Here is a 72089-nt window from a genome sequence, read left to right as displayed (position 1 = left end):
AGCCATCAGCCATGTGGGATCTAAGCCCCCTCTTGATGTAGAGGTGGAGTGGACATCACCATCCAGGGTCCTCAGGATGGAGGAATAGAGTATGGATTAGAGTGGACTTACTGGTATTCTACTATGGAACTATACTGACTAGTAATGGAAGAAACTGTAGCACTGATGTGGAGAAAGTGGTCATGGTAGCTGCTGAGGGTAGGGAGTGAGAAGTAGAGTTGAGATATGGGGCATTTTCAGGACTTGGAGTTGTCCTGGGTGGTGCTGCAGGGACAGATGCTGGACAATTTAGGTCCTGCCATGGCCCACTGGGTGGACTGGGGGAGAGTGTCAACTACAATGAAAACCACTATCCATGTGGTGCAGCAGTGCTCCAAAATGTACTCACCAGGTGCAATGAATGTGCCACGATGATGAAAGAGGTTGATGTGGGAGGAGTGGGGCGAGGGGAGTGGGGAGTATATGGGGACCTCATATTTTTTTGAATGTGGCATTTAAAAGAAAATAAAGAAAAGGAAAAAAAAAGGCACCCCACCCCATGGGATAGCTCACGTGATGTCCTACGCCAAAGTTTGTGTGCCGGACACATACATCCCTTCTCAGCAGGCTCAGCCCCCAGGCGAGATGTGGAGAGGGGAGCAGAAGAGTTAGCAGCCAGGAGTGCCCGAGTCGCCGGAGCGGCTGCTTTGAAAACCTATCTGCTTTATCTGTTGTATCTACCAGACATTGTATGTCCTCCCGTGGCCCACTGGATGGAACGTGGAAGAGTGTGGGCTATGATGTGGACCATTGACCATGAGGTACAGCGGAGCTCAGAGACATACTTACCAAATGCAATGGATGTGTCATGATGATGGGAGAGAGTGTTGCTGTGGGGGGAGTGGTGGGGTGGGGGCAGTGGGGTTGAATGGGACTTCATATTTTTTGAATGTAATATTTTTTAAAAAATGAATAAAAAAATTAAAAAAAAAAAAAAGAAAACCTATCTGTACGACCTTGGGCACAACCCCCGGTCGACTCTGGGCATCCATCAGTAAGGGATTTCCTGCTCAGTTCTTCGCCATCTGGAAGACAATACACGACATTTCACTTCTCTGTTGGGAAGCAGGATGTCGCTGGGTGAACAGCAGATGGTGGAGGCCTGGCTGAAAATGGGTTAACAATGAAATGGAGGGAAGCAGATGTGGCTCAACGGATAGAGCATCTGCCTACCACACGGGAGGTCCAGGGTTCAAACCCCGGGCCTCCTTGACCCATGTGGAGCTGGCCCATGCGCAGTGCTGATGCGCGCAAGGAGTGCCCTGCCACGCAGCGGTGTCCTCCGCATAGGGGAGCCCCACGTGCAAGGAGTGCACCCCGCAAGGAGAGCCACCCCACGCAAAAAAAAGTGCAACCTGCCCAGGAGTGGAGCCGCACACACAGCCGGCTGATGCAGCAAGATGATGCAACAAAAAGACACAGATTCCCTGTGCCACTGAGAATGCAAGCGGACACAGAAGAACACACAGCAAATGGATGGAGAGCAGACAACTGGGGAGGAGGGGGAAAGGGAGAGAAATAAACTTAAAAATAAATAAATTAAGTTAAATTAAAATAAACTAAAATGGAGTGGGGTGGGGTAGGGAGTGGGATATATGGGAACCTCTTATACTTTTTAGTGTAACATTTTGTGTGATTTATGTGCCACGATGATGAAACAGGTTGTGGATGTGGGAGGAGTGGGGCAAGGGGGGTGAGGGGTATACGGGGACCTCCTATTTTTTTAATGTAACATTTTAAAAATTAAAACAAAGAAAAAAATCAAAAAAAAATAAAAATACATTTTTAAAAAAGAACAATAAAATTTTTTGCTAAGCTCCTACCCTCTAATTTCTTGGACTTACCCTGGCCAGCTGACAGGGAGGTGAGGATGGTCAATCACCACACCAGAGAGTCAAGAGTGCCCACCGCTGCAAGCAGGAGAATCCCATCCATCATCCATGTGGAATCTAAGCCCCCTCTCAATACAGAGGTGGAGTGGACACAACCATCCCAGGGCCCACAGGATGGAGCAATAAAATATGGATTAGAGTGGACTTACTGGTATTCTGCTGGGGAACTATTGTGATTAGTAAGGGAAGAAATTTGTAGCATTGATGTGGAGAAAGTGGCCACGGTGGCTGCTGAGGGCAGGGAGAGGGAAGAAGAGATGTGCTGTGGGGGCATTTTCAGGACTTGGAGTTGTCCTGGGTGGTGCTGCAGGGACGGATGCTGGATGTTGTGTGTCCTGTGGCCCACTGGGTGGACTGGGGGAGAGAGTGGACTACAATGTGGACAGTGTGGAGCGGTGCTCCAGAATGTATTCGCCAGGTGCAGTGGATGTGCCACGATGATGGAAGAGGTTGTTGATGTCGGAGGGGTGGGGGGTATACGGGGACCTCATATTTTTTGAATGTAACATTTAAAAGAAAATAAAGAAGGAAAAAAAAGACTTACGAAAATTTTTTTCACTAAAATAAAATAAAATAAATGGCCCTGACAAGTACACCACACTCTAGTTAGTTATCCCCAGCTGCTCCCTTGGTTTCCAAATCTGAGTTGTGGCTTACGCAACCCTACGAGGGGCTGGGAGTGCACACAAACGGATCCAGCTGTGCGTACGGCGTGCACCAGCCCTGCCCTGGGCACCTCCAAGAGGCTTGGCTGCCGCCAGAGGCTCCGGTTATGGAACCACGGGTGCCGAGGGAGCTCCCTGGCAGGCAAGCCCAGGTGGGCTCTTGTCCTTGTCCCTCCATTTCCCAACAGGCACCTGCTTGTGCCCCGGACCACCCTGGCAGGTGCCCGTCTCCCCCTTCCCGCTGCCCACCAGTCACCCTCGTTGGGCCCCCATGGCGCCAGGGCTATCGTCCAGCACAGCTTCCTCGCCTCAGCCTTCCACTGTTCAGGGGACACCAGCTGCGGAACTGAAAGCACCCGGGGGAAAGTGGTCATGGCTCAATGGATAGCGCATCTGCCTAAAATATGGAGAGTCCAGGGTTCAAACCCAGGGCCTCCTGACCCGTGTGGAGCTGGCCCATGCGCAGTGCTGATGCGCGCAAGGAGTGCCATGCCACACAGGGGTGTCCCCCACGTAGGGGAGCCCCATGCACAAGGAGTGCGCCCTGTAAGGAGAGCTGCCCCACATGTAAAAAGTGCAGCCTGCCCAGGAGTGGCGCCGCCCACACGGAGAGCAGACGCAGCAAGACGATGCAACAAAAAAGAGACGCAGTTTCCCAGTGCCACCAGATATTGCAAGCAGATACAGAAGAACACACAGCAAATGGACACAGAGAGCAGACAACTGGGGACGGGAGTGGGGAGAGAAATAAAAATAAATAGGTCATAAAAAAAAAAGAAGAAAAGAAAGCGGCCAGGATGAAAACTCCCGATGCGCCGTAAGTGATGCTCCATGCTCGACGGGGAGGTCCGAGGCAGCGGCCGGGGGAAGCCGCACCTGCCGCTCCAGGTACCTAACCCCCGAGGTGACACCCTCTAGCTGCTCCCCTGGAGCAGTCCTGGCACTAAAAGGCAGCCCCCTTCCCGGAAAGCTAGCAGGTCCCCGCCGGAGAATCCAGAACACAGAGACGCCCACCGTGGCCAAGCTTCGAGGCACCCTGAGTCCCGTCCGGGGTAGGTACGGGACTCTGCAGAGCTCACGGGGCTTCCCCTGAGGGTGATGCAAGCAGATCCCAGCAGGCTGAGCTCTGCCTGCAGGGAAAAGCCTCCCGGCGGTGGGTAAAGCTGAGCACGCAGGGCCACGGAGGAAGACGGAGACGCCAGCCTGTCCTTTATTTGGGTTCTTTTGCCCCAGCCCCTTCTCCTCACTCCCCGCAAAGGAAACGAGCGCAAGGGAGCAGTGGGGCACACTCCTTCTCACCGCGGACGGCATCTCCAGGGACCGTTGTGCAAACCTGGCACTACTGCGGTGGCCGAGGACAAGTGTGGGAGTGCCGAGTGCCAAACCGGGTGATTCCGGCAGTCACCGCTTGTATCAGTCAGCCGAAGGGGCGCTGATGCAAAATACCAGAAACGGGTTGTTTTTTTATAAAGGGTATTTATTTGGAGCAGGAGCTTACAGAAACCAGGCCACAAAGGATAAGTTGCTTCCCTCAACAAAGTCTATTTTCACGTGTTGGAGCGAGATGGCTGCCGACGCCTGCGAGGGTTCAGGCTTCCTGGGTTCCTCCCTTCCAGGGTCTTGCTTCTCTCTGGGTTCAGGGTTCCTCTCTTCCCAGGGCTTGCTTCTTCCTGGGCTCAGCATTCCTCTCTTCCTGGGGCTGGCTTCTCTTTCCTCTGTGAGCTTATTTCCCAGGGCTCCAGCTTAAGTCTTCAGCATCAAACTCCAGCATCAAAACTCCAACATCGAAAATCCTCCACTCTGTCCTTTGCCTTTTATCTGTGAGTCCCCACCCACCAAGGGGCAGGGACTCAGTGCCCTAATGACATGGCCCAATCAAAGCCCTAATCCTAACTCAATCATGCCCAAGTACAGACCAGATTACAATATAATCCAATATCTATTTTTAGAATTCATAACCATTTCAAACTGCTACACGCCTTGTCCCCCAACTCAGCTCAACACGCATCAATGCGTAGAAAGAGCTGGTCTTCGGGGATCCCCGCTGGCTGTTTGCTCAAGTGCGTGTGTCCCTACCTGACGCCCACACGCTCAGCAGAATGCAGTGGCCACACCCGGCGGAGACTCACGGAGATGCCCGGGCGCGACTGGCTGCAGCGGGACCCAACTCCCAGCGTCCCTCTGTGGCATGCCCCCCGGTGAGACACACACCACGTGTTCTCTGCAGGGCAGACCTGCTGGCATGGACCGTCCCGAGGGTCTGTGTCCCTAGGCGAGCGGGACCGCGTGTAACCACCCACCGCCCACTTCCCAGCCCACATGCAGCTGCGGGGCCCGTGGGCTGGCGGAAGGACGGAATGCGGCTGGCACGTTGCACTCCTGATGCAGGCTGCCCTCTGACACCTGCCGAGGGCACTTGCCCTGTGCAGAGAAGCGTCCCTGTAAATCACTGCACCGGTCCCTGCGCGGTTCCCAGGAGGAGCCTGGTTTGCCTGTCCAGGAGAAGGTTGGCGCTCCTTCCACACCCCCAGCCCACAGCTCCCGGGCTCCTTGTGCCCCGGCCAAGGCAGACCCTTCGGTCGTGCCGAGCAGCCAAGAGGTGGCCTCGCTGTACGCCGGAGCTGCCAATGCGGGGTGGGTCCTTCTCCTCTTTTATTTTTTAATTATCTTTTTTTAAAGTGAATAGACCACACAAAATGCTACAGTAAAACTCATAAGAGGTTCCCATATACTCCACTCCCCACCCCCCACCCCCTCAATTTTTTAATTGTGTGTTTTTGAAGATACATTGATCACAAAAAAATGTTAAATTCAAAAAACATAAGAGGTCCCCACATACCCCCCACTCCCCCATACATCTCTCACATCAACAACCTCTTTCATCATTGTGGGACATTCACTGCGTTTGGTGAATACATCTTGGAGCACTGCTGCACCACATGGATAATAGTTTACATTGCAGTTGACACTCTCCCCCAGTTCATTCATTCGGTTATGGCAGGATATTCAATGTCCAGCATCTGTCCCTGCAGCACCACCCAGGACAACTCCAAGTCCTGAAAATGCCCCCACATCACATCTCTTCTTCCCTCTCCCTGCCCTCAGCACCTCCCGTGGCCACTTTCTCCACATCCATGCTACAATTTCTTCCATTACTAATCTCAATAGTTCCATAGTAGAATACCAGTAAGTCCACTCTAATCCATGCTCTATTCCTCCATCCTGTGGACCCTGGGATGGTGATGTCCACTCCACATCTACATCAAGAGGGGGCTTAGATTCCATGTGGATGGTGGATGCAATCTTCCTGCTTTCAGTTGCAGGCACTCTTGGCTCCCTGGTGTGGTGGTTGACCTTCTTCAACTCCATGTTAGCTGACCTGGGTATGTCCAATAAACTGGAGAGTAGGAGGTGTCCTCTTTATAGAACTTGACCTTGACCCTTTCCATCAGACACAGCCCTTAGTGGCCTGGCAGAGAAGAGCGAGGCAGCGGCGGGGTCCAGCCAGGGGCTGTAGAGGGAATAGCCAAAGGCCACGAGACCAGCGAGCGGCTGTGGAGAGCCTTGGACAGGGTGTCGGCAGGTAGAGGGTCGTATTGGAAGAGCGGTCGCGCCATCACGTGCAGAGAGGAGAAAGGCTGCACGAATGAGGATGAGGGGGCTTCACTGTCGGTGCCTCAGGGAGGTGATAAATCAGCAGGCGACGGGAGGGGAGAGGGCAGTGGCAAGAGGGACGGGTCAGGGCTGGAGCCAAGGGATCCCTGAGCACCTGGGGTGACTGTGCTGCCCTGTACCGGGAAATCAGAGAGGACCAAGGCTGGGTGGGCGTCGTGACAACGTCGTGGTGGTGGGCTCCGCGTTTCCCACCCCACAGCCTGTTCCCGGCCGGGGGAAGAGCTGTCACCATGTCACTTCCCACATCTCCATCTCACATGTTATGGGGTGCCCTGAGTCCCCCAAAAGATACGTTCAGGGAAGTGGATTTGGCTCAACGGATAGTGCTTCCGTCTACCACACGGGAGGTCCAGGGTTCAAACCCCGGGGGCCTCCTGACCCGTGTGGAGCTGGCCCACGTGCAGTGCTGATGTGTGCAAGGAGTGCCCTGCCACGCAGGGGTGTCCCCCGTGTAGGGGAGCCCCACACGCAAGGAGTGCGCCCCACCCCATGTGAAAAAAAGCACAGCCTGCCCAGGAGTGGCGCCGCACACACGGAGAGCTGACGCAGCATGATGTAACAAAAAGAGACACAGGTTCCCAGCGCCACCTGACAATGCAATCGGTTGCAGGAGAACACAAAGCGAAGGGACACAGAGAGCAGACAACTGCGGGCGATGCGGGGGTGGAGAAGGGGAGAGAAATAAAAAATAAATAAATCTTAAAAAAAAAAAGACACGGTCAAGTCCCAACTCCCATCCCCTTGGACACACAAAAACCTCAGGGAATGTCACAACATGGAGCCGAGGGTGGGGGACCACGTGCAGTGGACACACAAAAACCTTAGGGAATGTCACAACATGGAGCCGAGGGTGGGGGACCACGTGCAGTGGACACACAAAAACCTCAGGGAATGTCACAACATGGAGCCGAGGGTGGGGGACCACGTGCAGTGGACACACAAAAACCTTAGGGAATGTCACAACATGGAGCCGAGGGTGGGGGACCACGTGCAGTGGACACACAAAAACCTCAGGGAATGTCACAGCATGGAGCCGAGGGTGGGGGACCACGTGCAGTGGACACACAAAAACCTCAGGGAATGTCACGAAGTGGAGCAGAGGGTGGGCAACTACGTCCAGCAGACACTGAATAACCTCAAGAAATGTCACCAGAGGGTGTGGGAACCACATCCCGTGGACACTCGGTAACCTCAAGGAATGTCACCACGTGGAGCAGAGGGCGGAGACCACGTGCAGTGGACACACAAAAACCTCAGGGAATGTCACAACATGGAGCCGAGGGTGGGGGACCACGTGCAGTGGACACTGAATAACCTCAGGGAATGTCACCAGGTGGAGCAGAGGGTGGGGGACCATGTAGAGTGGACACTCAGGAGTCCCAGGAAATGTCGCCACGTGGAGCAGAGGCTGTGGGAACACGTCCAGTGAATACACAAAAACTTTAGGAAATAGCACAACCTGGACCTGGGGGTGGGGAATCACGTGCAGGGGACACTCAGGAGCCACAGGAAATGCCACAAAGTGGAGCAGAGGGCATGGAACCACGTCCAGTGGAGACTCAAGAGTCCCAGGAAATGTCACCAAGTCGAGCAGAGGGTGAGGGACCACGTGCGGTGGACACTCAGGAGCCCCAGGAAATGCCACAAAGTGGAGCAGAGGGCATGGAACCACGTCCAGTGGAGACTCAAGAGTCCCAGGAAATGTCACCAAGTCGAGCAGAGGGTGAGGGACCACGTGCGGTGGACACTCAGGAGCCCCAGGAAATGCCACAAAGTGGAGCAGAGGGCATGGAACCACGTCCAGTGGAGACTCAAGAGTCCCAGGAAATGTCACCAAGTCGAGCAGAGGGTGAGGGACCACGTGCGGTGGACACTCAGGAGCCCCAGGAAATGCCACAAAGTGGAGCAGAGGGCATGGAACCACGTCCAGTGGAGACTCAAGAGTCCCAGGAAATGTCACCAAGTCGAGCAGAGGGTGAGGGACCACGTGCGGTGGACACTCAGGAGCCCCAGGAAATGCCACAAAGTGGAGCAGAGGGCATGGAACCACGTCCAGTGGAGACTCAAGAGTCCCAGGAAATGTCACCAAGTCGAGCAGAGGGTGAGGGACCACGTGCGGTGGACACTCAGGAGCCCCAGGAAATGCCACAAAGTGGAGCAGAGGGCATGGAACCACGTCCAGTGGAGACTCAAGAGTCCCAGGAAATGTCACCAAGTCGAGCAGAGGGTGAGGGACCACGTGCGGTGGACACTCAGGAGCCCCAGGAAATGCCACAAAGTGGAGCAGAGGGCATGGAACCACGTCCAGTGGAGACTCAAGAGTCCCAGGAAATGTCACCAAGTCGAGCAGAGGGTGAGGGACCATGTGCGGTGGACACTCAGGAGCCCCAGGAAATGCCACAAAGTGGAGCAGAGGGCATGGAACCACGTCCAGTGGAGACTCAAGAGTCCCAGGAAATGTCACCAAGTGGAGCAGAGGGTGAGGGACCACGTGCAGTGGACACTCAGGAGCCACAGGAAATGCCACCAAGCAGAGCTGAAGGCATGGGGGCCATGTCCAGTGGCCGGCCAACATCCCCCCGCCACGTCACCGAGCCGATGCCCAGCTGGCCTCCAAGGGACACTCGTGAGCCCCCGCGGAGGAGCCCGTCCCCGTGGTCTCAGGAGTGCCGCGTCTGTGCCTCTGACCCTCGCCCGTTGGAGGCAGTCTGGACTGAGCTCCCTGCACGGGGCAACCCACCCCGCCCCTTCTGGACCCCGGAGGTCCCTCCCCTCTGCCGCCCTCTGTCCCCCGCTGCCCATTTCCCGGTATTCCTCTTCCCCATACTTTCAGGGTCAGCCACGCGGAGAGCTGCCTGCCCATCCCAGCACAGCCGTTAACAGGCCACGATCAGGCGGCCCCTCATTGCCCACCCTCTCCCAGGGCCGAGCCAGGACAAGGCAGCCTCCCCTTTTTTTTGGGGGGGGTCTTATTTATTTTTTTAATGTTACATTCAAAAAATATGAGGTCCCCATATACCCCCCATTCCTCTCCCCCGACTCCTCCCCCCATCACAACAACCTCCTCCATCATCATGAGACATTCATTGCACTTGGTGAATACATCTCTGAGCACCGCTGCACCTCATGGTCAATGGTCCACACCACAGCCCACACTCTCCCACAGTCCACCCAGTGGGCCATGGGAGGACATACAATGTCCGGTAACTGTCCCTGCAGCACCACCCAGGACAACTCCAAGTCCCAAAAACGCCTCCATATCTCATCTCTTCCTCCCACTCCCTACCCCCAGCAGCCACCATGGCTACTTTCTCCACACCAATGCCACATTTTCTTCAATTATTAATCACAATAGTTCGTGGATAGAATCTCAGTAAGTCCACTCTAATCCATACTGTATTCCTCCTTCCTGTGGACCTTGGAATGGTTGTGTCCACTCCACCTCTGTATCAAGAGGAGGCTTAGATTCCACATGGATGCTGGATGCAATCCTCCTGCTTTCAGTTGTAGGCACTCTTGGCTCCCTGGTGTGGTGGTTGACCTTCTTCACCTCCATGTTAGCTGAGTGGGGTAAGTCCAATAAACTAGAGCGTAGGAGTTGAAGTCTGTTGAGGCTCAGGGCCTGGGGCAGCCTCCCTTTTCAGCCCTCAGCTGCGCCAGCAAAGTGCATCCTCCTGGCTCCGACAGCTGCAGACAAACGGGGAGGTGACCCCTCAAAACACAGTTCTGCCTTGTCCATCAGTGGAATGTTGCGTTGTCCTGCACGGCATTGCCCTCCACGTGCTGTGGGGACAATGGATCATTGACAGTGATCCATGGCACCAGGGCACGGACGAGGGAAAGGAGAAGGGTTGGCATTAAAACCATCTATCAGGTGAGAGAGGGAGGGAATGTTTGTCACACAGCCATAGCTGACGCGTGCGTCCCATGATGGGTTCAGCTTCTGTGAAGGGAGTCGCTCTCCGTGGTGCGTCCATTGTGATGATTTTAACATGCGATTTTGAAGGATGTCCAGAATGTTTAAGTGTGAAGGCTTCCCTCCGAGTACATCAGCGTCTGTGACAGAACAGTCTAAGTTAGCACATCCACACAAGTGACGCCCGCCTGTCCCTGCACTTCCACGTTTCCTCCCATTTCCCCCACATCAGCATCAAACCCTGAAATCAAGTGCTAAATAGAAGGATGAAGTGGATGCTTCCGCCCAAAGCTCAGCAATTATTTATTATTATTTTATTTATTTCTCTCTCCTTCCTTCACGTCCCCCCCCCCATTGCCTGCTTGCGACGGTTTGCTCGGTCGGTAGAGGTGGGGTCTGGCTGCGGACGAGGGGTTGGTCCCACTTGGGACGAGGGATCGGTCTCACAGGGGTTGCGCGGTTCGGCGAAGCCGGCGACGAGGGGGTCACCCAGAGAAGCAGGCGACGAACTGGGGACAAGGGAGGCCAGGCCCTTGTCGGGGGCTCTCAGGACTGGAGGGCGCATGGCAGAAGAACTACCGCGGAGACAAGGTAAACACGCAAGTCCGCTTTATTGAGGGAGAGGCAACAGTTTTATAGGGGCTGGGGAAGGCTGATTGGTCGAAGCCACACCCTGTTCTGATTGGTTGCCGGCAAAAGGTCAGTGGGCGGTACTGGACGGGGGAGGGGTGGTGGTTAGGGATTGGCTGTCGCTGTTGCTGGGGGAAGGGGCAGGGTTTAGGGATTGGTGGCTGCTGTTGCTGGGGTGGAGGGCAGACTGGATTTTTCCGCCAACGCCTGGCTGTTGCTGCTGTCGGGGGAGGGGAAAAGGGCAGACTGGATTTTTCCGCCCTGCGCCTGCGCAGGGAGAAAGAAGAAGAAGGGTGCCGCCCCACAGGCATCGTGTGGCGCCATCCGGGAGGAGGGGCGGCCGCGGAAGCATGGCTGCCGAGAAGGGGAGACCCGAGGGCACTCTGCGCCCATGCCGAGCTCCCTTCAGGGGTGGCGGTCGGCCCGACCAGCCACCCTATTATGGGGGCAGCGGCTTGGCCTGCCGCGGCTGCTCCCCCGCCAGGCCAGCAAACCACACTTCAGCCCGAGGGGTGACCGCACCTGCTCTCTGTGTCCCTTCACTATGTGTTCTTCTGTGTCTGCTTGTATTCTTGTCAGCAGCACCAGGAATCCGTGTCTCTTTTTTGTTGCGTCATCTTGCTGCATCAGCTCTCCGTGTGTGTGGCGCCACTCCTGGGCAGGCTGCACTCTCTTTCGCACTGTGTGGCTCTCCTTCTGGGGCACACTCCTTGTGCGTGGGGCTCCCCTACACGGGGGGCACCCCTGCGTGGCACAGCACTCCTTGAGCGCATCAGCACTGTGCATGGGCCAGCTCCACACAGGTCAAGGAGGCCCTGGGTTTGAACCCTGGACCTCCTATGTGGTAGGTGGATGCTCTATCCATTGAGCCAAATCCACTTCCCTCAGCAACGGTTTCATTTATTTATTTATTTTTTAATGATCAGGGGATTTATTTTTTTTTCCAAATTCTACTCAGTTTATTCATTTTTTAAAAAATATTACATTAAAAAAATATGAGGTCCCCATTCACCCCCACCGCCCCCACCCCACCACTCCCCCCACAGGAACACTCTCCCCCATCATCATGACACATCCATTGCATCTGGTGAGTACATCTCTGGGCATCGCTGCACCCCGTGGCCTGTGGTCCACACCATAGCCCACACTCTCCCACATTCCATCCAGTGGACCATGGGAGGACATACAATGTCTGACAATTGTCTCTGAGGCACCACCCAGGACAACTCCAAGTCCCGAGAATGCCTCCACATCTCATCTCTTCCTCCCATTCCCCGCACCCAGCAGCCACCATGGCCACTTTCTCCACACCAATGCCACATTTTCTCGATTATTAACCACAATAGTTCATGAATAGAATATCGTTAAGTCCACTCTGATCCTTACTGTATTCCTCCTTCCTGTGGACCGTGGCTTGGTTCAGCAACGGTTTTAAAGTCCACCGTGGGGCTGGCTTTGTGGGGTCCCGGTTAAGTGGAGAGTGCCCGTGCTTTGCTTCGTTTTATTTTTACACTTTTTAAATTAAAGCTAATAGATCACAAAGAACGTTACATTAAAAAAACATAAAATGGCAAAGACAAACGAGTTGATATGGCTAAAAGTCTTCCAAAAAGAGTGGGGAGGTCATCAGAAGGATCACACTCAATGCACACCCCAACAGGACTCCAGAGAGAGCCAAAGGAGGTACAACCCCACGTGCATTGTGTTAAGATCGCTCTGGAGACGGCCTCCTGGAAGGGTTGGTGCTCCGTTATCAAATTAGATCCGCTGCTTTCCTTTGTGTCTGTGTTCTGGGGACACCGCTCCCCTTCACGGCGTTTGAATGAGCTGGGCGGATAAGGCACACACAGGAGGACATCAACAGTCGAGAGTCCCAGCCCGGCAGGATTTCCCCCGCCTGGAGAACACACCCAGGAAGGCAGCTTGCAGGGGCGCACCAGCGTGCAGGCCGGGCGTCCAGCCTTGCGGGGGGGTGAAACGGAGGCAAGCCGGCCAGGGTCCCCTCAGGCGTCCACACCGGCCAGCGGCGAGCTCCCAGGACGGCGGCCGGATTTGCAGCCCATTCCCATTTCCGTCCTGCTCCGGCTGGGTCAGATGGCTCTGGAAACGGAGCAGGGGAGCCTTCTGCAGCCGTGCCTGTCAAAAGCCGCCGTCCCGAGCCGGGCTCTGAGTCCGCGGCGCTTCTGGGACGGGATTTCCACCACAGACCACGGTTCTCGCTCAGATTAAGGGGATTTAGAGCCATTCAGCGACCGTCGCCCAACTCCCCAGAGCTGGCCGGCTCCTCTGCGGGCCCTGGGAGGGACTCCGTCAACAAAGGCTGCCCTTAGCATGACAAAGAGCCCCTGGGCCCCGGAACGCCGGCCTTCCGACTCGGCCGAGCCAGCGCTCTCAACTCTGGTGCTGGGCTGCCCCCCCTTTTTTTTTTAATTTTCCCATTTGAAGCTCAAGGTGTCATATTAATTATTGAAATCTTTGGAAGATTTCAGCCGTATCCTCGGGGGCCCTGCTCCGTGCCAGAAGGCTTCCAATCTGCATTAGCTCTCCTTGATTAGAGCTGAGTGGGGGACTTTGATCTCCGGGAAGACGCGTGCCAGGCGGGGGGCAGGGGGCAGAAACACGAGGACGCCTCCTGGGCGATGGATGGACGCGCTACCTGTTTTCAGCCTTCCCTCTTTTTCCAGGCTATTAGACTTTGATTTACCTTGTTCCCAGCCACATGCATCGGCTCCACGACGAGGAGACTTAAACAGCTCCAAAGGCCCTGCCGGAACGGCGGCTCGACATGGCAAGCGGCCGCCGGCGTGGGCCCCGGGCGCCAGTCCACGCCGTTTATTTATTTTTTTAACTTATTGAAATATATCACACATCCATAAGCAATAAATAGTTGTGAGCTTGCAAAGCAAACATATATAACATCAAACAAACATGTATAACATCTCACCCTACCACCAATAACATGCCTTGTTTTTTCAACCTTTTTAACTAATGATTAAAGAACATTGTCCAAATATTACTACTAAGCAAAGTAGTTTCCCCCTGACCAATCCGATTGTTATTATCTTTATATCATTTATATATGAACATACATAAACAAATAAGTGTAGGGAAGCAGACTTGGTCCAGTGGTTAGGGCGTCCGCCTACCATATGGGAGGTCTGCGGTTCAAACCCCGGGCCTCCTTGACCCGTGTGGAGCTGGCCCATGCGCAGTGCTGATGCGTGCAAGGAGTGCCCTGCCACGTGGGGGTGTCCCCATGTAGGGGAGCCCCATGCACAAGGAGTGCGCCCCATAAGGAGAGGCACCCAGCACGAAAGAAAGTGCAGCCTGCCCGGGAATGGCGCCGCACACATGGAGAGCTGACGTGGCAAGATGATGCAACAAAAAGAAACACAGATTCCTGGTGTCGCTGATAAGACTAGAAGCGGTCACAGAAGAACACACAGTGAATGGACACAGAGAGCAGACAACTGGGGGGGAGGGGGAAGGGGAGAGAAATAAATAAAAAATAAATCTTTAAAAAAAAAACAAAACAAGTGTAGAGCAAAAGTTGTGAACTTACAAAGCAAACATGCATAACATCCTACAGGGTGTCCCATACATCAACCTTCCACCGACACCTTATATTGTCATGAGACGTTCATTACAAACTATGTTTATTTTCAAAGGCCGGGTAGGGGCAGGAGGGGGTGGCCAGGTTGGGACACACTCGCTTGCGCACGCCAATGTCACAGGCCTCCCCACTGGCATTGACTGACCCCCGTAAGGGCCCGATTTCCCCCCGGCGGCCACGGCACGGATGAATCGGGAGGCCCGGTGCTCTCCTTCTCACGTTCTAGCCTGGCCTCGCCTGAGCGAGGCTCGTATCTGCCGGGTCACCGCCGAGGGCGCGCCTGGTTAAAACCATCACCCATTTACATCTTCCTTCCTGAAAGAGCGTACGTACGATGAGGAGAAATAAAATACCGTCAGCCAAGCTGCAGGCTGCGGTCTGGTGAGGTCCCCGCTCGTGCACGGGGGCCTGTCCATCTCCAGATGCCGAAATCAAAGGGGTCTGCAGAGCCAGCGTCGCGTGCCCGGCCCACGCGCTCACCGGGTGCAGGTGGGCGCCCACAGATTTCAGGATCTCCAGCGCTGCCATATCCGCGCAGCTTCCTTAGGCCTGTGCCCCTAGGAAGCACCCGGCCCTGCACAGAAAGCTCCCCTCGAACGGCTCATCATGTCCATGGGTCAGGGGAGCTTTCCCACGAGGCAGAAATGACCGTCAGAGCGAAGGAGAGCGGCCCTCAATGCGCAGGTGACAAGAGCAGCCCGAGCTCGGAGGCGAGGGAGATAAAGAAGAGCAAAACTGTGCGACGCTTCTGCGGAAAACTGTGCAGATCTGAAGGTGGGTTTGGCCCACAGGCTGGAGGAACAGAGTATGGATGAGAGTGGACTTACTGGTATTCTACTATAGAACTGTGGTGACTAGTAAAGGAAGAAATTGTAGCATTGGTATGGAGACAGTGGCCATGGTAGCTGCTGAGGGCAGGGAGAGGGAAGAAGAGATGTGATGTGGGGACATTTTCAGGGCTTGGAGTTGTCCTGGGTGGTGCTGCAGGGACAGATGCTGGACATTGTGTGTCCTGCCATGGCCCACTGGGTGGACTGGGGGAGAGTGTAAACTACAATGTAAACCATTGTCCATGAAGTGCAGCAGTGCTCCAAAATGTATTCACCAAATGCAATGAATGTCCCATGATGATGAAAAATAAAAATAAAAACAAAATAAAATAAAATAAAATAAAATAAAAAAGAAAGTGGGTTTGCTGCTTGGGAAGTAATTGGGGTTCACAGCTGCTGAGATAATGAGCTGCTCCATCTGTCCATTGTTCAGAGTCAAAGGGAGGAGTGGGTCCCGGGAGGCTCGCGCAGGGTTTACCTGTCCTGCAGCTCCAGAATCCAGGGCAGCTTCTGGGGGGCAGAGACCCTCAATATTTCAGAGCTTCCTGTCCCTTCCTTGGTGGGATTGTGACAGCCACGAGGGGCTCAGGGGTGTCCGTTCTTCCAGCCGGATGCTCTCACGTTACCCAGGCAGGGCACGGAGGAAAGGGACACCCAGGAGAGAGTCCACACTGGGTGAAGGCTAGCCCTGCCCTTGCCGGACCAGGGAACCGTGTGGGTTTCACAGCGATACCAGTCCAAGGACTGCAGCTTTCTCCCACTCAAGACAGGCTCTGAGCCCGTTTGTGAACAGGTGGTGTTAGGGTGAGACCAAGAAGAATCAGCTGCGACTTCTTCCAACGGGAACACAGCCTAACAGCAGAGTGGACACAGGCACAAAGCAGAGCAGGGGACAGACAGCCATATGGCAGAGCAGACAGAGGGACAGATGGAGAGAGCATGGTCTTCCAACGCAGGACACCGGATGTGAGCCTCCAAAGTGGCGAGACGATGAGCTGAGAGGTGTGCTTCGTCGCAGCAGCGCTGGGAGGCTGAGGGAGAGAGGGAAGGCTGCTCCTGGCTGGAGGAGGCCAGGAGGTCGGCCAGGTGCCCGGAAGGTGGACGCGCAGCCAGTGGGGGTGGAGGGGTCATTCCTTTAGAGCCATGTTCATGGGATCAGACCACGGAGGGGTGTCAAGTACATGCAGGGTCAGACACGGAGGAGCGTACAAAACATACGGGGTCATCATGAGGGCATAAGACACAGAAGGGTCAGCCCTGGGGAGCGTCTATACAGATGGGGTCAGCCCTGGAGGGCATCTATACAGACGGGGTCAGCCCTGGGGGGCATCTATACAGACAGGATCAGCCCTGGGGGGCGTCTATACAGACGGGATGAGCCCTGGGGGGCATCTATACAGATGGGGTCAGCTCTGGGGTACGTCTATACAGACGGGGTCAGCCGTGGGGGCGTCTACACAGACGGGTCAGCCCTGGAGGGCGTCTATACAGACGGGGTCAGCCCTGGGGGGCATCTATACAGACGGGGTCAGCCGTGGGGGCATCTGTACAGACAGGATCAGCCCTGGGGGGCGTCCATACAGACGGGGTCAGCCCTGGGGGGCTTCCATACAGACAGGATGAGCCCTGGGGAGGCGTCCATACAGATGGGGTCAGCCCTGAGGAGGCGTCCATACACGGGGTCGGCCCTGGGAGGCGTCCATACAGACGGGGTCAGCCCTGGGTGGCGTCCATACAGACGGGGTCGGCCCTGGGGAGCGTCTATACAGACGGGGTCAGCCCTGGGGGCGTCTACACAGACGGGGTCAGCTGTGGGCAGCGTCGGTATAAACGGGGTCAGCCCTGGGGGGGCGTCTATACAGACGGGGTCAGCCGTGGAGGCGTCTACACAGACGGGGTCAGCCGTGGGGGCGTCTATACAGACGGGTCAGCCCTGGGGGGCGTCTATGCAGATGCGGTCAGCCGTGGGCGGCGTCAGTATAAACGGGGTCAGCCCTGGGGGGCGTCCATACAGACGGGATGAGCCCTGGGGAGGCATCTATACAGACGGGGTCAGCCCTGGGGAGGCGTCCATACAGCCGGGGTCGGCCCTGGGGGGCGTCTATACAGACAGGGTTAGCCCTGGGGGGCGTCTATACAGACGGGGTGGAGCCGTGTCGGATGTGCAGGGCCCGCGCCGCCCTCTCCCTGTGCCGGTCACAGCACCCCTGGCCTTGCAGGGCCCCTCCCGCGTGGCCCCTCCCTGCCCTGGCTCGCTCCCCGTCCCCCCTCGGCCCCCTCTCTGACCTCCCCAGTTTGCTCGCCTTCCTCCCCTCCCCCACCTCCACAGCCCCTCCCCAGGCCTTGGCCCCCCCTTTCCCCTCCCCCATTCTTCACTCTCCCCCCAGGCTCGTGCTCCCCCAGGCTCGCACCCTCCCCAGTCAGCTCCTGTGCGTCCCAGCTCACGCAGCACGCTTTGTCCAGGTGAGGGCGGGGGGTGCCTCCTCTGGAGGACTGGGGCTTCCCTGTGCACACGTGCACAACCGTCCCTCACACACACGTGTACATCCTTCCTCACACACACACATACATTCTGCCCCTTCACGTGTATACATCCTTCCAAAACACACACGTGTACATGCTTACCCCAAACACACGTGTACATCTTCTCCTCACACACACATACATCCTTCCTTCACACACATGTACATCCTTCCCTCACACACACATGTACACTTTCCCTCACACACATGTGTACATCCTTCCCTCACTTACACATGTATATCCTTCCTTCACACACATGTGTACACCCTTCCCTGACACACATGTGTACATCCTTCCCTCACACACACATGTACATCCTTCCCTCACACACATGTACATCCTTCCTTCCACCACATATGTATACCCTTCCCTCACATATGTGTATATCCTTTCCTCACACACATGTACATTTTTCCCTCACACACGTGCATCCTTCCCTCACACACACATATGCATCCTTTCTCCATGCACACATATACTATCCTCCTCCCACACAGACATGTACATCCTGCCCCTGCAGGCATCTGTACAACCTTCCCTTGTACACATATGTACATCCATTCCTCACACACAGCTGTACCATCCTTCCCTCACACACACTGTACATCCTTTCCCTGTTCACATGTGTACCATCCTTCCCTTGTGTGCACATGTACATACTTCCCTTGCACACATGTATACATGTTTCCCTCACAAACACACTTGTAAAAACCTCCCCACACATGGATGTACATCCTTCCCTCATGCACAAGTGTACACCCTTCCTTTGCACACACACATGCACTCTTCCATTGCACACATGTGTACATGCTTCTGTCACATATGCTTTACATCCTTTTGTCACACACATGTGTACATCCTTCCCTCACACACATGTGTACATCCTTCCCTCACACACATGTGTATATCCTTCCCTCACACACACGTAAATCTTTCTCACACACATGTACATCCTCTCCTCACACACATGTACATCCTTCCTTCACACACGTGTATATCCTTCCCTCACACACATGTGTATATCCTTCCCTCACACACACATAAATCCTTCTCACACACATGTACATCCTCTCCTCACACACATGTACATCCTTCCCTCACACACGTGTATATCCTTCCCTCACACACATGTGTATATCCTTCCCTCACACACACATAAATCCTTCTCACACACATGTACATCCTCTCCTCACACACATGTACATCCTTCCCTCACACACATGTACCTCCTTCCCCTACACACATGTACCTATCTCCCTCACACCCATGTCCCATCCTTCCCTCTCACACAGTGTACATCCTCCTCCTGTGCACTCGTGTTTTTCCTTGTCCTTGCACACACGTGTGTACACCCATCCTCACAATCGCAGCCCTGAACTTGGCGCTGTGGCACGTGGGCTGGAGCCAACTGTCTCCTGGGACCCTGGGACGAGGTTCTTGTCCCCAGTTTTTGGCTCCCCCCATAGCTGGAAAGCAGACGCATTGGGACGCTGACACCTTGAAATCCCAGCTGCGCAGGTCAGGGCGTGGGCCCCAGGGCTGGTCCTTAGGCTCTCCAGCACCTACTGCCCGTGGATCCCAAAGGACGAGTGTGGCGGGCAGTGGGTCATCTACAGGGCGCTTCTCCAAGGCCACCCCTTGACCCTCCAGCCATGGACGGGGCCAGAATGCAGACCCTGCATCGGTGGAGCCAAGGCTGGGAGCTGGAATCCGCATTTCCGGGCAGCTCCAGAGGGTTCCTGCCGCAGATCCCACTTATCCCTGCAGGGACCCGGGTCAGCATTGGCAAACACGGCCCCCTCCCTGCTGTGTATCAATAAAACTTTATTGGCACTCTCCATGCCCGTTCACTCACACACAGCCTCTGGGGGCTTCTGTGCCACAGCAGCAGAGTTGACCAGTTGCGACAGGGCTGCAAACGCAAATATTTATCATCTGACCCTTTACGGAAAAGCCGTGCCACTTTGACCTTGACCAACCAGCCTGACAGAGAAGTCCTGGATTAGATGCACATCATGGAGGGAAAAGCCCCAAACCCCACACTCCCCTCCACCTTAGGGACAACCTGGAGCCGGGAGGTGTAGCAGCAAGACTGTGGCTTTTATTAGAGAAAAGAACAGTCTCCCCACGGCACACACAAGAAAATCGTGTGCCTTTGTAACATCACGCAAATGCACGCTACGTGGCTGTACCATGGAACCAGCGCTCGCAAAATAAGCGAGGCATGAAAGGACAAGTGTTACCCAATTCCACTTTGATGAATCCCCATAGGATGCAAATTCTTAGAGACGGGAACCAGTCTGGAGTTTCCGGGCAGGGGAAGGTGTGGCGTCAGTGGCTCTTAGCAGAGTGTGTTTGAGATGGTGAAAGAGTGTTGGTGGTGGACGGTGCTGCTGATTGCACAACACCGTGAGTGTAATTCGTGCCGCTGAAGTGTGCAAATGAGAGTGGTTGACGTGGGAAATTTATTGACGTTGTACATTTATTAGCACAATATGATTTTTTAAAAAGATGTCTTTATTTGTATCCTGCCCCCCATTGTCTACTCTCTGTGTCCATTCACTGTGTGTTCTTCTGTGCCTGCTTGTCTTCTCATTAGGCAGCTCCAGGAATCGATGCTGGGAACTTCCAGAGTGGGAAAGAGACAATTACTCTCTTGTGCCACCTCAATTCCCTGTTCTGCTATGTCTTCTTTTTTTTTCTTAATTTATTTCTCTCCCCTTTCCCCTCACCCCCAGTTGTCTGCTCTCTGTGTCCATTTGCTGTGTGTTCTTCCGTGTCCACTTGCATTCTTGTGTGGCACCAGGAATCTGTGTGTCTTTTTGTTGTGTCATCTTGCTGTATCAGCTCTCCATATGTGCGGCGCCACTCCTGGGCAGGCTGTGCTCTTTTCGTGCTGGGCAGCTCTCGTTACGGGGCGCACTCCTTGCGCGAGGGGCTCCCCTACATGGGGGACACCCCCGCATGGCACGGCACTCCTTGTGCGCATCAGCACTGCGCATGGGCCAGCTCACCACATGGGCCAGGAGACCTGGGTTTGAACCCTGGACCTCCCATGTGGTAGGCGGACGCTCTATCCATTGAGCCATCCCCTTCCCATGCTACGTCTTCTTATTTTCTCTCCCTGTGTCTCTCGTTGCATCATCTCGGTGCACCAGCTCTCCGTGTTGGCCTGCACTCCTGCGTGGGGTGGCGTTCCCGTGTGGGCCAGCACTCTGCGTGGGCCAGCTTGCCCTCACCTGGGTGTCCGACCCTGGACCTCCTATACGATAGACGGAAGCCCAATGGGTCAAGCCACATCCAATTCCCAGCACAACAGAAATTTAAAAACAAGTGGGGGTGAATGGGGACCTCATATTTTTTGAATGTAATATTTTTTAAAAAATGAATATGAGGTCCCATTCAACCCTGCCACCCCCACCCCCCACTCCCCCCACAGCAACACTCTCCCCCATCATCATGACACATCCATTGCACCTGGTAAGTACATCTCTGGGCATCGCTGCACCTCATGGTCAATGGTCCACATCATAGCCCACACTCTCCCACGTTCCATCCACTGGGCCATATTTTTTTAATGTAATATTTTTTAAAAATGAATTAAAAAATTAAAAAAAAACCACAATAACACAGGCTCTAGCAGTAAAAAAAAAAAACAAAAACACTATACTATTTTATTTTTAATAAAAACAGTATTGGGATGAATAACCTTATTTGTAATCACATCACACTTGTATGAGAATATCCGTATAATAAATTCCTAGAAATGAAAAAAAAAAGAATAAATTGAGTAGAATATGGGGAAAAAATAAAATTTTAAAATTTAAAAATTTTAAAAATTTTAAAAAAGGTAAGAATTTAGAAAAATAAATAAAAATAAAAACAAATAGAAAGAACCTCCTCGACCTGTATCTGGGTCGCCACCGCCCAACAACCGCCCCATGGGGATGGAGAAGGACAAGGCGAGGGCCGCGGGGAGAAGCGCCTTTGGGATCTGCGGGGGACCCTCATGGTCGAAGCAGCCACAATGGCCTTTGGGAGCCCAGGGCACGTGACACGGCCAGCTGCGTAAGTTGTGCAAACACAAAAACACAGGCTCTCTGAAACGTGGCAGGAAAGCTTTTTCCTTCTGCAGTAGCCTCTCTCCCTCTGCCACCATGGTGTTTTCTACTTGTCCTCTCATGCCCCTAGGGTACGAGGGCCCCTCAGTGCGTGGGGCTGGGGCCCTCAAAGCCCCCCCACGGGGGTGGTAGCAGTCAGGGTGGGAGTGGGGAGCATGGGGGAGCGGGCAGCCCAGAGCCCGTCCCTGGAGGCAGTGGAGAGCACAGCGGGCAGTGGGAGACTGTGAGCCAGGTTTCAAGCTCTGGGCGCATCTCTCCACCATCCTAATGTACTTCTCTTATGGAAACATATTCAAAAATAAAAGCTTGGTAGGGAAGCAGACTTGGCCCAGTGGTTGGGGCGTCCGTCTACCACATGGGAGGTCCGCGGTTCAAACCCCGGACCTCCTTGACCCGTGTGGAGCTGGCCCACGTGCAGTGCTGATGCGTGCAAGGAGTGCCGTGCCACGCAGGGGTGTCTCCCGCGTAGGGGAACCCCACGCGCAAGGAGTGCGCCCCTTAAGGAGAGCCGCCCAGCATGGAAGAAAGTGCAGCCTGCCCAGGAATGGCGCCGCCCACACGGAGAGCTGACACAGCAAGATGATGCAGCAGAAAGAAACACAGATTCCCGTGCCGCTGACAACAACAGAAGTGGACAAAGAAGAGCACGCAACAAATGGACACAGAGAATAGACAACTGGGGTGGGGGCGGGGCGGGGAAGAGGACAGAAATAAATAAAAATAAAATAAAATCGTCGGGGATGTCAAGATGGCATCCTCAGACCATCCGATCTCAAGAGGGGTGATGGTCAGGCTATTGTGTTAACTCAGCCAGGTAATTGCACCCAGTTATTTGGTCAAGCGAGCACTGGGCTCACTGTAATACAAGGGCATTTCTGGACTTCAGTCACCATTGACTTTACTGCAGTGCTGAATCAGAGATAGCTGGTTATAATGACATCAATCAGGGAGATTGCCATCAGCAGTGAGTGATGCTTAATCCAATCATCAGTTGATTGCCTTAAAAGGGAAAGTGATTCTAACCTTGTGTGAGAATTTCCCAGCTCGTCTTTGGATAGCCAACATCTGCCAGAATTCGTCAAGAACCTTCGTTGGACTTTCATCGGAGCTGCTGGTTGCACCTGCCTGCAGATGGACTCGTGCATCCCCACAGCTGCATGAGAGACTCTGATAAATCTCTTACTGTCAACGGATATCCCTTGTTGATTCTGTTTCCCTGGAGAACCCTGACTATTACAAGGGGGTCCCCCTTCCAAGCCCAGAACCCCGTCAGACGGCCCTGCTCCGACGCCCGCAAAGCCGGGGTCAGCCCCCAGCCCGGCCCCCTTTCCACCACCATCACGACCATTCTTGTGGCATCAAAAGGAAGGAAGCTGATCTGTCTTTGACACTGACCCGCGGGTATCTGTGCTCGTGTGACATCTGGGCACGGGTGGCATTGCTGAAACGGGTCACATCTAATGAACTTAGGCGTACCCATCTGTGCCATTGCCCAGCTGTGTGATCTGAGGCCACTGGCTCAACCTCTCTGAGCCTCTGCAAAACTGGGGCATGCTTGGTCTCATCACCGAATTGGGCAGCTGGTTGGACTGGGACGAGTGAGTCTCCTGATATCTGCATACCTGGCTGGCTGCGATCTCCAAGTCCCACGAAACATTGGTGAGTTCCTCTGTAGACTCCCCGGAGTCCAGAATTTTGGGAGCCGTGGCTCCGTTAGTCCTTCCTCAGCCGATGCGAGCAGCTCCCAGATTTAGCTCTGAGCTTTCCCGCCTCTTCAGTCTGCATTTGGAAAAGATGCAGGCGACCCTGTGTTACTGTCTCCAGATTGTGTCTGATTTAGGGGACACAAGATTGCAGCAGCCACAGAGCAGTAAGCACTTATGGCAACATTGACTCAGAGCAGAATCAGAGTCGCTGAGGAGCACGGGGCGGGGGAAGAGTGGGGGGGGGGAGCCCCTTTCTATCTTCAGGGAATACAGAAGCTGGAGCTCGGGGGCCCTGAAAAGATAAGCAGCAGTTTTGGGGGTTTTGTGTGCACCTGCCAGGTGAGTTCAAACCCGATGGGTGATGCACCCCTTTGCTGAAAGGGCAGATGTTTCCAGGAGAAGCAGAAGGTGGGTTTGTGTGTGTGTGTGTGTTTCACAAGTATGATTATAATAGGGACATAATGAGATGGTGACTTTCTGTCCACAAACGGGCTATAATGAGGCACCTCTTCTCAGCTTCACGCGGGAAGAAGGGAAGGTTTTGCTCGCGGCAGCCTCTGCTCGCCGTGCAATCTCAGAAAGGACCAGCCCAAGCTTGACCTGCTGCTTGTGGGGCGCCTTGCGCTCGTTTCTCACTACGTGAATGAAATAAGATCTCCCCAAGTGACATGGATAATTCCTCAACCCCACGATTGTGCTTGGGTCTCAGAAAAGAGAAAAGATAGTGGGAATTGGGACTGGCTCCTCGTGCAACCCATGGCCAATGTATTTTTGTTTCTGGAATTTTAAAAAAAGGTTTAAAAAAAAAAAAGGCATGGCAGGATATATAATGTCCTGCATCTGTCCCTGCAATATTGTGCCCCTTTTTAAACCTTTTTATTTTTCAAGTTCCAGAAACAAAAATACATTGGCATGGTTTGCACAAGAAACCAGTCCCAAATCGTGGGGTGGAGGAATTATCAAATGAAATGAATGTACCACGCTAATGAAAGAGGTTGTTGATGTGGGAGGAGTGGGGGGTGTGGGGAGTGGGGTATATGGGAACCTCTTATATATTTTTTTCAAGGGATTCTTCATTTTCACTTTAAAGATTTATTTATTTATTTAATTCCCCCCCCCCCTCCCCTGGTTGTCTGTTCTTGGTGTCTATTTGCTGCGTCTTGTTTCTTTGTCCGCTTCTGTTGTCATCAGCGGCACGGGAAGTGTGGGCGGTGCCATTCCTGGGCAGGCTGCTCTTTCTTTTCACGCTGGGCGGCTCTCCTCACGGGCGCACTCCTTGCGCGTGGGGCTCCCCCACGCGGGGGACACCCTTGCGTGGCGCGGCACTCCTTGCGCGCATCAGCACTGCGCATGGCCAGCTCCACACGGGTCAAGGAGGCCCGGGGTTTGAACCGCGGATCTCCCATATGGTAGACGGACGCCCTGACCACTGGGCCAAAGTCCGTTTCCCCATTTTCACTTTATTTTCTTTTTGAAATGTTACATTCAAAAAATATGAGGTCCCCATATACTCCCCACTCCCCTTACCCCCCTCCTCCCACATTAACAACCTCTTAAATTTTTTAACGTAACATTTTGTGTGATGTATGTATCTTTTTAAAAAATGGTGTTTATGTGTGATGAATCTGGACTCAGATGGGATCTCTCTTCATAAGACTTTCATGCTAATGTGCTGGAGGTGCAGTTAGTGTTGGGGTTTAAGATATATTTAGGGGATTTGAATCTCTGGACTGACAATGTGATAGCCAGGTCCTGAGCCTCAACAGACTCCAGCACCTACAATCTGATTTATTGGACTCACCTCACTCAGCTAAGATGGAGTTGAAGAAGGACAACCACCACACCATGGAGCCTAGAGTGATTACAACTGAAAGTGGGAGGATTGCAGCCAGCATCCAGGTGGAATCTGAGCCTCCTCTTGACATAGAGGTGCAATGGACACAACCAATCCAAGGTCCACATAGAAGAGGTGGCATTGGATTGGGAAGGGTGGACATGGTGGCTGATGGGTATGGGGAAAGGCAGGAAGAGATGAGAGGTGGAGGCGTCTTTGGGACATGGAGCTGCCCTGGACGGTGCTTCAGGGGCAATCACTGGACATTGTAAATCCTCACAGAGCGCACTGGATGGAATGGGGGAGAGTATGGGCCGTGATGCGGACCACTGACCATGAGGTGCAGAGGTGCCCAGAGATGTACTTACCAAGTGCAATGGATGTGTCATGATGATGGGAATGAGTGTTGCTGGGGGGGGGAGAGGTGGGGTGGGGGGTGGGGTTGAATGGGACCTCATATATATATTTTTAATGTAATATTATTACAAAGTCAATAAAATAAAAAAAAATTTTAAAAAAAGGTAATAAAAATGCTTGAATGAAACATGATGAAAACAATAAATGGTTAAATTATTAAAAAATAAAACAAGAGAGTGCATGAACTCCAATTTGGATGATCGTAGCCACAGCTTGCCAACGACTTCCCTTGGTTTCCTTCCGCGTGGCGCTTTAGAGGAAAGAAAACTCGGACAGATTTGAAATTCTGGCTGCTGTAACCAACTGCCACAAGTATAGTGGTTTAAAGCAACACAAACGTTACCATCTTCGGGTCCAAGTAATACGTATCATCTTCGGGTCTGAGTAAAACGTGTCTCCAGGCTGACATGCCTCCGGTCGGTTCAGGGAGATCGTCTTCTCGCCTTGTCCACTGCCTGGAGCCGCCCCGCATTCCCTGGTCATGGCCCCTCCTCTGCCTTCAAGGCCAGCGGCGAGGCATCTTCCGGTCCCCCTTGTTGTCCTGCTGCTGATCCGCTGATCTGGGCGAAGCTCCTGGAGTCTCCTGAACGCGGGGCGATGCACGCTCATCGTGCCACACGAGTTGCACCTGCTTTCTGGGAAGGTGCTGCATCCCCTCTGGGCGACTCCCACCGCCCCCACCCCTTTAGGTCCACCCTGCCCTGGGGCCCCGGGCACCGAACCTGCGCCAACGACTTCAGCCTGCCAGGCTTGCCCTCTGGATTCTCACAGCATTCCTCCCGGGAGACCCAAAGGGCGAGAGATGAGCCGGGCTCCGTTTACTCCACAGCTCGCTCCGTGGCGAGCCACGGGTGTTCTCTGGGCTCCGTGGAGGCGGCACATTTGCGCCTGGAGGCCTATCGCTGGCGATGCTGCTATGTCCAGAACGCCGCCCCGTTGTCCCTACGTTCCCCTCACCCACCCACACCTTGTGTAAACGCCTCTCCAAACACCAGTTTTGAGTGTGCCATCTCTTTGCTTCCACCACGTGATACCCTGACTGCCGAAAGTGCTGCAGGGAGCGAGCTGTACGATGCCAGGAGACACGGCGTCCTACTCGGTAAATTAAATTTCCTTAAGTGGAGGTCCCCCGCCTGTGAGGGCGTGCGCCCACCCCTCTTCCTCTGCGTGGCAAGCGGGTCTTCTCACCCTCCCCGCCAACACACATGGCCAAATCAGAAGTCCCACCCCTGCCCTGCTTCCCATTTCCAATCTCACCCCACCCTCCAGGCCCAGCACAACTCCCCAGCGCCACACAGACCCCTCCTCCACTCCCCCAATTAGAAACCCTTTTCCTTCCCTTTTTATTTTAAATTTATTTTTTATTTGTTGCTCTCCCCCCGCCCTCCGTTGTCTGCTCTCTGTGTCCATTTGCTGTGTGTTCTCCTGTGTCCGCTTCTATTCTTGTCAGCAGCACTGGGAATCTGTGTCTCTCTTTCCCACCCCCGTTTTATTATTTATTTATTTATTATGTTTTACACTTATTTTATTAATGATAATAGACCACAAAGAATGTTTACATTAAAAAACATTTTTAAAAACATAAGAGGTTCCCATGTATCCCACTCCCCACCCCCCACCCCATCATTTTCGTAAAATTGTACTTTTTTGAAGATAGATACATCACAAAAAAAAGTTACACTAAAAATATATAAGAGGTTCCCATATTCCCCCCACCCCACTCCTCCCACACCAACAACATCCCCCATCATTGGGGCACACTCATCGCACTCGGCGAACACATTTTGGAGCACTGCTGCACTACACAGATAATAGTTTACCCTGTAGTTCTCACTCTCCCCTAGTCCATTCAGGAGGTTAAGGCAGGATATGTAAAATGTGTCTCTTTTTGTTGCGTCATCTTGCTACGTCGGCTCTCTGTGTGTGCGGCGCCATTCCTGGGCAGCCTGCACTTTTTTCACATGGGGCGGCTCTCCTTACGGGGCGTACTCCTTGCGCGTGGGGCTCCCCTACGCGGGAGACACTCCTGCATGGCAGGGCATGCTTCCTGCACATCAGCACTGCGCACAGACCAGCTCATTGCACGGGTCAGGAGGTCCTGGGTTTGAACCCTGGACCTCCCACATGGTAGGCGGATGCACTATCTGTTGAGTCAAATCCACTTCCCTCCCTTCCCTTTTTTCTGCTTTCTCAGGGTCTACAGTTTCTATGTCAGTGTCGAGCCTCCCTCCCTAGAAAGCTGCTTCATCCTCATCTTTGTATCGGCAACGATTTCCAGTGCAAATCATGGTACGTAATAGGTCATCAGCGTATATTTCTTACCTGACACTTACTGCCTGTTTAGCTTGGTTTACCATGATCCAGTTCACTTCAAAAGATTTTATACAACATTCCCAGCTGCCTTCTCCATATATTTGTCCTTGTAATTTCTCTGCGGGATGAGCAAGGGGAGGCTCAGAGAAACCAAGACTTGTACAGGGTCATAGAGATAAGAGTCCTGTAATCTCCTGTCACTGCAAATACAACCATGAGAACCCAAACCACTGGCCGTGGCCACTCACCGTGGCCTCCTAAATCATTCGTGGTGACGTGGTAACCAAGTCCGGTGATATCTGCTCCACCAAGACAGCTCAGGCTCATGTACTCCACTGTCAACCAAATCCACGTGCTGAGTGGACAGCGAGCCTCATTTCCCTAAAACCTATAAAATGCCACCTGCTGAGGGCATGCCTTCACAACGACTTCGAGCAGATCCGCACCCACTTGCAAAGGCAAGCTCCTCGTACCCTGAAGGCTGTGAATTCAGCAATCCCGAGAAGATGCATCCGAGGCTTAAAGGGCCACTTCTGCTAAAATTGAAGCCTCCTTCCATCATCACCAAAGGAAAGGGGCATATTTTAAAACAAAAACAAGGGGAAGAAAAGCTACTGAGGTGCCCAGCACTCTTGACCCAATGAATGAATGTCCTTCTCTGTCAGCTCAACTGCTCAAAATTGTTGGCATGCAAGATGTAACGCATGACAGTTCACGAGCGAGACAATCGGACCCCACACCCACTCTGGCTGGAGCAAGGAGATGCAAGATGCAACTGCATGACAATTCACATGCGAGACAAGCGGGCACCACATTCCCACTTTGGCTGGAGCAAGGAGATGCAAGATGTAACTGCATGACAATTCATGTGTGAGACAAGCAGGCCCCACACTCACTCTCGCTGGAGCAAGGAGATGCAAGATGTAACTGCATGACACTTCACGTGCAAGACAAGCAGGTCCCACACTCCCACTCTCGCTGGAGCAAGGAGATGCAAGATGTAACTGCATGACAATCCACGTGCGAGACAAGTGGGCCCCACACTCCCACTCTCGCTGGAGCAAGGAGATGCAAGATGTAACTGCATGACACTTCACGTGCGAGGCAAGCGGGTCCCACACTCCCACTCTCGCTGGCGCAAGGAGATGCAAGATGCAACTGCATGACAATTCACATGCGAGACAAACAGGCCCCACACTCCCACTCTTGCTGGAGCAAGGAGAGGTCACCTCAGCTAGATGGTTTCATTCCTCGAGAAAACAGTGAGATATAAACAGCCAGATGTTAAACTGCTTCCATTGAACTCTGCCTAGTGGGCCTTTGACCTCTGAGGTCAGTTCACAGGGCAGTTACACACACAAACACACACGTACAGACAAACACACTTTATAACTACAGACAAATGGCAGGAGGACCTTGAAGTAACAGCATTTCTTAGGGTGAAAGGCTGTGTCTCCCTCCAAAGTCTCCAGGCACCACCAACTCCGGTGTGGTCAGTCCCCTAAATCCAATAGCCTAATGTTCCACACAAGTCTTCTGAGATGTGCTATTGCATCCATTACAGCATTAAAGTGGGGTGGAATGATTCTTTGCCAACAGAATCCATCAGAACCAGCAGAGTTCCAAATCCTCACTCTCTCCAGCTCACATTTTCAACCCACCACGTCCTTTCCTTCCAGCACCTGGGAGAGAAGCTCACGTCAGAATTCTGCTCGGTATATTTCCAATTATTGAGATGTTGCTCATACATGACTAACCAGACAGAGAGACTTTGTACTCCCAAAATAACTGCTTTGCCCCAGACCTAGCTTGGACACATAAATGGTGGGATTCACTCAATCTGCTGCTGATATCTGAGAGAGAAACAAAAGCCTGCTCTTCTCTGACCTAAAAGAGGCAGATTGTTCAGGGAGGATGGCAGAGAATAGCAGGCACCTGTGTTTGGAGGAAAACCTGAGAAGGGCCCAGGAATCTCCCCCAAAAGGAGGAAGGGACACTGCATTTGCTCAAGAAGAGACTTTAAGTTCATGGGCTCCAAAACGAAACTATCTCAGCTCTTTGCAAACAAGCGTACAGTAGAAAATCTGATCCCTCCTTACATTGAGAAGTCCATTCAAGAATTTTTGGAACGAGGGCAGGGTGGGTGGATTTGGTGAACTGTGAGCATCTGAGCTGGCACAACCTGGCTTCTAAGGAACTGTTGGGGGGGGCTATTGTTAGAAAGAATGTTCTTCACCAAGACGCACTCGTCTGACACAACAAGAAGTGCCATCTTTTCTTTGTCATCTTCACCTGGAGGCTAGTCTCAGAAGAGAACCTCTTTTTTTTTTTTTTTTAATTGTCGTTTTTTTAAGATACAGAGATCACAAAAACTGTTACATTAGAAAGTACAAGAGGTTCCCATATACCCCACACCCCACCCCACTCCTCCCACATCAACAACCTCTTTCATCACTGTGGCACATTCATTGCTTTTGGTGAATGCATTTTGGAGCACTGCTGCACTGCATGGGTTACGGTTTACATTGTAGTTGACACTCTCCCCCAGTCCATTCAGTGGGTTTTGGCAGGATATAGAATGTCCAGCATCTGTCCGTGCAATATAATTCAAGACAACCCCAAGTCCCAAAAATGTCACCATATCACACTTCTTCCCTCTCCCTGCCCTCAGCAACTCCCATGGCCTCTGTCTCCACATCAATTATACAATTTCTTCCATTGCTAGATTCATAATAATTCTATAGTAGAATACCAGTAAGTCCACTCTAATCCATATTTTATTCCTCCATCCTGTGGACCCTGGGATGGTGATGTCCACTCCACCTCTAAATCGAGAGGGCACTTAGATCCTACATGGCTGATGGGTGCAATTCTCCTGCTTGCAGTTGTAGACTCTCTCAGTTCCCTGGTGTGGTGGTTGACCATCTTCACCTCCTTATTAGTTGGCCATGGAAAGTCCAATGAACTAGAGAGTGGGAGTTGCAACTCTGCTGAGGCTCAGGGCCCAGCTGGCACATGGCCAGTCCAGAGATTCAAGTCTCCTGAGTATACATCAACCCCAATGCAAACCACAGGTTCAGTAAAAGCAATGGAAGAGGCATGAGTAGAAAGGTCACATCTGAGTCCAACTCCATCTCACTCAGGAGCACAAACTCCAAAGTAGGGTCCACTGGCAAGGCACTGAACTCCAGAGCCATCCACCATGACCATTGGACCTGGGTGTCTCTGTAGCCCTCAGGAGCTCCAGTACCTGGAGTTGTATCTACTTGAGCTGTCTCTGGGATCCTGCTGAGATGTGTGTAAGCACGATCCCTCTGATGATCTCCCAACTCATTTTGAAGTCTCTTAGCCATATAAACTCATTTGTCTTTGCCATTTCTCCCTTTTATTCAAGGTGTTTTTCTAGTTGCATCACCAGCTGGTGATTGGTAGTAACCCCTCAGTTCCAGGGAGGTTCATCCATGGGAGTCATGTCCCAGGCTGGGGCAATGTAATTCATTTACATGCTGAGTTTGGCTTGGAGAGTGGCTGTGACGGCTTGCTCGGTCGGTAGAGGTGGGGTCTGGCTGCGGACGAGGGGTCGGTCCAGCTCTGGACGAGGGGTCAGTCCCACTTGGGACGAGGGGTCGGTCCGGCAGCAGACGAGGGATCGGTCTCACAAGGGGTTGCGCGGTTCGGCTGACGGGGTCGCCCGGCGAAGCCGGCGATGAAGGGGTCGCCCGGAGAAGCAGGCGACGAAGGGGTCGCCCGGAGAAGCAGGCGACAAACTGGGGACAAGGGAGGCCAGGCCCTTGTCGGGGGCTCTCAGGACTGGAGGGCGCACGGCAGAAGAACTACCGCGGAGACAAGGTAAACACGCAAGTCCACTTTACTGAGGGAGAGGCAACAGTTTTATAGGGGCTGGGGAAGGCTGATTGGTCGAAGCCACGCCCTGTTCTGATTGGTTGCCAGCGAAAGGTCAGTGGGCGGTACTGGACGGGGGAGGGGTGGTGGTTAGGGATTGGCTGTCGCTGTTGCTGGGGGAAGGGGCAGGGTTTAGGGATTGGTGGCTGCTGTTGCTGGGGTGGAGGGCAGACTTGAGTTTCCCGCCCACGCCTGGCTGTTGCTGCTGTCGGGGGAAGGGAAAAGGGCGGGCTGGATTTTTCCGCCCACACCTGGCTGTTGCTGCTGTCGGGGGAGGGGAAAAGGGCGGGCTGGATTTTTCCGCCCACACCTGGCTGTTGCTGCTGTCGGGGGAGGGGAAAAGGGCAGACTGGAATTTTCTGCCCTGCGCCTGCGCAGGGAGAAGGAAGAAGAAGGGTGCCGCCCCACAAGGCATCGGGTGGCGCCATCTGGGAGGAGGGGCGGCCGCGGAAGCATGGCTGCCGAGAAGGGGAGACCCGAGGGCACTCTGCGCCCATGCCGAGCTTCCTTCAGGGGTGGCGGTGGGCCCGACCAACCACCCTATTATGGGGGCAGCGGAATTAGGCCTACCGCGGCCGCTCCCCTGCCAGGCCAGCAAACCACACTTCAGCCCGAGGGGTGACCGCAAGTGGCCACATTTGAGCAACACAAAGGCTCTCAGGAGGTAACTCTTAGGCACCCTGCAGCTCTAGGCCTAGTTCATATTTCAGGCACACAGGCTCATAAGTATAGTCATCAGTATGAAGGGCTCATCTTTGGACCATCCTTCTTCACTGATCTTTGCCCTTGTACTGGGGGATTGTTTCTGTTCCATTGGGGAATGTGACAGAGCTCCCCTAGCTAGGAACTCAGCACTCCCTCAGTTGTCGTTTGTAACACTAAGTACTGACAATACCAACGAATATCCACACATTTTTATATACCCTCTATACATGCCCTGGAGAACTCTCTCCTAACTATGTGTTCCCTATCAATAACACACACACCTGTGCCCCTCTGTGGTCCAAAACTTCTTCAAAAATGAAGCCTAATATAGTGCCAAACTGAATTAGTAGGAAAATGAAATAGCAATGGTAAGTTTAAAGATTAGAATCATTTTTTAAAGAAAGGAATTGTGTGCACTTATACCCTGGAGTAGTCTCTGAATCAATACAAGTGGAAATGCATTGGTTTGAAAATCCAAGGGGAGTTGACCAGAGCAAGACGTTACTATTTCTGACAATGAGTCAAATATTTGGGGGACCCCAGACATGCCTGGGACAGCCCTCCTCTGACTATCACATTCGGTCACCCTCCCCACGTGAAAATCTTATCTCCCTCTACATTGGATATTTGAGACGTAAGCCTCGTGATGGGCTTTATTTTAACCAGAGTGGGCCGGGAATTTATTGGATTCAGATGGAATGCAGAGCGAGGATAATGGCCCCATAGAAAACCCAACGGGTCCTGGGGAGACTCCGAGGACAGGGATAATAAACATCTCTGGATTCACTTAGCTGGAATTGTTGACATGCCTGATTAACTATTATTCAAATACTTTACATACCACCCAAGTTCAAACACTCCACGTTGTTTCCAGAGGATACCCAGGGAGCAGGTTTTGTCTTCTTGCTTCTCACAAGCCACCGAGTCCCTGTGGCACCCTCCCCTGTCTGGTAGCCCCCATATTATGTGAGCGACTCACAATGGGAAAGTGTTTCGAGAATGCACACAGCAGTACACAACCCCGAAGTATTATTTATTATCTCAGTAAGAAAAATAAGCCGGCCCAGCCCCAAGGACTGGGTTCAGCCGAAATCAGAGCTTGCAAGTTTGGCTTTGTTCACGGGAGGCAGTGAAGGAGTTACAGAATCGTCCTTTCGGATTTTCTTTTTAGGGCAAACAGAGCCCTTTTTAATCATGGGCTGTCTTCCGGTATTAGAAGCAGTTCATCGTGCCCGACTTCCAACGCAATGAAGCCTTCGCCTCCCAACGGCCACGGAGAGGGCAGAGCAGGTAGCGGGCTTTTGTTTTGCTCTCGTTGGCTGCCTGACCACCACCCGGTGGCTCCAAGAGAAGCAAAGGGGGTGGAAGATTAGCTCACCAGCCTTTTGGCCAGACCTGCTCCCTTTTGGAAAATGAGTTTTGCGCGTTGTGAGTGGCCAGGCTCCTGCCCAGAGCCATCTTTGCGAGGAGATCTTTTAATTACCCCTTTCCCCCAGTGACCGTTTGCACCGCTGGAGCTGTGGTTCTGGACATTAGCAGTTGAATAGGAAACCTTCATACTGTATATCATTTCAATCTTTCATGTTTAAGTAAGCCAGATGGCTTATTATCACAAGCTCTGCCTCTAAAAAGCCCCAACTTTCCATCAGAGGATTTGTAAGATGATGGTTTAAAAAAAATAAAGGAAGGGAAATGCGCTGCATCACACACAAAAACCTGAATTTTAATTGCACATCATAGTTTGGCAGTAATTTCCCCTTAATTACCATTCCCCCTAAATGAATAGGTGGATTAGACGGATAACTAAAATGGCATTGAAAATTCCCAGAAACGAGATTTGTTTTTAAAATATGGAATAACTAAGTAAAGTTGTCAGTTGCTTGCGTGCCAAACTCGGCGCTTTCGTGATTTCTCTGAGCTCCAAGCCTCCCTGGCTGGCCCCGGGAGCTCGGACATTTTTTAACTTCTTGCCATTATTCCTTGGCAGTTCCTGACTTTATTTGTTAGACCTTGCAGCCATAAGCTTATTTCAAATGAGAATTATTCCTTTGGCAATCATTAGAATGATTACTATGGGACTTTAGAAGGGATTTTGTGAAAAAGTCACATTTATATTTGTGCAGCTTTGGAATGGGCATTTCCCAAATACCCAAAGTAACCCAGAAACGATGGCTCTTTCTCATCCTTTCTTTTCCACATCGTGCTTGGTCTTGTCTACATTCCTTACGAAATACACATCTGACCCTTGAAAATGTTATTAAAAGTTATTTATGGACACATGAGCGTTCAGTAGTGGGTAGTGGCACGGACCTCCCACCGTGAATTCTAGAGGGACTTGAACTTGTGCCAGCAAAATAATTTGGTTGCCCGGGTTGGTGAGGATGGGAAGAAATTGCAACCCGAGTAACTTGTGGGCGGTCAAGTAAAATGGGCCGGCTGCAGAATAGAAAACAGCTTGGCGGGTCCTCAAAAAGTTAAACATATGGGGTCCGCTGCTGGGGTCCATATCCCAAAGACCGGACAGCAGGGACCGGAGCAGAACCTTGAGTCTACACCACCTTGGGTCTACACCACCTGGCCAAGATGGCGGCCAACTCAACATTCCCACATTCCCAGCCAGACTGCTTCCCAGGGCTATGTCCCAAAGAGTCACCAAAGACACCTCCGGCACCAGGTGTGCTGAGCCAGACACCCTATTCCCCCTGCCCTGATCCTCCTGCACACCTGTCACCAATGGGCAGCCCCTCCCTCCCCAACCACAGCCCTCCCTGCTCCTTCTCCAACCAGCCACTGTGTCCTAATAAGCCCAGAGGTGTCCCCGACGTGCTCCCCTCCTCGCCACCCCATTCTGCCACGTGGGCCAGCATGTGCGTGAGTCGCTGTGTGTGTGCGACTGTGCATGTGTGCTGACATGTGATTGTGCAAGTGTGCATGAGTGTTTGTTGTGTGCAAGTATGTGCATGGCTGTGAGTGCATGCTTGTGCATGAACATAGGTGTGTGCACTCGTGTGTGCAGGTATGAGAGTGCACATGTGTGTGCACACTTGTGTGCCTTGTGTGAGTATGTGCGAGTGTGCATGCAAGTCTGCACATGTGCTGATGTGTATGGGAGTGTATGATTTTGCAGGTGCGTGTGTGTGCACACACGTGAGTGTGGGAATGTTTGCATGTGGCTTGTGATGCATGTGCACCCTGCATGTGTTTGCATATGTGTATGTGTACACATGTGTGCAAACATGTTTCTCTTCAAGTGTGCACGTGCATCTGTGTGTCTGCATGTGTGCAGGTGTGTGGTTGTATTGCTTGGCATGTGTGCACCCAGGTGTGAGTGTGCGTGCCTGCTAGTGCACTACTTCCTGTGCACAAGGAGCACTCTGTCCACACAGCCCAGCACCACTGCTGTGCCGCCCCCTCCCTCTGCGAGTGCTCACTTCCCTTCCCTGCCCTGGACGAGCCGTGGGGTCAAAGAGAAGGAAGACCAAAGCATCAGCCCATCCTCAACGGCCCATCAGTCCAGCTCCCCCGCCCCTTCTCACACCTGCCTGCCCCTTCTCTCACGTGCCCGCTCCCTCGTGCATCCTGCCCCACTCAGGACCGACTCCGGAGGCTTCCGCTGCTCTCAAGGCACCTGCCTCTGGCATCAAGCCAGGACACGTCCAGTGGAGCCCCCTGCCCAGCGATGGACTCCGGGTGAGTGATGAACGGGACGTGGCATCTGCACGGCCAGAGAGCTTACGGGGAGGAGTCCAGGACAGAGGCAGGTGCACCAGGCAGGTGCAGCCAGGGTTTCAGTTTCCCCACCACTCAAGCCAACACCAGGAAATGGGGACGTGTTGGCTCACCATTCTGAGCTGGGGACGTGTCACATCAAGGCAGTGTTTTCTCCCCAAGGACCGCGGCTGGCTGCAGCTGCCTTCTGTCCCAGCCCATCCTCTGGCAGTGCCTGTGGTGGCAGCTCTGGCCTGTCCCTTCTCCTCTGGGTGCCTCGAAGCTTACCCTCTGGCTGCTCCCTCATGCCTCTCTCCCTGTCTGAGCTTCATTCTGCTTCCAGAGGCTCCGGGAATAGGGTTAAGATGCACCCCATGGGGCTGGATGCACCTGCCTGGAGTGGCCTCATCAGGAGGTCCTCCTTGCAACGGGAACACCCAAGGGGATAGGTGAAGCTTAAGAGCGTGTTGTCCTGGGGTCCACTCCCTCCGGCCCTGCTCCCCCACTTCAGAACCCTCCAGTTTGGCCCCGAGGGCCCACATTACATCCACTGGGCCATGATGGCCCCTCCTGCTTCACCCAGGATTTGGCACATCGCTCTTTAATTTTAATTATTGTGGAAATCACATCTCCGGTCCCAGCTAACGGACCATCAACTCCCTGCACACAATTAGGGAGATTTTCCCTCTTTTTTGTTCTTTTTGCATTTTTTTTGCATTCTTTTGTTTTTGCTATAAAGATGCCGGAGTCTTACTGCGCCTTTCTCCTTTTCACACCAAAGATAACCTCAAGGTTTGTGCACTGCGGCGGCTTGCTCGGTCGGTAGAGGTGGGGTCTGGCTGCGGACGAGGGGTCGGTCCAGCTCTGGACGAGGGGTCGGTCCCGCTTGGGACGAGGGGTCGGTCCCACTTGGGACGAGGGGTCAGTCCGGCAGCAGACGAGGGATCGGTCTCACAAGGGGTTGCGCGGTTCGGCTGACGGGGTCGCCCGGCGAAGCCGGCGACGAAGGGGTCGCCCGGAGAAGCAGGCGACGAACTGGGGACAAGGGAGGCCAGGCCCTTGTCAGGGGCTCTCAGGACTGGAGGGCGCACGGCAGAAGAACTACCGCGGAGACAAGGTAAACACACAAGTCCACTTTACTGAGGGAGAGGCAACAGTTTTATAGGGGCTGGGGAAGGCTGATTGGTCGAAGCCACGCCCTGTTCTGATTGGTTGCCGGCGAAAGGTCAGTGGGTGGTACTGGACGGGGGAGGGGTGGTGGTTAGGGATTGGCTGTCGCTGTTGCTGGGGGAAGGGGCAGGGTTTAGGGATTGGTGGCTGCTGTTGCTGGGGTGGAGGGCAGACTTGAGTTTCCCGCCCACACCTGGCTGTTGCTGCTGTCGGGGGAGGGGAAAAGGGCAGACTGGAATTTTCTGCCCTGCGCCTGCGCAGGGAGAAGGAAGAAGAAGGGTGCCGCCCCACAAGGCATCGTGTGGCGCCATCCGGGAGGAGGGGCGGCCGCGGAAGCATGGCTGCTGAGAAGGGGAGACCAGAGGGCACTCTGCGCCCATGCCGAGCTCCCTTCAGGGGTGGCGGTGGGCCCGACCAACCACCCTATTATGGGGGCAGCGGAATTAGGCCTACCACGGCTGCTCCCCCGCCAGGCCAGCAAACCACACTTCAGCCCGAGGGGTGACCGCAGTGCACGAGCTTCCTGAATTGTTCCACACGCTGAGAAGAAAAACCCCAGGGCTGGATCCTCTTCATCCCCTTGACAGTTCTATTTGGGAGCCAGGCAGGGCCACACACACACATGTAAGTGTGTGCATCTTTGTGCATGTGTGTGACTGAGCAAATATGGGGGCGTGCCCATGTGGCTGTATGTGCATGCACTCACATGTGTATCCACATCCGTGTGCTTGTATGTGCATGTGGGCACATGTTTCTGCCTCTATGCATGCATATTCATGTGTATATGTGCATATCTATACACACATGTGCATACACGAGTGTTGTGTATTAGCGCACTTGTGATGTATGTATGGATGCACATTGTGTGTATTTATGATTTGACTCTGTAACTTTGAGTATGAGTGTGTGCTTGTGTTTGCATGTTTGTGCATGTGTGTATGTTAGAGTGTGAACAATGAGTGACTGTGTGTACATGTGTGGGCATAAATTATGGTTTCACATGTACATTTATGTGTGGCCATGCCCCTGTGTCTGTGTATGAGTGCGTATCTACACACATATGACTGTGTGTGTACATGTATGCATGTGTGCAGATTGTGTGGGTCTGTGTGTGAAGGTGCATGTTTGAATGTGTGCATTTACTTGCATGCATACACAGGTATGCCTGTATGTTTGCATGCCCTGCAGGTGCATGTGTTTCCCTTTGCACATGCACATGGGTATGTGCACAAGTGTGTGTATGTGCTTGTATGTGCACTTGTGCCTCTATGTGTGCATGTGTGTGCTTGCATGCATATACAAGTGTCTGACTGTGTGGGTGGGTGCTTATGTGTACTTTTACTTCTATGTGTGCATGTGTGTGCTTGCATGCATATACAAATGTGTGTGACTGTGAGTTTGTGTGTATTTCTGCCTGTATGTGCACTTTTGTGTCTATGTGTGCATAAATGTGCTTGCATGCATATACAAGTGTGTGTGTGACTGTGTGCTTGTGCCTGTATGTGCACTTTAGTGTCTATGTGTGCATAAGTGCTTGCATGCATATGCAAGTGTGTGTGTTTGCATGCCCTGCAGGTGCATGTGTGTTGCTCTGTGCACAAGCATATGGATATGTGCACAAATGTTTGGTGTGGCTGAGTATTTGTGTGTTTGTGTCTGTATGTGCCCTTTTGTATCTCTGTGTGCATAAGTGTGCTTACATGCATATACAAGTATGTGTGTGTCTGCATGCCCTGCAGGTGCATGTGTGTGTTCAGCTCATGTGCATTTGGATATGTGCACAAATGTTTGTGTGGCTGAGTGTTTGTGTGTTTGTGTCCGTGTGTGCACTTTTGTGTCTATGTGTGCATGTGTGTTTTGCACGGTTGCACTCTCCTTAGTGCCTGCCTAGGTTTTAGTCTGTGTGTGACAGTGGCCCCTTGCTCTGCCCTCTTTCCTTTCCTTCCACCGTCGTCCTCTTCTCCCCACCTCCCACCCCCGACAGACCAGACCAACCCCCAGCCCCTACTGCTGCCCCCCACACACACTCTCTCTGCCCCTCATGCTCAGGCACAGCCAACTCCGTCTCAGTTATTAGGGGTCCCGTAAAAAGCCTGGCTGCCCGCCACTTCTTCCTGGAGCCCGTGAAAGCACCCCTATAAATCCTGCCTCGTTTCTTCAGTCAGCGATGAAGCTTCCACCCGAGACAATCACCGCTCTGAAGGCAGCCCCACCTGCCCCGCTCCCATGGGACCGGCCTGCCAGGTACCTGGACAAGACCCCTCCCCAACCCCTACCCGGACCCCTGAGCAGGAGGCAGCCATCTGTCACCACCCACCCCCTCCTTCCTTGGACACCGTCTAACCGACCTCACCGGGAAGAAAGATTTCCACCTGCCGGATACACCTTCCACCTGGCGGCCAGAGGGAGAGAGCGAGGCTGGGAGGTACTGGGAAAAGACACGCACTTCCTCTCCCTTTCCTGAAACCCTGCCCGGCTGCCCTGTGAACAAATTCTAGCAGAGGGTGAAATGCCGCCTGGAGCAGAAAAGAGCTCATCAGGTGAGGCCAGTCTACTACGGAGCTATTGTGATGGAAGAAATTGTAGCATTGATGTGGAGAAAGTGGCCACGGTACCCTCTGGTGGTAGGGAGAGCGAAGAATGTGAAATGTGATTGGACTGGAAGCTGCCGGTCACACATCTGAGAGCCTCATGTTCATTCTGATTTTGTGGGGATCACCTGTGCTCCTCTATTGGGAAAGATGACAAGTGTTCATATAACCGGCCATATGGACCTGAATAGGTACCCATCTGAGGGATGAAAACAGGTTGTAATGAGGATGTCTTTGTGCAGGGCCAAAGCATGCACACACACCACGCTTGTATCAGTAAGCTACTGCTGCGTAACAAACCATCCCAGACTGTAGATGCTTGAGGTGACAACAATTTATTTAGCGCAGCATTGTTTGGGCTGGATGCAGATGGGCGGTGCTTTTGATTTGGTTGTGTTCCCCTCTGCTCCTCTATTAGATACCAGGTCAGCCAGCCCCTAGCTGCCTGCCACTGGGAGACCAAACGCTCACACGGGCGCCCCAGCTCATCCGTGCTCTGTATTCCTGTTTGCCCTCGTTGACTTCTGGGCAGATGATGCCAAGCTCCACCACCCCTACTTCTCCTTCCTTCCCTGACCCACCAAGCTCTCCCTGACCCACCAAGCTCTCCCTCACCCCTCCCAGCCCCCAGCCCTCCAACATCTAGACCAGTGATTCTCAACCGGGGCCCCACGTTCCACCCACTCTGGGCATTGGAGAGTGCGAGGCTGGATTTCTCTCCCGCTTGTGCCAGACCACCTGCCAGAGCACCTAGAAACATGGGCTACAACTTTAATGGAAATGGTAGTTGCTGAGGGCAGGGAGAGGGAAGAAGAGATGAGATGTGGGGCTATTTTCGGGATTTGGAGTTGTCCTGAATGATATTGCGGGGACAGATGCTGGACATGGTATGTCCTGCCATAACCCACTGAATGGATGGGGGGAGAGTGTAAACTACAGTGTAAACTATAATCCATGTGGTGCAGCAGTGCTCCAAGTTGTATTCACCAAATGCAATGAATGTGCCATGATGATGAAAGAGGTTGTTGATGTGGGAGGAGTGGGGGGGTGGGTGGAGAGTGGGGTATGTGGGAAGCTCATAATTTTTACTGTAACATGAAGAAAAAATAACAAGAGATTGTATAATCAGAAAAAAGAAAAGAAAAGAAAATGCATGGAGTGTAAGGTCTTGAGATGGGGAGATTTTTCTGGATTATCAGATGAGGCTCGAAATGCAGTGACAAATGTCCTGGAAAGAAGGGAGGGAGGGTGGTCTGACACAGAGGAGAAGCGGATATGAAGACAGAGAGAGTCAAAGATGGTGGCCTCGACCACTGGAGCGGCAGCGCCGCGACAAAAGCAGCCCCAGCCTAGAAGGAATGGGAGGAGCCTGTTGAGGGAGGAAGGCTCTGCCCACATCTTTTATTTCCTTTTTTATTATCTTATTTTTTAAAAAATACATAAATCACACAAAACATTACGTTAAAAAATATAAGAGGTTCCCACATACCCCACCCCCCACCCCACCCCACTCTTCACACATCAACAACCTCTTTCATCATCGTGGCATATTTACTGCATTTGGTGAATACATGTTGGAGCTCTGCTGCACCGCATGGAGTATAGTTTACATTGTAGTTGACACTCTCCCCAAGTCCATTCAGTGGATTATGGCAGGATATACAATGTCCAGCATCTGTCCCTGCAATATCATTCAGGGCAAATGCAAGTCCCAAAAATGCCCCCACATCTCATCTCTTCTTCCCTCTCCCTGCCCTCAGCAACTCCTGTAGCCACTGTCTCCACATCAATGATATAATTTCATCCATTGCTAGATAATTCTATAGTAGAATACCTATAAGTCCACTCTAGTCCATATTCTATTCCTCCATCCTGAGACTCCTGGGATGGTGATGTCCACTCTACCTTTAAAACTTTATTTTGGATTTCTTGCCTTCAGAACTGGGAGACAATAAATGTGGTGCTTTAAGCTACCAAGTTTGCGGTAATTTGTTACAGCAGTAATAGGAAACAGATACAGCTTTCTACAAATAAAAAATCAGATTAATTTTAAAAGAGGGAGCTTTTCAGAGCACTGCCAGAGCTGCCTCCTGCTCTGCTGCGGTCACAGACTGACTACAAAAAATGTCCATCTCCCTATTCCTATGCACTTTGCAAAGTGACCTGGCAACTTCCCCACCAAATTACAGAGTTTATTTTCCAAGCCCTTGAGTTGATTGGAACCATGTGACCAGCTTTGGCCAATAGATGCAGCTGACCTGCATGGGTGAGGATTTCAAGTCAGGGCTCAAGTGCCTTGAGCACTTCCTCTCCCTTTCCTGAAACCCTGCCCAGCTGCCCTGTGAACTAATTCTGGCAGAGGAAGAAATGCCACCTGGAGCAGAGATGAGCTGACCAGCTGAGGCCAGTATGAACCAGCCAGCCCCTAGCTGACCTGGTATCTAATAGAGGAGCAGAGGGGAACACAGCCAAATCAAAAGCACTGCCCATCTGCATCCAGCCCAAACTGCCAGCCCACATAATGCTGCGCTAAATAAATTGTTTGTCATCTCAAGCATCCACAGTCTGGGATAGTTTGTTATGCAGCAATAGCTTACTGATACAAGTGTGGTGTGTGTACAGGAGACCTGGCCCTGCACACAGATATCCTCATTACAACCTTTTTTCTTCCCTCAGACGGGCACCTATTCAGGTCCATAAGGACAGTTATTTCTTGGAGACCACTGATCTTGGTCTTGGTCATCTGTTTTCCCAATAGAGGAGCACAGGTGATCCCCACAAAATCGGAATGAACATGAAGCTCTCAGATGTGTGACCAGCAGCTTTCAACACCTTCCGGTCCTGTCGTATTGCACAAACAGAGGCTCATGGCAGCCCACAGGCAGAATAATTCTCCCCAGCTGGGGTGAGCATGGGACATCACACTCCAAAGTGCAGCCACTAACTCCTCAAACGCAATGAATGTGCCACACTAATGAAAGAAGTTGTCAATGGGAAGTAGTGGGGTGAGAGGGGTGGGGAGTATATGGGGACCTCATATTTTTTAATGTAACATTAAAAAAATAAACAAAGACAAAAAAATTAGGGGAAAAAAAACAGACACAGATTCCCATGCCACTGACAACGACAGAAGCGGACAAAAAGAACACGCAGCAAATGGACACAGAGAACAGACAACTAGGGGGTGGAGAGAAATAAATAAATAAAATCTTTTATTAAAAAATAATATGGGAGGAATGGGGGGTGTGGGGAGTTGGGTATATGGGAACCTCTTATATTTTTTGATGTAACATTTTGTGTGATTTATGTATCTTTAAAAAAAATAATAAAAAATGAAAAAAACATTAAAAAATAGTAAAAAAAAAACACAAACGTCTTTCTCTATCTTAGAGTTGAGGTACATTAAAGGAGAAATTGTGCTCCCATGAGGAAGCTCATCTCCACCTCCTTGGTGTGTGTGTTGAGTTCTTCACAGTAGACTCTGATCAGATGCTTTACTGGTTTATCTGTTCATGATTGTTTGAGAAAAAGGAGAGATAACAGGGCACAGTTCTCAGTGCAATCACTGATGGGATTGAGAAAAGTTTTGCTTAGATTTATTAAACATATCCACCAGGAAACATGTCCAAAATTCCCCAAGGAAAGCATCTACATCTTTTGTGATCATTATGGGAGAAAGAATAATTTTTATGGAAACCCATACTTTGTAAGATCTTTCTTAACAGTTCAGAGCACTTTACACAAAACTGCCCAACGATATGAACTACCAGCTTGTCTTCTTCACGCCATGTCCTGAGATATTTCAATGTAAAGAGGCCACATGATAAATCAATAAAAATCTTGATGTTTGGATGATCAGCACAAGATTCATTCACGCAACCAACAGTCACCCACGTGCCAAGCCTCCCTCTGAACCCTGGGCCCTCCAGAGGACAGGTAGCAGAGGATGTATGTTCTAGCAGGAAGAACGCCAAAACTAAACAGATATATCAAAGAATGTCAGTTGATATTGGAGGGAAATAAGGAGGAGCAAGGAAATAAAGTAGTGGTTCCCTAAGTAGGAACAGGCTAGAAACACCAATTCTCCCTCCCATCACCCTCAGACTTGCTGGACTAGAAATTCTGGGGGTGGGATCTATTGGTCTGTGTTTGAACAAGGCGTCCAGGGGAATTTGTTGCACACCAAAATTTGAGAACCGATGGAATCAAGAAACACAGGGAAGAAAAATAAAGCCCACTGGGTGGACTGGGGGAGAGCGTTTACAATGTAAACCATTAATCACAATGATGAAAGAGGTTGTTGATACGAGAGGAGTGGGGTGAGGAGGGAGGTGGGGGCTATATGGTGACCTCATATTTTTTTTTTTAATGTAACATTTAAAAAAAGTAAAGAGAGAGAAAAAAATAAAGCCATGTAAGAAGAGGCAGAATGAAGAGGCGTGGTGAATTGGCTGTGCTACCAGAGAAGGTTTCGCTGAGGAGATGACACCCAGCAGGGCCTTGAGAGGTGTGGGGGGTGAGGCATCCAGGCAGGGGGGACAAGCAGAAGAAAGAGCTGTCCCTGTACGTGTCTCTCAGCCTAAGATGAATTCAAACAAAGATCCACTTCTCGCTTCAGTGCCCTGCCCATCAGGTGGTTAGATAAGATTTGGGTCAACTCTACCCCGGGTGTTTTGCATCCCACTGTCTTCTCCTTTTTTCCCACCTATGGATCTGCAGGACCTTCTCCATCATGCTGTCCCATAAAGTTCTACCCACTCTCCTTTTCCCACAACTAGCTAGGGATGTTAGGATGCTCAGTTTCTCCATGGGATATTTTGGGGTGTCAAAGGGGAGAGAACATCGCACACCTGCATTTCCCCATTGCATCCAGTTTTCCTCTCTCGTCCTGTCAAGCTTCAAGGCCTTTGGAAAGGATGGCCCACCCCTTCACAGGCAGAGAATTCACACTCAGTCCAGAACCTCACGGCATGGCCAGGTTCTCAGTTGCAGGTGACAATATCCATCTTGCTCATTTAAGCACAAAGCAACATGGCAAGGAATTTGGGGAGCTCCAGAATCATTAGGATTTCTGAGATTAGGACCCTAGGATGAGCATCCAGGAAGCCACAATCTGAGCCCAGGAGGTGCTGCCTCATGAATATGTTGCCATCACCACACCAACATACGTCATCATGGGTGCCTGCCAAAGCCATGCACACTGCAATACATCATCATCCACACCCATCACACATAGTCACCTACACCCACCACACACCATCATCTATGTCCATCACACACCATCATCCACTCCCATCACACACTATCATCTGTACCACCACATGCCATCATCCAAGCCCACCACATGCCATCATCCTATCTCACCACACACCATCATCCAAGCCCACCATGTGCCATCATCCAAGCCCACCACATGCCATCACCATGTCCATCACACGCCATCACCCACTCCCATCACACACCATCATCTGTACCACCACATGCCATCATCCAAGCCCACCACACACCATCATCCTATCTCACCACACACCATCATCCAAGCCCACCATGTGCCATCATCCAAGCCCACCACATGCCATCACCATGTCCATCACACGCCATCACCCACTCCCATCACACACCATCATCTGTACCACCACATGCCATCATCCTATCTCACCACATGCCATCATCCAAGCCCACCGTGTGCCATCATCCTATCTCACCACATGCCATCATCCAAGCCCACCACGTGCCATCATCCTATCTCACCACATGCCATCACCATGCCCACCACACACCATCATCCAAGCCCACTACACACCATCACCATGCCCACCATATGCCATCATCCAAGCCCACCACACACCATCATCCAAGCCCACCACACACCATCACCATGCCCACCACACGCCATCATCCAAGCCCACCACATGCCATCATCCAAGCCCACCACACACCATCATCAAAGCCCACCACACACCATCATCCAAGCCCACCACACACCATCATCCAAGCCCACCACACACTATCATCCAAGCCCACCACACGCCATCATCCAAGCCCACCACATGCCACCATCCAAGCCCACCACACACCATCATTTAAACCCACCACACACCATCACCCAAGCCCACCACATGCCATCACCATGCCCATCACACACCATCACCCACTCCCATCACACGCCATCATCTGTACCACCACATGCCATCATCCAAGCCCACCACACACCATCATCTAAGCCCACCACATGTCATCATCCTATCTCACCACATGCCATCATCCAAGCCCACCACACACAATCATTTAAACCCACCACACACCATCATCTGTACACCACACACCATCATCTAAGCCCACCACACGCCCTCATCCAAGCCCACCACATGCGACCATCCAAGCCCACCACACACCATCATCCAAGCCCACCACATGCCACCATCCAAGCCCACCACACACCATCATCCAAGCCCACCACACGCCACCATCCAAGCCCACCACACACCATCATCCAAGCCCACCACACGCCACCATCCAAGCCCACCACACACCATCATCCAAGCCCACCACACGCCACCATCCAAGCCCACCACACACCATCATCCAAGCCCACCACACGCCATCATTTAAACCCACCACACACTATCGTCCAAGCCCACCACATGCCATCATCCAAGCCCACCACACGCCACCATCCAAGCCCACCACACACCATCATCCAAGCCCACCACACACCATCATCCAAGCCATCATATGCCACCATCCAAGCTCACCATGCGCCATCATCCAAGCCCACCACATGTCATCATCCAAGCTCACCACATGCCATCATCCATGTCCACCACACTTCTCATCCAAGCCCACCACACATCATCATTTAAACCCATCACACACCATCATCCAAGCCCACCACATGCCATCATCCAAGCCTCCTCATGCCATCATCCAAGCCCACCACATGTCATCATCCAAGCTCACCACATGCCATCATCCATGTCCACCACACTTCTCATCCAAGCCCACCACACATCATCATTTAAGCCCATCACACACCATCATCCAAGCCCACCACATGCCATCATCCAAGCCTCCTCATGCCATCATCCAAACCCACCACATGCCATCATCTATACTAATCACACGCCATCATCCATGCTCATGATATGCATAGCCCATGCCTTCCACATGTCTACATCCATGCTGTGGTGATTTGGAACTTTATGTGCCTCAGAAAACCATGTTCTTAAGGCTAATCCATTCCTTTGGGTGTGAACTTACTATAAGTAGGATCTTTTGATTAGGTTACTTTAGTTAAGGTGTGCCTGGGGTTGGTCTTAATCCTTTTACTGGAGTCCTTTATAAATGGAATGAATACAGAGGTACAGAGAAAGCCAGGCAAGCAAGAAGCTGAAAGCAACAAAACCCAGGAGAGAAGGGAGAGACCAGCAGATGCTGCCATGTGACAAAGGAGTCAAGGATCACTGGTAGCCAGTCTTCAGGTAAGAAAGCATTGACTGATGATGCCTTGACTTGAACATTTTTCTCAGCCTCGAAACTGTAAGTTAATAAATTCCCATTGTTAAGCCAACCCACTTCATGGGATCTGCATTCAGCAGCTGATCAAACTAAAACACCTGCCACCATCCACACCCATCACATTCCAAAGCCATGCCTTCCACCTGCCCTCATCCATGTCCATCACACACTATCACCCACACCCTCTGCACTTCATCTCCTCACCTAACACTATGTCTTTACACTTCATTCTCTCTGTATTTTTGGGCTTATTGCCACAAGCATTTATTTTTATAATAGAATAATTTAAAGGGCTTTCTAAGTGAGCATGAATCAGAGGAGTCTGGAGTCTTCACACTATTATCAAATACCAACATATGCATCATCCACTCACCTCCTTGGAGGGAAACTTGGACCTGGGTGGATCTCTCCCAACTAGGCGATGGTGGATTTGACACTGCTGGATTTGGCTACATGGAATCCATCTGTATCCCCTTAGCTGGTAACAGCCACCCTCTAGTTTACAATTGACATTACCTTTCCTCATTGCGGGCAGTGTTGATGGATCATAAAGAAGAAATCCTGCCCTTCTCTGCCCAGAGGGAAGCACATGACCTCAACAAGTTCTCACCCTCTAAGATTCTAAAGAGAGCAAGAAATGTTCATAGCTTTGTGTATTTATATTGTATCTAGCCACTATACCAACTTTCTAATTCTATTGTTTGCTGCCATCTTGGTTTTCTAGGCGCTCAGTCATATCATCTGCAAATAAAAATAATTGATACAACACTGAAAAAGAAGATGAAAGTCTTCATTATTGCATTGTGTTAGCTAGAACCTCCAAAAATATTTTTAATGGTGGTGTTCAGTGCTGTCTTGTCTTCTTATTTATTCATGGAAATTGTATCAACACTTCCTTTATTATGATGATTGCTGTTGTTTGGGTTTAAGGGACTTTCTTTTGTTTCTCATTTGCTTAATGCTTTTCTTAGGAATCTCCCTCTGCATTTTATCAAAGGCCTTTTCAGCATTTATGAATAAATTCATGTGATTCCTCCCCTTTAAGAGGGAGATGCAATTAATTATGTAAATAGACTTTACAGATACTGAGACATCTTTGCATTCCAGGAATAAACACGACTTTGTTCAGATGTTTTGCTGTGTTATATATACACTACACAATGCTATTGGCTAATATTTTCTTTAGAATCTGAAGCTCGAAATTCATATAGAAATTGTTTCCTTTTCGTAATATGTACATCTACATTTGTAAAGTTATGCTAATATCCCAAAATGAATTGGTCAGTTTTCCATCTTTATCAGAGAATTTACCTGATTGGATCTCAGCATGGGGTCCCTGGAGCAGAAGCCTCCGCAACCCCTGGGAACTTGCCAAAAGTCCACTTCTAGATGCAGAGTCAGCAACCTTGGGGTGGGGCTTGGCAAATTCTGCCCTCATCAGCTTTCCAGGGAAATCTGACGCCTGGTCAAGTCTGAGAAACAATGGTTTACCTAACGGCAGCCAGAGGCTCTGGGAGCGAATTCTTCTTCCGTGACCCTCGCCCAGTGGATATGTGAGCTCCCCAAATCCCCCAGCCTCCCGGGGCAGTTCTGAGCCGGTTCCGCCAAGCCCTGGTGCCCACACACAACCCTCTCCTTGAAACACCTTTACCTGGCTTTCCCCTTTCCCTGCACCACTGCCCCCACCAACTTGTGGTTTCCGGGACCACCTTCCACTTGGAACTACTTGCTCCAAATCTTGCCTCAGGGTCTGGAACAGCGGGGAACAGAGCCAGGGAGAGAATGTTTCTTTTTTATTTAATTTCTATTGTATTGCAGACTCAGCAACATTCCTTGCCACATTGGCGTCTTTGTAGCAGGACAATCTTGAGCTTTGGAGACTCTCCAGCAAGGCCGCCAGGCTCAGAAAACCTCTCCCAGACACCAAGGGGAAGCAATTCCGCACTGGGAAATCCCTCCAGGCACAACAGAACCAGCTTTATTTATTTATTTATTTTAAAAAATAAATAAAGACAAAAAAAAAAGAATGGTGCCACACACACGGAGAGCTGACACAACAAGATGACGCAACAAAAAGAAACACAGATTCCTGGTGCCGCTGATAAGGATAGAAGCGGTCACAGAAGAACACAACAAATGGACAGAGAGCAGACAACTGTGGAGGGGGAGAGAAATAAATAAAAAAGAAATCTTAAAAAAAAATAAAGTTCCATTAAAATGTAAATTACCAACATCGACCCAGGAATTAGTAGAAACCCCAGAGCGTTCAATGCCATGAAGCGATTGGAAAAAAAATGTCATTCAAAAAGAGCACCCCAAAAAGCTTCAGCCTCAAGTATTCTAACTTGACTGGAGAGTATAGTTCCATGCTAAATCACACTCTGGAGGCGTTTTTTGTTTGTTTGTTTGTTTGTTTGTTTTGTTTTGGATTTTTCTTGTCTTTATTTTTTTAATGTTACATTAAAAAAATATGAGGTCCCCATATACCCCCCACCACCCTCACCCCACTCCTCCCCCCATAACGACAACCTCCTCCATCATCATGAGACATTCATTGCGCTTGCTGAATACATCTCTGAGCACCGCTGCACCTCATGGTCAATGGTCCACACCATAGCCCACACTGACGTTTTGTTCCATTCACGAAACTAGCATAACCTTGACCCCACAATGTGACAAGTAAGAAACTGAAGGAGAAAAACATCTTAATAGACTGGAAAGGCGTCCAGTAAAGCCAGCCCTTAGGTAGCTCAAGCATGTTTGTGGACTGGAGGTCGTAAGGTATTTCTTAACCCATCACATGAATCTCTTCCTTGCACCTGAAGGGGTTGGGGGCAGATGGACCATCACAACTAGGAAGAAAAAGGGAATTTTCTTTGTATCTACAGCATGGTGGTGGCACCTCAGTGAGTGACACACTCGTGTCCCCATGCTTGAGTGCCGCGGACCCTGTGACCGTGCTATGCAAGAAAATATGGCAGGGGACATTGCTTAGGGGGACAGCCTCTGTTTACGCCATGGAAAAGTTTTGGTAATGGAAGGTGGCCACGGGAACGCTACATTGTGAATATAATTGATGCCACTGAATTGCATATTTGAAAGAGGCTGAAAGAGAGCTATTATGTTGTAAATACGTTACCATGTGATACTTAAAAACAAAAATCCCACGGAACTGTACAATGCCAAGAGTGAACCCTATAATGAAAATAATATTGATTGAAATGATGAATGCACAACTCTGTGATTATACCAGATGCCACTGGCTGTACACTTTAGATAAATTGTGTGGTTTATGAACCAAAAATAATAATAGGGTAACAGGAAGGTGAGGATGGTCAACCACCACACCGGAGAGCCAAGAGAGTCTACAACTGCAAGCAGGAGAATCCCATCCATCATCCACGTGGGATCTAAGCCCCTTCTCGATGTAGAGGTGGAGTGGACATCACCATCCCAGGGTCCACAGGATGGAGGAATAGAGTATGGATTAGAGTGTGCTTACTGATATTCTACTATGGAACTATTGTGACTAGTAATGGAAGAAACTGAAGCATTCATGTGGAGACAGTGGCCACAGTAGTTGCTGAGGGCAGGGAGAGGGAAGAAGAGTTGTGATGTGGCGGCATTTTTGGGACTTGGAGTTTTCCTCAATGATATTGCAGGGACAGATGCAGGACATCATATATCCTGCCTAATCCACTGAATGGACAGGGGGAGAGTGCAAACTACAATGGAAACTATAATCCATGTGGAGCAGCAGTGCTCCAGAATGTGTTCACCAAATGCAATGAATGTGCCACGATGATGAAAGAGGTTGTTGATGTGGGAGGAGTGGGATGGGAAAGGGGGGGATACGGGGACTTCTTATATTTTTTATTGTAACATTTTTGGTGATCTATGTATCTCTAAATAAATACAATTTAAAATTTTTTTAAAGAAATAAATAAAGTGAGTCCCTTGTACACAGAAAAAAAAAAAAGAGTCAGTCGATCTTTCCAGATATTTAATTACCTCCTCCCTTGAGAGGCCAGAGCAAAAGTTCCTGGGACCCAGGAGACCTTTAACGGAATGAGAATGTCTAAAGGTTGAGTCCCATGAGCTCAGACGCGGCCTTCCCAGCAGATTCTCGGTCAAGGAGACCATTTTCTTCCCTGATGGGCAGGGAGATTGTGAAGTAAAGTGACGAAACCGCAAGCAGGACGACTGGGGGAACCACGTGACAGGAGCACGACAAACACCCCGCACCCCAAAAACCATGCCTGCGGCGGGATCCGAGCTCCAAAAAGCCCACGCACGGTGCTTTCCGCAAGCCCCCTCCCCGGCTCCTTGCCTCTGGAGCTCGGGGGGCTCTGGGGACAGCTGTGGGAGCTTCCCGATCTGCAGGACACGCAGACCGCAGAGCAGTGAAGGTCACCGCTTCTCACGGCCAATGGGACGGAAAAGGGCCAGGCCACGTGCACTAGTAAACACACTTGTGAATTGCCCCCCACCCCATCCTCAGGAAAGACATGGTGATTTATGTGTAGATGTAAAACGACCTGGAGTTTTCACTGTGTGCCATCATACACTCACCCATGTTTATAAATCTCGTGAAAAAAAATTCCACTTGAACATCTAAAACAAACCACAGTCTAGTGTATGCAATGGCTCGTTTATGTAGCCGCAGCACCCAGGTGCTCCAATGCTGGGCCAGGTGTTGCCGTAAAGGAGTTACCTGGATCTCGGTGCGATTAGCATGCACCGTCCGTTGACTTTAAGTAAAGGAGATTATCCTCAACATCCTCGTTCAGTCGCTCAGAGGCCCTGAGAGCAAAAACTGAGGTCTCTCGGAAAAGAAGAAATTCCGCCTCAAGTGTGCAGTGTAAAATTCCCACCTGAATTTCCAGCCTGCCAGCCTGCTCTACAGATTTCAGATTTGCCGGTCCCCACACACGTGAGCCAATTCTTTAAAGCAAATCATCTCTCTAATATATATATATAGCCTAGTGGTTCTGTATCCCTAGAGAACCTGAATGATCAAATGCACAATTTGGAGAAAGTGGGAAAACTGTGTAAGAAGCCTAGAAAATATTTGTAAAAGACAGATAAATTAAAATACTTTATCCTTAAGTAAAATAAATTATTAAATACATATCAACATATACAGATAGAGATATATAGATATATGATAGATAATAGATAACTGAATGTAAGTAGGTAGGCAGGCAATTAGTCCCATAGATAGTGTAAGGTCATAAACCAGAGAAGCCATAAATTCCGAGATAAGGCAAAAAGAAAAAAAAAACCTTCCTACAGGTACATGTGAAAGCTCATAGCACTTTCCTAAGCACCATAGCTTCTGTACTAGAACCACTCTTATTCTGTATTGATAACTTCAAAGAAATATTTTTCAAGTGAAGCAACCCAGACATTGAAGGACAAATACTACATGACCTCTCTGATATGGAATAAGTAAACCAAACTGCCTCAGAGAGCTAGAGACTGGCTGATAGGCTTAAAGGAAGTTGAGGGAAGAGGAAGATCGTGAGCTGATGCCTACATGGGTGAAATCTATGATAAGCTGGAGGTAATTATTTGTACAGGGAAGGGATAAGATGGGGGCCTAGGGATACCTTTGGGTAAGGCTTTGCAGACTTGAGCGGGGCTAGGGTTGGGAGGATGGGTCAGAGGGCCCAAGGAATTGGGGGAGGGCTGGGGGCAACAGTTGCATATGGGAGAATGTCAGGTATGTGATTGAAACTATAATGTTGAGAAACCACTTTACAAAATATAATAAGGAAGGTTACCTGTTTAAGATGCTTAATGGGGGGCATCTGACACGGGGCAGGCTTCCAGGGAGTATGTAAGTGCTCATTTTGTCATAGTGGGTTATATCATTGAATGGAAACCCATACAATGACAGTGAAGGTATACCCACATCCTGGGGAGGACTGATGTTCTCAAACAGAGGGAATTATTTCTCTTGAGAGAATTGGTGTTTCCCAATGGGTTAGAGCAGTCGAGTATGTCAAGCCCTCAACACTGTTGCAAATATCTGTGAATCTGGCTGGTCCTTCAAGTAATGAAGATGGATTGTCCCTGTGGGCCCTGAGGGGAGGGGAAAGAGGTATCGAATAGAGTCGGGGTAACTAAAGGGCAAGGAAAGTGTTCCACAAGATCATGCAATGATGGATATAGGACATGTTAAATTACACCAAAAATATATAAAAGTCTATAGGCTAAAATGTAAACCATAAGGTGAAGCATAAGGTAGCTAAAATTTAGAAAATTGTACAGCCTAAAATATAGACGTTAATGTAAACCCAAATGGGACCGTGTTTGAGAGCTATGTTTCAATATCTGAACATCAGCTGCAGCAAATACAACATGAACATGTAAAAAGATCATTGCTGGGGAAAGGGGAAAACAGTTGATGTTGGATATATGGGAGCCCGCTATATTGAATATGTGAATTACTGTGATCTAAAACTTCTATGGCGACAAAATTAAAAATTAGGGGAAAAAAAAAAAAGAAAGGATGCAGACACTGAGGAAGAAATGAAAGAAATTGCCTTGCCACCACATATACATGGCAATGCTTATTGCAGTGATGAAAGGCAAAACGTCAAAAACAAAACCTTATAATATTTTTCATTTTTTAATACCCCAATTTATTTTTACTTTTAGTTTTTCTAAATTTGTATATATCCTATTTCTAATCTTTAAACCCATCACTATATATCATTTTCCTATTAATTGAATTTGGCAATATATTAGGCTTCATTTTTTAAGAAGTTTTGGACCACTTAGAGGCTCAACTATGGCAAGGGAGGAACACTGGTGTGGGGTGGCATTGATGGAGGGGCACATGGTTGGGAGGGAGTTCTCCAGGGCATGTATCTAGGGTACATAAAAATGTCTGGATATATGTTGGGTATTTTCATAATAGTTACAGTTACAAATGACAACTGAGGGAGTGCTGAGTTCTGAGCTAGGGGAGCTCTCTCACATTCCCCAATGGAACAGCAACAACCCCCCAAGTGCAATGGCAAAGACCAACAAAGAAGGATGGTCCAACAATGAGCCCTTGATACTGATGACTATGCTTAGGAGCCTGTGTGCCTGAAATTTCAACTAGGCCTAGAGCTGCAGGGTGCCTAAGAGTTACCTCCTAAGAGCCTCCATGTTGCACAAATGTGATCACTTTCTAAGCCAAACTCGGCATGTAAATGCATTACCTTCCCCCCAGCATGGGACATGACTCCTGGGGATGAGCCTCCCTGGCGCCAAGGGATTACTACAAAGCACCAGCTGGTGATGTAACTAGAAAAAAACCTTGAATAAAAGGGTCAACTCAGACTAGCAGAATATCTCAGCCTACTTGTAGGATCATGTGTTAAAAACTGCTTGTTGGCCTTTAATAAAAAGGGGAAATGGCAAAGACAATTGAGTTTATATGGCTAAGAGTCTTCAAAAAAGAGTCAGGAGGTCATCAGAGTGGTTGCTTTTATGCACACCTCAGCAGGACCCCAGAGACAACCCCAGGTACTGGTGCTCCTGAGGACTACAGAGATCCACAGGTCCTATGGTCATGGCAAATGGCTCTGGAATTCAGTGCCATGTCAGTTGACCCTACTTTGGAATTTGTGTTCTGAAGTGTGACAGAGTTGGACTCAGATGTGACCTTTCTACACATGCCTCTTCTGTCACTTTTACTGAACCTATGCTTGATACTAGAGTTGGTGTATACTCAGGCAACTTGAATCTCTGGACCGTCCATGTGCCAGCAGAACCCTGAGCCTCAGCAGACTTGCAACTCCTACCATCTCATTCATTGGACTTACCCAGGTCAGCTACCATGGAAGTGAAGAGGGTCAACCACCACACCAGGGAACTGAGAAGGCCTACAACTGCAAGCAAGAGAATTGCATCCATCATCCATGTGCAATCTAAGCCCCCTCTCAAAATAGAGGTGTAATGGACATCACCATCCCAGGGTCCACAGGATGGAGGAATAAAATATGGATTAGAGTGGGCTTACTGATACTCTACTATGGAACTATTATAACTAGTAATGGAAGAAATTGTAGCATTGATGTAGAGAAAGTGGCCACGGGAGTTGCTGAGGGCAGGGAGAGGGAAGAAGAGGTGTGATGTGGGGGCATTTTCAGGACTTGGAGTTGTCCTGGATGGTACTGCAGGGACAGATGCTGGACATTGTATTTCCTTCCATGGCCCACTGGGTGGACTGGGGGAGAGTATAAACTACAATGTAAACCACTATCCATGCGGTGCAGCAGTGCTCCAAGATGTATTCACCAAATGCAATGAATGTGCCACGATGATGAAAGAGGTTGTTGACTTGGAAGGAGTGGAGTGAGGGGGCATGGCAGGTATATGGAAACCTCTTATGTTTTTTGAATGTAACATTATAAAATAAATAGATAAAAAAAGAGGAAAAAAAGAAACATGTTTTCAGTCTCGCAAATCCATTGGCTCTGTGCCTTGTTCATTCTTGCCCCATAGAACCCCTGCAGCCCCGTGGTTGGTGCCAAATGTGGATGTCCCACAGCCGCCCAGGGCCAGCCTCTCAGTCAGTAAGTTCCCTAATAAACTATCACTGTTTTCCACAGGGGCGGCCTGCTTTGTTTTTTGGTCTAAAGTGCCCATTGAACTTTGACAGCACCTATTCTGTAGGTCCATGGCTAGATAGATAGAGATAGAGATAGATAGAGATGGATAGATAATGATGGCTGGATAGACATAGAGATGGATATATTGGTGATAGATGGAGATACATTATAGCACTAGAAAAACCCAGCATAGTTTAAATATTCAGGCATTGTACTGTACCTTATAATGTTAGAATAATTCAATGTAACTCTGGTCAGGAGGCAGGCAGAGCTACAGATTTAACTTTTTTTTTTAAAGATTTATTTATTTATTCCCCACCACCACCACCCCAGTTGTCTGTTCTCTGTGCCTATTTGCTGTGGGTTTTTCTTTGCCCTCTTCTGTTGTTGTCAGCGGCACGGGAATCTGTGTCTCTTTTTGTTGCATCATCTTGCTGTGTCAGCTCTCCGTGTGTGTGGCGCCATTCCTGGGCAGGCTGCACTTTCTTTCATGCTGGGCAGTTCTCCCCACGGGGCGCACTCCTTGCACGTGGGGCTCCCCTATGCGGGGGACACCCCTGCGTGGCAGGGCACTCCTTGCGCGCATCAGCACTGCGCATGGGCCAGCTGCACACGGGTCAAGGAGGTAGGTGGACTTGTGGTAGGTGGACTTCCTAACCACTGGGCCAAGTTCATTAACCACCTTTTAGCTCCACCAACAATGCATAACTATGTGTTCCCTCACTCTTTCTCCTTCCTCTCACCCATCATTACCTGTAGCTTCACCTCCCTTGTTACCTGTACCCTCCCATCCATACCCCCCCCCATCCTTCGCCTCCCAAGATTGTCTCACTCCAGGTACCATGTACTTTTTAAGATTAACTGAGAAAGCAAAAACGAATTTTCCAGACCCTTCTTAGAAATGCCCCCCTAATGATTAACTTTCTCTGTTCCAGCTGGTATAAAAGCTGTGAGAAAAACCCTCAACGGAGAGGCTGATCTGACATCATCCAACCTCCTGCCGGAGAATGAAGCCACTTCTTTCCAGAGCAGATCCTTGAATCTTCTACTCTGCCGTGCCAAGCGAAGGAACCCAGCCGTGGAATGTCCTCTCTTCAACCCCGTGGATGATAGAGCAATAGAAAATTATTGAAATTCAACTTGACTGCTATTCAAATACATTTTACAGAGAAGGAAAATAACGTGCACATTGTGTTTAAATGATGCTCCGAACATCAGGTTAAAAATGGAATTTCCAGGCAAACATCCAGGTATTTGGCCACTGTCTTCAATTTTGGACACAGCCAGATAATTGTCGGAATTTTCTTCCCTGGGCTTTCTGCCAGGTGTTTGGCTTCTTGTCTCCGCTGCTGCCTGTAATTGCACTCTCCAGGACGGAAGCCTTTTTTTATGTTATCGTCAATGAATGATAATATTTATATTTACTCTGTACCACTCTGGCATAATTAATGTTCTATATTATAGAGCAAAAGAACTTTGGATGCCAGTCTTGAAATCAAATATATAACTTCAGGGAATGTCTCCAAGTTCAATATTATTTGAGCTCTGCCATTTCAGAAAGTTTTGTCCCTGAATCCCCTAAAAAAAGAGAGAGAGAAAACTCCCATGTTCTTCTTCTTTATCATCAATGTCTTTTTATTGTCTGTCTTCATCTTTATTTTACTTTATCTGCCAAGCTGCTTTGCATTTCAAGGCATTTCCACTCACCTTGAGTGCCTGGTTCAAAAAGAAACAATAAAGTTTAATCTTCTCACTTGACAATGATGTATGGGTCTGTTGAAAAACACTTTTCAGGTATTATCATTAAAAAGCTTCTCTCTCTCTCTCTCTCTCTCTCTCTCTCTCCCCACACTTTATTTATGAAGAAATACACCATTGCTGTAACCAAAGTCTACACAAAACCATCCAGTTACTGGTCAGAGCCAAACACTCCACTGCCAGTGGCTCAACCATGTGCTTCCAGGTCTAATAACTCTCCTTTCTGACAAATGGTTCCTGACTGTTTTATTAATGATTTGGAGGCCATCTGAACTGCTGGCACTCCAGAGTCCAGCTTCCTCGTCAGGAAACTTGCTGAGCTCTGCCTGGAAGCAACTGGTTTGAATTAGAATTGCTTTTCCCCCTCTGCCGCTGGCTGCTTATCTGCCTCTGCCAAAACAGCAGGCAAAGAGCAGGCTTGGTTTTCAGAACCGCACAAAGAGCCTCCAAACCCGTGTTGAACCTCCTGGGTTGCACGGGGTCCCGTTCCGAACCAGAGCGCTCAGACGGGTGCCAGTGAGAGGGGGCTGCGTGCAGTTCCTCAGGACTGATGCTCGTTGACTACACAACTCTCCAGTCATTGGAAAGATTTACAAAAGCCGGGAATTGCTGAGCAGAAATCCTCAATGATACTCCAGCGTGGGCACACATGGATTTCCCTGAGAAACGCAGCACTTCCCAAACCCAACATTGGGGATATTGAGATTCTCAGCACTATCACTGCTGTTGTTGAGGGGAAGAAAAGGATTTCAACAGAGTGTGAACAAGACAGAGGAATTTTCTTTTTCAGTGTACATTTTTTTCCTTCTTTATTTTTTTTTAAAGGTTACATTAAAAAATATGAGGTCCCCATATACCCCCCACCCCCCTCACCCCACTCCTCCCACATCAACAACCTCTTTCATCATCGTGGCACATTCATGGCATTTGGTGAATACATTTTGGAGCACTGCTGCACCACATGGATAGTGGTTTACATTATAGTTTACACTCTCCCCCAGTCCACCCAGTGGGCCATGGCAGGACATACAATGTCCAGCATCTGTCCCTGCAGTACCACCCAGGACAACTCCAAGTCCCCCACATCATATCTCTTTTTCCCTCTCCGTACCCCCAGCAGCTATGGAATTTGACCTCCTGGGCAATTACCCTGAGGATGAGAGAAAGTTTGACAGGCTGGCTGGTACAGGGCAGTGGAAGATATCACCTTCCACCAACTCAGTGGACAAAGGGTGCTGCTGTTTGCAGACGTATCTTCTTTGCTTTCTGGGCAGCTGGACCAAGAGCGTACTCTTATATCAGTTACGTATGTCATCCATAGTCCAACTTTCTGTAGAACCAGAAGCAAATTGACCACTTCGTAAGCTCAATAAGCTTTGTGGGGTTTTTTTGTAATGATAAATAAAACTTTATTCTTAGAGTTTTAGATTTTCAGAAATATTACACTGAAAGTATAGGAACACCCAGATAACCACCCCATACACACACACAGTTTTCGCCATTATTATCTTACATTAGAGCGTACATTTGTTACAGTTGATGAAGCAACATTGAAGTCTTGCTACTAACCAAGGACTATAGTTTACATAATGGATACAGTTTGTGCAGTACAGCTCTATAGACTTGGACAAATACATCCTGTCACGTATCCACCACTGCAGTATCATACAGAACTCGATAAGATTTTGACGATGTTCAACTTTATCTGCGTCCTATGCTCCCAGAACACAGCAGCAACTAAGAAATGTCCCTGCCCTTCATGTCTCAGGAAGCAGCTCACGGCAAAGAGCCGCCCTTCCCCAAAGGACATGGCAGGGGTCCCGGCATCCAGAATTCTTTTTTTTTTAATTCATTCATTTTTTAAAAATATTACATTAAAAAAATATGAGGTCTCCATGTACCCCCCACCCCCCTCACCCCACTCCTCCCCCCATAACAACAACCTCCTCCATCATCATGACACATTTATTGCATTTGGTGAGTACATCTCTGGGCATCGCTGCACCTCATGGTCAATGGTCCACACCATAGCCCACACTCTCCCATGTTCCATCCAGTGGGCTATGGGAGGGCCTACAATGTCCGGTAATTGTCCCTGCAGCACCACCCAGGACAACTCCAAGTCCCAAAAATGCCTCCACATCTCATTTCTTCCTCCCATTCCCCACACCCAGCAGCCACCATGGCCACTTTCTCCACACCAATGCCACATTTTCTTCGATTACTAATCACAATAGTTCATGAATAGAATATCAGTAAGTCCACTCTAATCCATACTCTATTCCTCCATCCTGTGGACCTTGGATTGGCTGTGTCCACTCCACATCTATGTCAAGAGGGGGCCTGGCATCCAGAATTCTGCAGAGCTCAGCAGGTGGTTCCAGTGGGCAGGCACGTTGAGAAGCCCCTTAGCCAGACCTGCCTCCTGAGTGGTCCAGCTACAACACAGGAAGTGGTCATCAAGGACGACGTGTGAACACATCAAGAAGGAAGGAGGCAAAAGCCAACGGTGGGATAAAACAGCTCACACCGTCACAGTGTGGCAAAGGAAAGCATGTCAATCCATGGCGTCAAGTCAACTGGGCACGATCTCATTTGCCGCAGGGCTGGCGATGCAAAGTACCAGAAATGGGCTGGCTTTTCTAAAGGAAAACTTATCTGGGTGAAAACGTACAGTTCCAAGGCTGTGAGATGCCCAAATCAAGGCACAGAGGTGCTTCCTCACCAAAGTCAGCTGCCGTTGAAGTTGTTGTCTGCCCCTGTGGCGAAGCAAGATGGCGGCTGAGCTCTGCCAAGGTCCCTGCAGTTCCCTCCAGCATTTTCCATCTCACAGAGCTCAGCTGTGGGCAACCAAGTGTAGGGCTTATCTCTCCCTGGGTTCAGCAACTTGAGCTTCTCAGGGCTTCTGTTTCCCTGCAGACCCCTCTTTCAGATGGCAGGATCCATATAACATGGCGCTCTCTCTTCCTGTGTCTCCGTTTCTATCAGACCCAGCAAGAGAGCAGAGACTCATCCTGACTCACGCCTCACTGATGTCCAATAACAGGAGGCTCACACCCACAGGAATGGATTCGTTCAAAAACAGAATCTTTTCCCTTTTGGGATTCACCAAATTCCAACTGCACCTGGTCCCCTCTTCACGCCAGAAGTTGGAGTGTAAATGGAAGACAAAATGAAAGACCCAGAAGCTGCGAAAGGATAGCCCACGAGGGTCAGCTAAAGTCCAGGAACAAATGAAGAGGTAAGCAGCATCGTCAGACACCAGGAAAATAAAACTTAAGCCACAAGGTGAGAGCACACGCTCAGTAGAAATTCACAGAGCTGTGCTCTTGTCCCTGCTGGTGGGAGAAAAAACAGGTACTGCCACTTTGGAAAACTGTTGGACATCATCTACTAAAAATGAACATATGAAATTCAATGGAATAGTATTTAGCTATTAAAAAGAAGCAATTTCTTACACAGCTACGACATAGATGAGCCTTAAGGTAGTACGCTGAGTGAAAGAAACCAGTTGCAAAGAGCCACAGATTGTATGATTCCATTTATAGGAAATGCCCAGAATAGGCAAATCATAGAGCCAGAAAGCAGATTCCTGGTTGTGGGAGCAAGGGGAAGGGTGACTGGGGAGTGATGGCTGGTGGGTATGGGGTGATAAAATGTTCTGAAACTTGGGAATCGTCTGTGGCTCAACTGCTTGGGCTCCCATCTACCATACAGGGGGCCCTGGGTTTGATTCCTAGGGCCTCGTCGTGAAGGCAAGCTGGGGCCCATAGAGAGCTGATGGCTTGCTCCTGCAGGCCACTGACAGCCCGTGCCCACAGAGAGCCAGTGCAGCAAGATGACACCACAAAGGGAGAGAAGCAGACACAGAAGAATGCAGAGAATGGACACAGAGAGCCGACAGCAAAGCAAGGGGCAGTGGGGGGAGGGATAAATAAATCTTTTTAAAAAAAAGTTCTTGGAAATGGACTTGGCCTAGTGGTTAGGGCGTCCGTCTACCAAATGGGAGGTCCGTGGTTCAAACCCCAGGCCTCCTTGACCCGTGTGGAGCTGGCCCATGCACAGTGCTGATGCACGCAAGGAGTGCCCTGCCACGCAGGGGTGTCCCCCGTGTAGGGGAGCCCCACACGCAAGGAGTACACCCATAAGGAGAGCCGCCCAGCGCGAAAGAAAGAGCAGCCTGCCCAGGAATGGCGCCGCCCACACTTTCCGTGCCCCTGACGACAACAGAAGCGACAAAGAAACAAGACGCAGCGAAGAGACACAGAGAACAGACAACCAGGGGAGGGGGGGGAATTAAATAAATAAATAAATCTTTATAAATAAATAAATAAATAAAAATTTTTAAAAAGTTCTGAAACTAGATAGAAGTGATGGTTTCACCACACTGATATACCAAATACCACTGAATTGTTCATTTTTTTGTTTTTATGTTTTTTATGTTTTTTCTTTTTCCTTATTTTTTTATTTTTTAATTTACTTTTTTAATCTTTTTATTTTGATATTTTTGTTTTTCTTTTAGTCATTTTTTCACTTGTGCATTTCTCAATGGTGAATTTTATCTTATGTGAATTGTTTTACCTCAACTAAAATAAAATAGTGCGGCCCAGCCTTCCGCTCCACGATGGAATGAATACATACGTGGCCACCAAAACAATGGGAAAAAGAATGTTGAGATCCGTACTCCTCCCCCAAACTGGAAACAGCCCAAACGTCCACCAACAGCAGGATAAATAGATTGCCTGAGGCACATGCAACAGAAAGGGAGTTGCACTGCGATGACAATGAGCAAACTACTTGTACAAGAAGGCATGTCAAAACATAACCCTCACAGAAAGAAGTCAGACTCCAGGCAGTGCGTTTCCATTTATGCCAAGTCACAAACAAGCAGAACTCCTCCCGGCTGCTGGCTGCGGCGGCTTGCTCGGTCAGTAGAGGTGGGGTCTGGCTGCGGACAAGGGGTCGGTCCAGCTCTGGACGAGGGGTCGGTCCCGCTTGGGACGAGGGGTCGGTCCGGCAGCAGACGAGGGATCGGTCTCACAAGGGGTTGCGCGGTTCGGCTGACGGGGTCGCCCGGCGAAGCCGGCGACGAAGGGGTCGCCCGGCGAAGCAGGCGACGAAGGGGTCGCCCGGAGAAGCAGGCGACGAACTGGGGACAAGGGAGGCCAGGCCCTTGTCGGGGGCTCTCAGGACTGGAGGGCACACGGCAGAAGAACTACCGCGGAGACAAGGTAAACACGCAGGTCCACTTTATTGAGGGAGAGGCAACAGTTTTATAGGGGCTGGGGAAGGCTGATTGGCCGAAGCCACGCCCTGTTCTGATTGGTTGCCGGCGAAAGGTCAGTGGGCGGTACTGGATGGGGGAGGGGTGGTGGTTAGGGATTGGCTGTCGCTGTTGCTGGGGGAAGGGGCAGGGTTTAGGGATTGGTGGCTGCTGTTGCTGGGGTGGAGGGCAGACTTGAGTTTCCCGCCCACGCCTGGCTGTTGCTGCTGTCGGGGGAGGGAAAAGGGCAGACTGGATTTTTCCGCCCATGCCTGGCTGTTGCTGCTGTTGGGGGAGGGGAAAAGGGCAGACTGGAATTTTCCGCCCTGCGCCTGCGCAGGGGAGAAAGAAGAAGAAGGGTGCCGCCCCACAGGCATCGGGTGGCGCTATCTGGGAGGAGGGGCGGCCGCGGAAGCATGGCTGCCGAGAAGGGGAGACCAGAGGGCACTCTGCGCCCATGCCGAGCTCCCTTCAGGGGTGGCGGTGAGTCCGACCAGCCACCCTATTATGGGGGCAGTGGCTTGGCCTGCCATGGCTGCTCCCCCGCCAGGCCAGCAAACCACACTTCAGCCCGTGGGGTGACCGCAGCTGGCGATGCTGGACTTCGCCCGGCCCCTCGTGCTTGGAGACGGACAAGGGGATGGGATTCTCCACGCTGCCTAAAGGAAAGCAGCCTCCTGCGGGAAACCGCCTTCCCCTTGGGGTTTATTTTTATTTTTATGTTTTACAGTAATAGCATTGAACTTTATTTCCTTTTTTACCTTTTTTTTTTACACTTTTTAATTAAAGTTAATAGATCTCAAAGAACATTACATCAAAAACAAAAAAACATAAGAAGTTCCCATATATCCCCGTCCCCACCCCCTACCCCATCATCCTTGCAAATTGTATTTTTTTTGAAGATATATACACCACCAAAAAAAAAGTTTTGTTAAAAAACATAACAGGTCCCCATATACCCCCCACTCCCCCACCCCACTCCTCCCACATCAAAAACCTCCCCATCATTGTGGCACACTCATCGCACTCGGTGAACACATTATGGGGCACTGCAGCACCACGTGGATAATAGTTTATCCTGTAGCTCACATTCTCCCCCAGTCTACCCAGTGGGTTATGGCAGGATATAGAAAGTCCAGCCTCTGACCCTGAAATATCATTTAGGGCAACCCAAAGTCCTAAAAATGCCCCTGCATCACAGCTCTTCCCTTTTCCTGCCCTCAGCAGCTGCTATGGTCACTTGCTCCTCCTCAATGCCACAATTTCTTCTATTACTAGTCACAATTTTTTTTTTAATTTTTTAAAGATTTATTTATTTATTTCTCTCCCCTTCCCCGCTCCCACCCCAGTTGTCTGTTCTCCATGTCTATTTGCTGCGTGTTCTTCTTTGTCCGCTTCTGTTGTTGTCTGCGGCACAGGAATCTGTGTTTCTTTTGGTTGTGTCATCTTGTTGTGTCAGCTCTCCGTGAGTGTGGCACCATTCCTGGGCAGGCTGCACTTCCTTTTATGGTTTTTTTTTTAAAGATTTATTTATTTATTTAATTTCCCCCCCTCTCCTGGTTGTCTGTTCTCTGTGTCTCTTCGCTGCATCTTGTTTCTTTGTCCGCTTCTGTTGTCGTCAGGGGCACGGGAAGTGTGGGCGGCGCCATTCCTGGGCAGGCTGCCCTTTTCTTTCGTGCTGGGTGGCTCTCTGTACGGGGCGCACTCTTTGCGTGTGGGGCTCCCCTACGCGGGGACACCCCTGTGTGGCAGGGCACTCCTTGGGCGCGTCAGCACTGTGCATGGGCCAGCTGCACACGGTCAAGGAGGCCCGGGGTTTGAACCATGGACCTCCTATGTGGTAGACGGACGCCCTAACCACTGGGCCAAGTCCGTTTCCCAGGCTGCACTTTCTTTTCACGCTGGGCAGCTCTCCTTACAGGGCGCACTCCTTGCATGTGGGGCTCCCCTACGCGGGGGACACCCCTGCGTGGCACGGCACTCCTTGCTCGCATCAGCACTGCGCATGGGCCAGCTCCACACGGGTCAAGGAGGCCCGGGGTTTGAACCGTAGACCTCTCATGTGGTAGGCGGATGCCCTAACCACTGGGCCAAGTCCGCTTCCCCACAATTTTTAGAGAAGACTCACGGACGCCCCCCCCCCCCCCTTTGTCTGGGACACGGCCGGACACAGACCCCGTCCCATCCTCAGCCTCATCAATGATTACTTGAACTTTTGGTGTCCGCTGGTCGATCAGAACAAAATGCTTGTTAACCAACAGTAGTGGACTTTCCATCCCCCCCCAGACCCCTAAACTTGGCCACCCCCAGCCTGAGTCAGCTGCTGCCCCCTCACGAATGGGCAGACCTGGGGGCAAAACCTCTCATCTTTATCTGATCATACCCAGGGCTTTTTAAAATTTTTTTTAAATGTTACATTCAAAAAATGTAAGAGGTCCACTCCTGCACTGCTCTCTAGAAAGGAAAATGCTTTTCCTAACCCTTGAGCTCCCTGCAGGCCACGTCAGAATGTTCTCAGATTGCAGTAATCTCACCCCCTTGTAGTAATCCTGCAGGTAAAGTCCCTGTCTCTTAGGTCTGGATTTTCTTTTTAATTTGTAATTATTTTATTTTATGTTTCTTCTTTATTTTCTTTTATTTTTTTATAGAATCTTTTTTTTAAAGGTTTATTTATTTACTTATTTCTCTCCACCCCCCACCCCCACCCCAGTTGTCTGTTCTCGGTGTCTATTTGCTGCGTGTTCTTCTTTGTCCGCTTCTGTTGTTGTCAGCGGCACGGGAATCTGTGTCTCCTTTTGTTGCTTCATCTTGTTGTGTCAGCTCTCCGTGTGTGCGGTGTCATTCCTGGGCAGGCTGCACTTTCTTTCATGCTGGGCGGCTCTCCTTACGGGGCGCACTCCTTGCAGGTGGGGCTCCCCTACGCAGGGGACACCCCTGTGTGGCAGGGCACTCCTTGCGCACATCAGCACTGCGCATGGGCTAGCTCCACACGGGACAGGAGGCCCTGGGTTTGAACCGCGGACCTCCCATGTGGCAGGCGGACGCCCTATCCATTGGGCCAAGTCAACTGCCTCTTTATTTTCTTTTAAATGCTACATGCAAAAAATGTGAGGTCCCCATATATCCCCCACCCCACCCCACCCTCCCACATCAACCACCTCTTCCATCATCGCAGCACATCCAGTGCACCTGGTCGGTACATTTTGGAGCACTGCTGTACCACATGGCCAATGGTCCACATTATAGTTGACACTCTCCCCCAGCCCACCCAGCGGGCCATGGCAGGACACACAATGTCCAGCATCTGTCCCTGCAGCACCACCCAGGACAACTCCAAGTCCTGAAAATGCCCCCACATCATATCTCTTCTTCCCTCTCCGTACCCTCAGCAGCCACCATGTGTGTGGATTTGTTTTTTATTTGACAATGTTAGAAGACTAAATGGCAATTACCCCTGGGAGGGGACGGGCATGGGAAGGCAGGGGACGGGGGAGCAGAGGGTGGGAAGGGAGCTTTATTGCTTAATCTGCGTCGTTTCCTGGCGTGTTCCCATGGAAATACACAGAACTCTATGCTTATCGGTTCCCTTTTCTGCATGTACTTTATACGTCAATAAAAACTTTACTAAGGAAAAAAAAGAAACAGCCAGCCACCACTTTTCTAAGAGGATTGGAATTCACTTTTAACCAAATGTTCAGGGTAGCAGAAAGGCAAACAAAGAAGGGGTGAGAGCAAATGGGAGAAAAGGGAAAGCATAATGAATGAGTTTTCCACCGGCAATATCCAGGAAATTGGCCGTTCATCATCATTAATGAATTATTACTTGGTATTAAGGCTTTCCTGTAATCACAGGGAGCACAGTGGTTTTGTCTAATTGAAAAATGGATCTGGGGATGATTTCCCAGCTCTCCATGTCCCCTCGCTCAGCCTCTTTCTTCCAGGGCGCGGGGAAAAGAAGGCACACTGGGCCAAACAGCAAGTTAAATTTGCAGGAGGGATGAAATTTCAGCAGAGAGAGAGGGAAACACCACAGTGAAAAGTAAGCACTAAAATAATCAAAAGCAGGATAAAGAAAAGGGCCCTGACCACAAATCAAATACACAAACATCGATGAAAGTCTGAGTCTCTAGACTGTCCATGTGGCAGCTGGGCCCTGGGCCTCAGCAGAACTTGCAGCTCCTACCGTCTGGTTTGTTGGACTTACCCCACTCAGCTAACAGGGAGGTGAAGAAGGTCAACCACCACACCAGGGAGCCAAGAGTGCCTACAACTGCAAGCAGGAGAATCCCATCCATCATCCATGTGGGATCTAAGCCCCCTCTTGATCTAGAGGTGGAGTGGACATCACTATCCCAGGGTCCACAGGATGGAGGAACAGAGTATGGATTAGAGTGGACTTCCTGATAGTCTACTCTGGAACTATTGTGATTAGTAGTGGAAGAAATAGCACTGATGTGGAGAAAGTGGCCACGGTAGCTGCTGAGGGCAGGGAGAGGGAAGAAGAGATGTGATGTGGGGGCATTTTCAGGACTTGGAGTTGTCCTGGGTGGTGCTGCAGGGACAGATGCTGGACATTATATGTCCTGCCATGGCCCACTGGGTGGACTGGGGGAGAGTGTAGACTACAATGTAGACCATTATCCATGTGGGGCAGCAGGGTTCCAAAATATATTCACCAAATGCAATGAATGTGCCACGATGATGAAAGAGGTTGTTGATGTGGGAGGAGTGGGGTGAGGTGGGTGGGGGGCATATGGGGACCTCTTATATTTTTTTGAATGTAGCATTTTAAACAAAATATAAAGAGAGAAAAAAAAGTCAAAACAGGGCAACCCAACACATTGAGATTGGGGCTAAATGGAGGTAGAAAGGTGCATGGATGAGGGTGGGCACATGGTGAAAAACAGGCATCGTAAATTACTCCTTTCTAGTCACTCACTCACTGTTTTCACCTAAAGCCCATTATTGAAGGTGATCTTTCATTGTCATATGGAAAAAAAAAACAACACTTAGGAAACAGTGGGTCCCTTGGCCAGGCCAGGATGCGGGTGATGGCGACGGAGAAAGGTGGGAAAAACGACCAGGTGTGCAGGGTTCCAGGTGAAGCTCCCCCTGAGCTCACCTGTGGGGCTCTGAGCATTTTGGAGGCATGGGCTGTGAGCTGGCCAGGGCACAGGGCACCTCTGGGGGTACGTGCAGGAGGGGGTGTCGGCACATGCCCCCAAGAGGGGCAGGCACCGAAGCATCGTGTGGAGGATGGTGTGGCTTCCATGGGCTGTGTGGAGGATGGCGTGTCTTCCATGGGCTGCGTGGAGGACGGCGTGGCTTCTGTGGGCTGCGTGGAGGATGGCGTGGCTTCCGTGGGCTGCGTGGAGGACGGCATGGCTTCCGTGGGCTGCGTGGAATATGGTGTTGCTTCCGTGGGCTGCGTGGAGGATGACGTGGCTTCTGTGGGCTGCATGGAGGACGGCGTGGCTTCTGTGGGCTGCGTGGAGGATGGCGTGGCTTCCGTGGGCTGCGTGGAATATGGCGTGGCTTCTGTGGGCTGCGTGGAGGACGGCGTGGCTTCCGTGGGCTGCGTGGAGGACGGCGTGGCTTCCGTGGGCTGAGTGGAGGATGACGTGGCTTCTGTGGGCTGCATGGAGGATGGCGTGGCTTCTGTGGGCTGCATGGAGGACGGCGTGGCTTCTGTGGGCTGCATGGAGGATGATGTGGCTTCCGTGGGCTGCGTGGAGGATGGCGTGGCTTCCATGGGCTGCGTGGAGGATGGCGTGGCTTCCGTGGGCCATTAAGCATCAACCTGAGTCCTGTCAAACCCCAGGGTTGATGCTCTGAGGGCTTCAGTGGAGATGCAAGTAAAGACAGGAAGGCTCAACTGCTTGGGGACTCTTGGAGAAATGGGGGTATATATGAATGCCTGGGTTGCTGAGGGCACCTAAGGGGCTTGAATTGTGTCCCCCTAAAAATAAGTCTACCTGGAATCAGCGAATGGGTCCTTCTGGGGGAAAAAAAGTCTTGCAGGTGTCATTAGTTAAGCATCTTGAGATGAGGGCATCCTAGATTACCCAGGTGGACCCTAAATCCAGTGTTCCTATAAGAAGAGACAGAGTCACAAGGGAAGGCCACGGAAAGACTGGGGTGACGCGGCACAAGCCAAGGAGCGCCTGGGCCACCAGAGCTGGAAGAGGCGGGAGGGACATCCCCAGGGCTTCCAGAAGATTCCAGCTCTGCCCCCCACCCTTTGACTTTGGGTTTGTGGCCTCCAGAGCTGCCACAGAACCTATTCCTGTTGTTTGTGCACTTTTTGTGGCATTGCTGGGAATCTAAGACGGTGCCTCGGGGTGAAGGTTCTCTACCCTCCCGCTTTGCTTCCGCAAGGCAGATCTCAGGGTTCCTGTTGGCAGGCTCCAAGGGGTCCCAGAAATCAGTAAGGGGGAGTTTTGGGGGTTTCCGGGAGTGCCCCATCACTTGTGCCTCTGGCTGCTTTGAGACCCTCACTCTGGGGTCTCCTGGATTAGGGGTTAAGCCTCCAAGGGAAGGGAGAGCCCCCAAACCAGAGGATGAAGCTAAGTCCTCAAAAGAGGAGGAGAACTGCATGCTGAAGGCTAGCAAGGGACCACACGGTGTCCGTGGCTTTCGGTGCAGGTGTGCAGCCAGCTCTCCATTTCTTCTAAATCTTAACTTAGCGTGACGCCCTGGTCACCCACCAAGGACTATTTGTCCGTGAATAACGAACATAAAAGAATCGAGGGCGCCGTCCTTGGGTGTTTCTAGGGCAAAGCTACAGCTAAATCTAAATTAGCACCAGGACTATTTCATGCGGGAAACGTGAGCTTCAGGCTGAAAATCAGGGCATAACCGTTGGTGACGTTTAATATGTCTTTTGGCAGACCTGGAACTTATAATGAGGATCGAATTCTTTCTTCGTCTTTGCAACCCAGCACATCAGTCAAAAGGATTTCTTGGCAGTAGCGCAAGCATGAAGATGGCTGTATATGTTCATTTTTCACCGCAAGATTTGGCAGGAGAGGATGCTCTTGCCTTCCCCCTGCTCCAAATCCACAGCTCAGATATTTTTTTTCAGCCTGTAACTTTCTTTTTTTGTCTTTTTCTTTTTTTTAAGTGTTACATACAAAAAAACATAAGAGATTCACCCCACTCGTCCCACATCAACCACCTCTTTCATCATCGTGGCACATCCATTGCATTTGGTGAATACATTTTGGAGCACTGCTGCACCACATGGATTATAGTTTACATTGTAGTTGACACTCTCCCCCAGTCCACCCAGTGGGCCATGGCAGGACATACAATGTCCAGCATCTGTCCCTGCAGTACCCAGGACCACTGCAAGTCCTGAAAATGCCCCCATATCACATCTTTTCTTCTCTCTTCCTACCCTCAGCAGCTACCATGGCCACTTTCTCCACATCAGTGCTACAATGTCTTCCCTTACTAGTCACAATAGTTCCCCAGCAGAACACCAGTAAGTCTACTCTAACCCATACTCTATTCCTCCATCCTGAGGACCCTGGGATGGTGATGTCCGCTCCACCTCTAGATCAAGAGGGGGCTTAGATCCCACATGGATGATGGATGCGATTCTCCTGCTTGCAGCTGTAGGCACTCTTGGCTCCCTGCTGTGGTGGTTGACCTTCTTCACCTCCCTGTTAGCTGGCTGGGGTAAGTCCAATAAACAAGAGAGTAGGAGCTGCAACTCTGCTGAGGCTCAGGGCCCAGCTGCCACATGGACAGTCCAGAGATTCAGGTCTCCTGAGTTTACAACAACCCAGCACCAACCACAGGTCCAGTAAAAGTAACTTTTCTTTACTCTATAATTTACATATAGTCCTCATTTTTCTTCCTCAATCTTTTAAAATTGCTTTGAGAAAGCAAGCCATTATAAACCGCCAGTGAAAAGATGATCGGAATTTCTACAAATGGCCTATTTTATTTTGTTTAGAACATTTAGAACACTTGTTTTGTTTACGGTGACCGTGCCAGGCAATAAAATCCCTAGTTTTCAACGGCGAATGTGCTATGGTTAAGTCAGCAAGGGACAAACTCCATCCTTTAGAATTGGCCGAAACTCAAGAAAACAGGAAATCCGGGGGCCCATTAGTCTGCCTCTAAGGACAGAGCCCAGGACACTCTTATTTTGGGGGAAAGAAGTGGGTGAACTGGCAACGGGAGCGTTTGCCTTAAAGCCACGTGCCACTCAGCAGCCCCAGAGTGCATCGCCCCCAGTTCTCCAGGACCCCCAAAGCAAAGGAGAAGCCCACCCACCCGCCCCCATCACTGGGCAGAGGACCCAGCCCCAATTACACGCTGCTGCCTGGCATGCCTAAGAGGAAGGTGCAGTCGTCATCCCAGAGTACATATGGGGAAACTGAGGCAGGTAACGCGTCTCACCCGGCCGGTAAGGAGGGGACTCCAACCCAGGCACCGGCTCTCCGCGAGCCCGTCCCTCACCTGTGCGTGCCGCCGCGCGCACCTGTGCAGCCCCGAGCCAGGTGCCCCCTGGGGCTGCTGCTCGCCGCTGAGCTGTGGGCCAGCGTCAAGGCGTCGGAGAGCACCCTGAAGCCCCCTGCCCAGGAGTCGAGGCAGGACGTGAAGCTGTGCTCGGCCGTCCCCGCGCCTGGCGGGGTCCCCAGTCCCAGCGGCAGGACAGAGGATGCTAGGGGAGG

Source organism: Dasypus novemcinctus, chromosome Y (genome assembly GCF_030445035.2).
Source record: "Dasypus novemcinctus isolate mDasNov1 chromosome Y, mDasNov1.1.hap2, whole genome shotgun sequence".
NCBI classification, from domain to species: Eukaryota; Metazoa; Chordata; class Mammalia; order Cingulata; family Dasypodidae; genus Dasypus; species Dasypus novemcinctus.
This window is presented reverse-complemented; position numbering follows the sequence as displayed.